The 66,030-nt window shown below is 42.0% G+C and overlaps 3 protein-coding genes and 1 pseudogene across 4 annotated transcripts in view; all 4 read right to left on the minus strand.

Annotated features, from left to right (window-relative positions):
• LOC139568333 (myosin heavy chain, fast skeletal muscle-like) overlaps positions 1 to 4,278 on the minus strand; it is an 18,548-nt gene extending 14,270 nt beyond the window's left edge. The window contains exons 1-11 of the mRNA XM_071390091.1: positions 4,205 to 4,278; positions 3,849 to 4,076; positions 3,302 to 3,448; positions 2,913 to 3,069; positions 2,197 to 2,224; positions 1,824 to 1,932; positions 1,578 to 1,670; positions 1,209 to 1,269; positions 921 to 1,019; positions 491 to 594; positions 1 to 104 (exon numbers count right to left, since the gene is read on the minus strand). The exon at positions 1 to 104 is cut by the window's left edge and continues 35 nt beyond it. Of these exons, the coding sequence (XP_071246192.1) occupies positions 1 to 104; positions 491 to 594; positions 921 to 1,019; positions 1,209 to 1,269; positions 1,578 to 1,670; positions 1,824 to 1,932; positions 2,197 to 2,224; positions 2,913 to 3,069; positions 3,302 to 3,448; positions 3,849 to 4,064 (1,118 nt within the window). The 5' untranslated portion in view covers positions 4,065 to 4,076; positions 4,205 to 4,278. The remainder of the gene's footprint in view (positions 105 to 490; positions 595 to 920; positions 1,020 to 1,208; positions 1,270 to 1,577; positions 1,671 to 1,823; positions 1,933 to 2,196; positions 2,225 to 2,912; positions 3,070 to 3,301; positions 3,449 to 3,848; positions 4,077 to 4,204) is intronic.
• A 23,073-nt stretch (positions 4,279 to 27,351) lies between these two features.
• Positions 27,352 to 36,978, minus strand: LOC139568341 (zinc finger protein 391-like). 2 transcript variants are annotated; one of them, XM_071390100.1, is made up of 3 exons: positions 36,839 to 36,978; positions 32,071 to 32,487; positions 27,352 to 28,517 (listed from the first exon to the last, which is right to left on the minus strand). In XM_071390100.1, exons 2-3 carry the CDS (start codon positions 32,462 to 32,464, stop codon positions 27,703 to 27,705), a joined length of 1,209 nt encoding a protein of 402 aa, XP_071246201.1. In that variant the 5' UTR covers positions 32,465 to 32,487; positions 36,839 to 36,978; the 3' UTR covers positions 27,352 to 27,702. The 2 variants fall into 2 exon arrangements, with proteins under 2 accessions (XP_071246201.1, XP_071246202.1); XM_071390101.1 differs by having other exon boundaries at positions 32,071 to 32,557; positions 36,839 to 36,922.
• A 13,759-nt stretch (positions 36,979 to 50,737) lies between these two features.
• LOC139568340 (zinc finger protein 436-like) lies at positions 50,738 to 54,601 on the minus strand. The gene is made up of 3 exons (XM_071390099.1): positions 54,455 to 54,601; positions 52,504 to 53,056; positions 50,738 to 52,344 (listed from the first exon to the last, which is right to left on the minus strand). Exons 2-3 carry the CDS (start codon positions 53,030 to 53,032, stop codon positions 51,194 to 51,196), a joined length of 1,680 nt encoding a protein of 559 aa, XP_071246200.1. The 5' UTR covers positions 53,033 to 53,056; positions 54,455 to 54,601; the 3' UTR covers positions 50,738 to 51,193.
• A 1,288-nt stretch (positions 54,602 to 55,889) lies between these two features.
• LOC139541857 (myosin heavy chain, fast skeletal muscle-like) lies at positions 55,890 to 60,165 on the minus strand (annotated as a pseudogene).
• Between the last annotated feature and the right edge of the window lie 5,865 nt (positions 60,166 to 66,030).

The raw sequence follows: 66,030 nt of genomic DNA on the forward strand, positions 1-66,030 counted from the left end.
TGCTTCTGCTTGAATTTCAAGTTTCCATGGTGCAATACAGCTCCTGTCAGCTTGTAGATGCCAATCTTCTCATCATTAGTGAAGCCCAGGATTGTAATGGCATCCTGGCATTAAAGAGGAAGTACCACAGAATGAACTGAACTGTAGTTTGATTAGTTACACTACAGTTCTGTGCTGCTCACTGCAGAACAAATGGGATGGATAGATGTGACTGGCTTCTCTTTTCCACATGATTGCACTTGGCCAACACATTAGTAGATGGCAGCACAGTTCCACAGTTCCACAGGGCACATAGTGGTGCTCTCTTGTGGAAGGCATGAAGAGTTCCTTGAGGCACATGCCTAACTAACACAAGGCATTTAGAATCAAACAAAAACATCCATGAAAATTACCAGCTGCCACCAAGTTGGAATTTCGCAGTGCATTCAGTGTGTATGGTGGTCCTATCCATTCCATATCTAGAGTTTGGTTAACCCTTTGTTTGACTCACATCTGTGGCATCCAACTCTTCATTGTCGTTGATGCTGGCCACAGTGATCTGTCCCTGGCTGCACATGGGGAAGTCGTAGGGGTTAGTGGTGATGAGCGCCATTTCTGTGGACAACAGAGAACAGCTTGTCAGTTAAATCTCTTAGAATTCTGCTGTCCTACCTTTACAGTATCTCTCCCTCCTTTACTCAATAGATGGACTCAAGGATACATGTAGTATATAATGAATATCATCAAAAGAGGGATCTGAGACTTGTGGACTAGTGCATCACAGTGCATCACTTGATAGATATTTCTCAAAGACCTTCCAAATGTCTAGATGAATTGTTACCTTGGATGTACTCATTGTAATAGTATTATTACGAATATTTTTTATATATTCCATAGATGGGGGTGGGAATAATTTCCCCTGAACCTCTACTTTGTCGTACCAACTAGCTCAGGTTTGTGGCCTGTCATCATCTGGAAGAAGATGTGGTAGCCTCTCTCATCGGGCAGCTGGAAGGACACTCTGGACTTCTCCAGCAGGTCTGGGGCAGAGGGAGGGAGAGAGAGAGAGAGAGAGAGAGAGAGAGTGAACGACACAAAGAGAGAGAAAAAGGAGAGCGATATCGAGAGAACAAGAGAGAGAACGTGAGATACATTTCAATTGAATGATCTCCCCAAAAAATTCTGTGTGCATTTAGGAAAGCATTGAGAAACAATCAAAACTAACTCACAGGTCTCAATGTCAGCTTTAGCCAGTTTACCACCTTGGAAGTGAATCCTGATGAATTTACCCTATATCAGAGCATGGGGGTTAGAAATAGGCCAACAGATGTTACAGTTTGTTGGACAGATGTTGGGTCTATTGATACAGATATAGGATCTTGATGTAGGATCCAGTAGCAACAGGAAATGTGAATTATGATGACATTTTAAAGATGAAAATTACAATTTTAGAACCTTTTAGAATAAACTACAAGTTTGAATTTTCAGCAACAAATCAGTGATCAAAATAAAATTGTAAATCTGTATAACGAAAGGGGATTACTGAATCACATTTTTCCAATATAAGGTAACTTCCACAGTATGCCCTTCATACTTACAAAGCGAGACGAGTTGTCGTTCCTCACTGTCTTGGCATTACCGTAAGACTCCAGCAGAGGGTTAGCTGCAATGATCTGATCCTCAAGAGACCCCTGATTGAGACAAACAAAAGTTGCTCAAAAACTGGTAACATGTTAAAGTTAGTTTTTCTCAATAGCTTGAAACAGGATTCACCACTGGAAAAACAGTTTACACAGCCAACCAAACTGAAATGTGTTAAAAAGGCAAACATAAGAACAACCTACCTGCATTTTGCCAGGGTCTGCTTCCTTCTTGGCACCAGACACTGCAATGGTGGCAAAGTACTGGATGACACGCTTGGTGTTGACAGTCTTTCCTGCACCGGATTCTCCACTGGTTTATATGACAGAGAAAGAGGGGTTTTAGTTACATGTCCGAGTGTCAGATTGGCTTTCACTAAGAAATAGCATAGAAAAATACACTGTTAACCTGTGTTGTGACATAAGTCTTTAACAAATACTCCTTCTCATCGACTCGTTATTACACATAGCCTAATGCTCAAATCCATTCATATTGTCATATATTTCATCACACCAAGTGACCCAACTTATTACAATAGAAACACTTTCTCAAGTGACATTTTAGTAAACAACTTACGTAATCAGGACGGACTGGTTCTCCTTATCTGGAACCAAAAAACATATTGCTTATCATACTCAAGCAACATTCAGGGGACATTATTTAATTCATAGCATCACAAATTTCAATTTGGAACATTTTCCATTCAAGGGTAGTGAAATCAGATATTCCCAGCAAACTGTTATTACCTAGACTAGAAAACAGTAGATACCTCTCTGAAGCATATTTTAATTTCCATTGATGCATCCATCCATCTATCCATGAGCACTTAATGGACAGCCATCCAACCAACCATCTCGCTCTCTCTCTCTCTCTCTCTCTCTCTCTCTCTACCGCACCTGCTGTCTCGACCTCTGAATGCTCGGCTATGAAAAGCCAACTGACATTTACTCTTGAGGTGCTGACCTATTGCACCCTCTACAGCCACTGTGATAATTATATTACGCCTGCTGGTCATCTAAGAATGTTTGAACATCTTGTAGAACGATCTGGCCTTAATGGCCATAAATTCTTATAATCTCCACCCGGCACAGCCAGAAGAGGATTGGCCACCCCTCAGAGCCTGGTTCCCCTCTAGTTTTTCCTAGTTTTTCCTTCTACATCTGCATTGCTTGGTGTTTGGGGTTTTAGGCTGGGTTTCTGTATAAGCACTTTGTGATATCTGCTTATGTATAAAGGGTTTTATAAATAAATGCAATTGATTGATCCAACCATCCATCCATGAGAGCTCGTACCAATCATCATGAACTGAAAGGCGTTGTCAGAGACGGAGAAGATATGGGGTGGAGCCTCCATCCTCTTCTTCCCTCTGTAGGCGTTGACAACTTCTGCGTCGTACACAGGGAGCCACTTGTAGGGGTTCACCGTGGCACAGAAGAGCCCAGAGTAGGTCTGGAGGAAAGTGATTCAATTAGGGGATTACTAAAGTCAGATGTACTTTTACCTGGATTTATTTGAGGATGTGGGTGTACTTTGGTATACTGATGTGGACTACTGTATTGATATGTTTTGGTTTCTACCATTCATTTATGTGTAGTACTGTATGTGTGTATGTATTATGTTCATGTATGTGTGTATTTATTATGTTCACGTATGTGTGTGTTTGTATGTGCAGGTTTCTTACATAGATCATCCATGCTGCATAACGCTCTTTGAGGTTATACAACACAGAGGCTTCATTCAGGTAGGTCATCATGGCCATGTCCTCAATCTTGTCGTACTTAGGGGGGTTCATCTCATAGATGTCTGCATCTTTGAACTCTTTTCCTTCCTGAAACAGTCAGAAATCTAGATTACACACAGATCAAACTGGACATGACTGAATGCTTTTAAAAGTGTAATCTTTAAAAAATTGTACATCCACATTTAATCCAACTACTTTGTTATCACCCACTGACACATATCTGGTGATTCTTGACGAGTCAATATCAGAAATTCCATGCCAATTTTAAATAGCAGTTTTAAACATCATGTGTTTGAAGGTAATATTCTGCCTACAAAAACAAATAAATGTTTAATATATCTGTTGTTACTGATTTCCCAAAAATGCTTCATAATATATATTTTGTTAAAGATTTTATATTGAAATGTTTTTGATCATTTTGATGATTTTTCATTAAACAGAGTAATTACACGAACTTGAACTTGAAGATTTTTCAGTTCAGACTTACATCCTTAGTGCCGTCAGGTTTCGTGACTGTTACAGTACACTTCCCGTCGGCCCTGGCAGTGACCAGACCCTTAAGGTACAGCTCCGCCTTGTCTGTCACATAGCAGGAGTTCTTTGAATCAAAGGGTGCGGTTTGTGCCTCAATCCTTTCCCTCTCAGGCTTACGGAGGTATATGGCAGCCTTGCCGTAGATTTGCATCTCAGCGTCCGTACTCATGGTGACGGATAACTAGGAAAGAGATAAAACAAGAAACATGATTGACTCCGTGTTGCTTCCTTCCCAGTCAACAGAGTTAGGTGAGCAGTATCTCACAGAATAATCTCACTTTTTATGTGAAGACTCAAACCATGTCTCACCTTCTTTTTCCCCTCCTACAGATGAATGTGTACTTCTTAGAGGGCCCTGTGAAACATAAGGTGTTGTTAAAACGCAAAAGTCTACAGCAGTGGAGGCTGCTGAGGGGAGGACGGCTCATAATAATGACTGGAGCGTAGCAAATGGAATGTTGTGAAAAAGTCTGAATAAATCCTTATCATTTTAACCCCAGAATGTGTAAAAAACATTTTAACAAAATAATTAAAGCCATGTCAATTTAAACTACAGGTGCAACTGCGGTGCAACTGCTAACTTTCATTTTCCTAATGGCATCTCACTTTACTACTGAATTAAATACCCCTGAAAACCCAGTTGCATTCTAGACTACTCCCTTAATTTACAAACAGGTACAGGAGCACCACTTTAGACCATAAAAGGAAGTTACAGATTTTAAGTAATGCACATTTAAAGAAAACCAATGGCACTTGATTGCATATTGTCAAATCTTACGAGAGACATGCAGAACTCAATTTAAACAGTGCAGTTAGCTGCTGCCTCAGTTGCTGAGTAAAGATGAGACAAATATACAAATCTAAGGAGGTGGAGAGGTCTTACCACAGAGGAAGAAGGTATCTGACTCATGGATGCTGGGGCCTCAGCCTCCTTATATCTGGTTGGAAGTGCTAACCAGGCAAAAGTTAATTATGGACCACTCTGGGAAAGGACATGAATTGGATGAGAGACCTGTTTATTTCTGTGTCTCACTAGCACCTCCCATTTCCAGGAGCACCACACTCCCATTACATTACTTTTTAATGTCATATTTGTCTCTGAATTGAATTTTGCTGAATTTACGTAAATGAGAGATGTCATTACTAATAATTATGACAATATCAAAAGTTTGATTCATCCCAATGTTACTTCCACTGAACATCATATGAATGGATTGAGTCCATGTTGCCCCACTACAACTAAAATAGTTTTCATTAAATCTAATCTGACGTTATTTAGTTCCATTTTAGTGTCATTAATCCTCATCAACAACTTTATATATATGTTCACCTGTTATTTCTATTATTTAGCTTGTAAACACATCTGAACTGTCTCCTCACCTCATGCTTGTGACAGTTGGCCTTTACCCCGTGCTTTGCTTAATTTGATTTATCACCCTGGTGGAACCACATTAAATGAATATTTGAAAGCTAAAACGGACACATTTAGGCTTTCAATAACAGCTTATAAAACCGTTAAATCTAATGTGTTATTTATCTACAGTATGATCTATTAAAAAGATTCTGGAGGCGCTTTTATTTGTCTCACATTTCAGTTGGCTAAAACGGTCCAGTAGGATTCTTATGACTTACATAACAACATATCAGTATTTCAATCATCTTATCCACTCATATTGCTGACAGCGATATAGCTGTCTCAAACATTTATTACACTCTGAGGTTAACCGCTTAGCAGCTGAGCTGGCTTTAGTAAAACTGTTATAAAATGAATAGGGAATAGTTACAATAAAGTTACAGATTCCTTTACATTACATTACATTTTCACCACCTGAATACACCCTGTGTTTGGGGTGCTGTGTCCACCCAGCACATTAGTAGGGCAGACCGGGGTTGGTTGTCACTTTTTACTCTGGCGTGTATTTCTCATCACTAGTATATCTGTCACGGATCCTTCCAGAACTGTCATTACACACACCTGGTTCCTATTCCCAGTGATTAGTAATTGTATAAGTGTGCCTTTGGTTTACCAGTGTCCTGTTGATTATTGTCACAATGTCCGTTGGTGCGTGTGAGTACCTGTGCTATGTTGTGTTGGCTTTCGTGCCATTGTGGATTGTGCAGATGATTACGGGTCTCGTCCCGTGTGGAATCATTGTGTGCGTGTGTGTTACGGGTCTCATCCCGGTGTATTTATTCGATGTACTCCTCGCTCTTTTGTTAGGGTCTCAACCCTGTGTTTTGTATACGTGTTTGTTTGGTCTTCGTCCCCGTGCCTTTAACACGGCACGCTGTCATTTGGGAAATAAAAACCCCTATTATGCATTCCTGCGCCTGTCTCCCGATCCTTCATACCAACGTGACAACATCTTATGAGGAAACCAATGTCTTGGGTTGAAATGGGAACCCTTTTTATCCTCATATCTCATTCCAACATGGAGTTTTGAGTCATCAAACACACTCTGTCCACTTGTGACAACCAGCCCCATCGCAGGGGCAGTATTATTCCACTGATGATGTCACACAGTATGGGGTTATTCTTTTGGGAAGAGGAAGTGATGCAATAGAGCAAACAGAATCTTAGCAATAGCCAAGTCTTTCTTTGATTGAACAATATCCCTAACAAAATGCAGAATTTTATGCTTTAAGAAAAGCATATGACATTTTGATCTTGGCATTTAATGTATACTGGCAGTATACTCTATACAATACTGTATACCCCCCATGGCTTGACCTAGAAAGTCAGAAAATAGGTTTGATATATAGCTCTACATTTCTTCTTTTCAACAAACATAATTCATGGATTCTCTCATAGTTCGAACATTTACAAAAATAACAAATTCCCCTCACATCAATGTTTTGTCATGCTCACATGAATTGCCCAGGGCCTCCTTTCCCCAGGTGTGATGTAACTTGAGCACTGCGATGATCACACAAGATGCATTGTTATTATACGAGCAAATTTTTTAAGAGTGTTTCCCAAACAAGCACGTAGAGAAAGCGTTTGCTAAGTGCATCGTTAGACCATTTGTCGATACTGATAGGATGGAAAGAAAGCACCTCTGCTCTGGGATCAGCTTTCTCCATTCAAATCTTACCTTAACATTAGAATTATTCCACAATACTGATGACGGATCAGCTCCTAGAGAGATATTATCACCTATGGCTGCAAATAGGCAAATGAGGCGGCTTATTATGCTTACCCAATAATAATGCACCAAATCACAGATTGGGAACATAAAAAATTACAGATAGTAGCCTGGTCGCAAAATAGACTTCAGTTGATTGAACATTACTTTTAATTCAATATGATTGAAAAGCCTATCAATGTATCCTTCACTTGTTTATAACAATTGAAAATTCCTTGGCAACTTTGTATTTGTAGTCAACTTTGTTCTGAAGTTATCGGCAGTCACAGTCAGACAGATAGCCCAAACCTCTTGATTCTATGTTTAGCAGAGATCTGTGAATAACAATGCACTTTGGCTGCTCTACGAGTGGGCACTCGTAGATGTGCAAAGGTTTTAAAGAGACACGTTACTAACAAAGGCTCTGGGAAACACTTTGACTACTAAAGAGACATCGTAAGAAGGTTCTAAAGATTATCTTAATGCTACGAAAGCTCAGACAATTCACACATTCAAACCTTAAATATATTACACAGCGCCATTTAGATTGGGAATAATTAGCACTCTGACAACCAACCCCAGTCTCTCCTACAAGAAGCCCCAAGGGGGGGAGCTACTGGATACACTAGTTGAGCTGGGAGCTGACAATCTAGGCCTTTTCATTTCTTGGACTGTGCTCTCGTCTTCACTGCAGCCAAGGTTTATTGTTTGATATATCTGCCAACGCAGCCTAATTCTGGCACTGAGGCCACTGTTATTAGACAAGATATTTTCTTGCCATGTTTGTGGTTGGAGAGAACATTAGCACCATGCAAACTAAATGTTTATGAGATTAAGTTATTTTAATGTACAAAGATCTTGCATGATATATGACCTGTCGTGTACACCCGGCATGAGCTCCAAACTTGCTCTGGGCAGAAGTTACCCTCCGGGAAATAAACCAAATTTGAACTTTGATTGAAAGTGCAGTGATAGACATTTGGGTGACATTAAACCATAAACCAGATATCATTTTTTCATTGGAATTTGGTTATGCTTCAAGCATAATGATCACACATTGGAAATTCAACTATCTTTTGGCTGTCTTTATGAGTGGGTGAATATAGGTTGTAATCTTATTGATTAACATCTCAACCAAATATTACCCAATTATCCACATTTAAATTACGTGGTGTGCCCAGTAGGATGACCCTTCACAACTTATTGATTTAGCTGAACCCGATGAGTTCGTGCCTGGGGTGGAACAAGAGCCTGCAAACCATGTGGATGGACTGTCCAGAACAAGAGTTACAGGCCCCTGGTATACTGTTATTAACTGCCAGATGTCATTAAGCAGTTGAGTAAGCTGTCGTTATAAAACTGTTTGTACATATTGGCCCATGGGGGAATCGAATAGTAACTCTTGATCCAATACATTTTAAGGGTGCTTTAATTATCAGTCTGTGCTTGCAAAGTAGTTTTATCACCACATACAGGAGTTGGCTGAGACACCCCAGCGCCTTGGGTCAAGTCAGCATTTCTTTTACATGAATCAATCCATTAAAATGTCACAGCCAGTAAAAATCTAAATCTGGACATGAAATGTCAGATGCTTGTGGCATGGATCCACAAAACAACCAATCTTGGCTCGGTTAATTCAGATCTTATTTTCCAGGTCACATATCTTGCTGTAAATCTATTACCGTGTCAGCAATGTGAGGACCGTCTGGTTGACTAATAAGGTCAAAATAATGTGCTGGCCTGTATCGGATCTCTCTGTGGTCCACAGTAAAGGTATGAGGTCTTCACCTTTCAGCTTGCAGTGTGAAGTCAATGGAGGACTAAATGTAATATTAATCTAATACATTTACAAGGAGAAACACTTGGATCAAATGCGGAGCTGTTGGGTTTTTCAGCAAGATTCACAGATCTTTAGTCCAAATTATTCAAATGATTACCCCCTTCAGTGACCTCCAACCATGGCCATATGAAACTGCGTGTCAGAAATACATGCAGCCTATAGTCAATTGGGATTGCTTTATGACCCTCTAGGATTGCTTTATGATACCTGCTGAGCTGTTCTTGAAACTAACATTTGATCCCATAAAGTCCATGACAGAGTTACAGGAAGCAAACCAAAGCAACAGATCATTTACAAGCCCAATATGGCCATGTTCAGAAGTGGGTGTGTCAGAAATACATCCAGCTTCCACAGCAATATATCTAAGGTAATTTGGCTTTGGTTTATTTAGATCTGCTGCCATTTGAGCCGTACACTAGAGGATATGGACCAGTCAAATACCTGCTTCTTTTTGGACAGCTTTATTTTTAGACTTTCAAATGTAAAAACAACAGCAAGAAGAACCAGTCAATGACAATATAAGTAAAGTCCATAACAGAGAACATCAATAAAACTGGGAATCCCACACCCTCCCTTCAGCTGCAGCTGTTGGAACACAAGCGTCTCTGGGAGAGCAGGGGACTCGTCCTGGCCAAGCCTTTTGGAACAGAAAAGACACGTGACAGCCCAATCCACTAGATGACCCCATCAAAGATCACTGTTTAGAAGTTAAACCCTTCACATCCAGTCGCACAATTGGAAGACTGATTTAAATCATGGGGAAAATGGGAAGTGTTCCTGTCTGCCGGTGAATGAGTTGAATAGAAAGTGTTGAATGGAAAGTTGTCCAGTTTAACTGCTGCTTTCGTAATATCCTTGACGTCTATGGCAGCTGTTATATCTTTGATAAGAGCCTCTGCTTTATAGTCCTGCAATTTATGAACCAAAAAGTCATAACATGTCAAACAGTCATAATAACAGTCAACTTTAATATTGCAATTATATAAATAATGTTGTACTCAACTTGTTGAAACAGAATCAGGGTTGTGTTCATTAGGTACAGTATAGCAAAACATTAAGCTAGTGGCCACCGGCTTCTTAAAAAGGCATTGTTCAATGCTGCCACGAACCGGCTCGGAGCCCGAAACAAAAAGGGAGACAACGTGGAGATAAAGAATAACAAAATATATTTATTAACTGAAGTAAAGTAAATACAATTAACAATGGTGTGTGTTTAGTCAGTAGTGTAAGGGAGTGGTCGCCTGTATACATGTGATAATGAGGGGTGTTGAAAGGTGCCAAAGCAAACAAACTAAATAGCCACAAAAATGCCACAACCAAATTCTGTCTGTGTCTGCATGGAGAGAGTCTCCTCACTGAATGGGGAGGAGGTGCATTAATCCTGGGACACACCCGAGCCCAGGTGTGTCCCAGATCTGACGACCCTCCCGGCTCCGCCCACCGACATCCTATTAAGGAAAACAAGAGCAAAGAGAAAGAATTCTGCAGACAGAGTGGGAGGGTCGTCACAATTCTCAATGTTAAATAAAAAATCGATATACCATCACATCTAAGCCAATATAACAACAATTTCAATGAAACTCAGCAAATTAACTTGTATGGCGGTGCACAACACACTGCCCATCCTCTCGTCGTGTTCTGTTCAGCCGTTATGAGAACCACGTACCTGATTTATAAACAGGATCCTTAAATGTCACAAATGCTCCAACTTAAATGGTTTATTTCTCAGTTATGTTTTAAGATACAAATGTCAAATATATGTCAACAATCCTTCTTCCAAAGGACCCTTCTATGGATTAAATGTTAAAATCCCAAATCTTTTTTTTCTTCTAGTTTGGTGAGGAATCACCCCAATAGCTTTCTAATAGCTACAATAATGTGGCACACAGACTGACTTTCTAGCTGACCTCCCTTCCTCCAGTAGTTAATATTTCCTCTTTCAGAACCTATTCATAATCCACTTCATTTTGACATGTTGAACGCTAAATATGTTCAAAATCACATTGAGGTGACATTAGTGTGGGACCAATGTGTCTGATCAACTTCCCCTCGCACTCCATGGTCCTGGACCTTTCTCTTTGGTTTTGACTAGATGGTATACAGCTCTACGTCAGAATTACGTTTTTTGAATTTACATAGCAGGTTAGGAGAATTAGGTTAAGGTTAGGAAAATGGTTAGGGTTAGCTAAAATGCAAAATGGTAAAACTTAAAGCTGTATCCCATCTAGCCTGCAACTAATGTAAGCTTCTCACTGCTCCAAAAACTGCCTTCTGACTCCATGTATTTAGTCTGTGTTGACTGACTGTTGGACCTTCATTCCAACCTCTCCCGCCACTGTGGATTCTATTTATAGCTTTCTCATAAAACTGTGAAGCCTCTATAATGTGTATGCTGACAAAGTGATCTAGCCTCCAACTCATTGCAATTTGAACCCTCTGGTAAATGTGGATAAGTGTAACATTACCGAATACATGAAATGCTTTTTTCCTAAACGGGTAAAGACTTGCTACTGCTTGTCTAATAATATATTATTGAATTATTGCAAGCACCACTACGCAACAACCAAGCCACCTTCTGTGAGATATTCCTGCTGCTGCCACTGCGTCACATGCTCTCTGCTCCTTTTAATACACCAATGGTTCACAGAATGAGTTATTTACATAGCTAGCTAGTCTGGTGGTGACTGCAGAGTGTTAGCAAAGATACTTACGTTGCCCTATTCATATGGGGGAAATGGTGTGGTCGACACGGATGTATTAATTTAAACACTGAATAATGTTATGCATAGAATGAAATATAGATTTTCTCTTTGAATTGTATGCTGGTACAAGTTCTAAAAAATACGTATGCTCAGCACACGTGGGAACTTCTTCAAGACTGTTGGAAAAGCATTCCAGGTGAAGCTGGTTGAAAGAATGCCAAGAGTGTGCAAAGCTGTCATCAAGGCAAAGGGTGGCTACTTTGAAGAATCTCAAATATAAAATATACTTTTAGGTTACTACATGATTTCATGTGTGTTATTTCATAGTTTGGATTTCTTCACTATTATTCTACAATGTAGAAAATAGTAAAAAATTAAGAAAAACCCTTGAATGAGTAGGTGTGCCCAAACCTTTGACTTGTACTGTATATACAGTCATTGGTCCAGATACATCATTCAAACAAAAACAATTAGCCAGCTTGCTAGCTAGCCAGCCATACCATTAAGAGTTAACCTAACAGACATCTGGTTTCATCGAAACAAATATTGGTACCATGATTGTCTTTAAAAAAAAATTACACAAAGATTGACCATGAAGATCGATCTCCCCTGATCTGGACCCTGCACCAGCTTTTTTGTTTCACCTGGCTGATGGTTCCTGATCTTTTGAAAACATAATTTGAAACTTGATAGGAATGGAAGATGCAGTGCTGAGGCAGAGGGCTCATAGTGAGGTTGACTAGGAAAAGACTAGGAAAAGAGGTTGACTAGGAAAAGACTAGGAAAAGATCATGATCATTAGAAAGCAAATTACAGACTCCTCTTTAAATCTGCGTATTCCTCCAAAGCTCAGTTGTCCTGAGTCTGCACAACTCTGCCAGGACCTAGGATCAAGAGAGACACTCAAGTGTTTTAGTACTATATCTCTTGACACAATGATGAAAATAATCATGGCCTCTAAACCTTCAAGCTGCGTACAGGACACTATTCCAACTAAACTACTGAAAGAGCTGCTTCCTGTGCTTGGCCCTCCTATGTTGAACATAATATGCCAACTGAGGTCCCGTGTGGCTCAGTTGGTAGAGCATGGCGCTTGCAACGCCAGGGTTGTGTGTTCAATTCCCACGGGGGGACCAGGATGAATATGTATGAACGTTCCAATTTGTAAGTCGCTCTGGATAAGAGCGTCTGCTAAATGACTTAAATGTAAAATAATAAACAGCTCTCTATCCACCGGATGTGTACCAAACTCACTAAAATTGGCAGTAATAAAGCCTCTCTTGAAAAAGCCATAAAATATAAAAAACTATCGGCCTATATCGAATCTTCCATTCCTCTCAAACATTTTTGAAAAAGCTGTTGCGCAGCAACTCACTGCCTTCCTGAAGACAAACAATGTATACGAAATGCTTCAGTCTGGTTTTAGACCCCATCATAGCACTGAGACTGCACTTGTGAAGGTGGTAAATGACCTTTTAATGGCGTCAGACCGAGGCTCTGCATCTGTCGTCGTGCTCCTAGACCTTAGTGCTGCTTTTGATACCATCGATCACCACATTCTTTTGGAGAGATTGGAAACCCAAATTGGTCTACACGGACAAGTTCTGGCCTGGTTTAGATCTTATCTGTCGGAAAGATATCAGTTTGTCTCTGTGAATGGTTTGTACTCTGACAAATCAACTGTACATTTCGGTGTTCCTCAAGGTTCCGTTTTAGGACCACTATTGTTTTCACTATATATTTTACCTCTTGGGGGATGTCATTCGAAAACATAATGTTAACTTTCACTGCTATGCGGATGACACACAGCTGTACATTTCAATGAAACATGGTGAAGCCCCAAAATTGACCTCGCTAGAAGCCTGTGTTTCAGACATAAGGAAGTGGATGGCTGCAAACTTTCTACTTTTAAACTCGGACAAAACAGAGATGCTTGTTCTAGGTCCCAAGAAACAAAGAGATCTTCTGTTGAATCTGACAATTAATCTTGATGGTTGCACAGTCGTCTCAAATAAAACTGTGAAGGACCTCGGCGTTACTCTGGACCCTGATCTCTCTTTTGACGAACATATCAAGACTGTTTCAAGGTCAGCTTTTTTCCATCTATGTAACATTGCAAATATCAGAAACTTTCTGTCCAAAAATTATGCAGAAAAATGTATCCATGCTTTTGTTACTTCTAGGTTAGACTACTGCAATGCTCTACTTTCCGGCTACCCGGAAAAAGCACTAAATAAACTTCAGTTAGTGCTAAATACGGCTGCTAGAATCCTGACTAGAACCAAAAATGTTTATCATATTACTCCAGTGCTAGCCTCCCAACACTGGCTTCCTGTTAAGGCAAGGGCTGATTTCAAGGTTTTACTGCTAACCTACAAAGCATTACATGGGCTTGCTCCTACCTGTCTTTCCGATTTGGTCCTGTCGTACATACCTACACGTACGCTACGGTCACAAGACGCAGGCCTCCTAATTGTCCCTAGAATTTCTAAGCAAACAGCTGTAGGCAGGGCTTTCTCCTATAGAGCTCCATTTTTATGGAATGGTCTGCCTACCCATGTGAGAGACGCAGACTCGGTCTCAACCTTTAAGTCTTTACTGAAGACTCATCTCTTCAGTGGGTCATATGATTGAGTGTAGTCTGGCCCAGGAGTGTGAAGGTGAACGGAAAGGCTCTGGAGCAACGAACCGCCCTTGCTGTCTCTGCCTGGCCGGTTCCCCTCTCTCCACTGGGATTCTCTGCCTCTAACCCTATTACAGGGGCTGAGTCACTGGCTTACTGGTGCTCTTCCATGCCGTCCCTAGGAGGGGTGCATCACTTTAGTGGGTTGTCACCCACGTGATCTTCCTGTCTGGGTTGGCGCCCCCCCTTGGGTTGTGCCGTGGCGGAGATCTTTGTGGGCTATACTCGGCCTTGTCTCAGGATGGTAAGTTGGTGGTTGAAGATATCCCTCTAGCGGTGTGGTGGCTGTGCTTTGGCAGAGTGGGTGCGGTTATATCCTGACTGTTTGGCCCTGTCCGGGGGTATTATCGGATGAGGCCACAGTGTCTCCTGACCCCTCCTGTCTCAGCCTCCAGTATTTATGCTGCAGTAGTTTATGTGTCGGGGGGGCTAGGGTCAGTCTGTTATATCTGGAGTACTTCTCCTGTCTTATCCGGTGTCCTGTGTGAATTTAAGTATGCTCTCTCTTTCTCTCTTTCTTTCTCTCTCTCGGAAGACCTGAGCCCTAGAACTATGCCTCAGGACTACCTGGCATGATGACTCCTTGCTGTCCCCAGTCCACCTGGCCGTGCTGCTGCTCCAGTTTCAACTGTTCTGCCTGCGGCTATGGAACCCTGACCTGTTCACCAGACGTGCTACCTGTCCCAGACCTGCTGTTTTCAACTCTCTAGAGACAGCAGGAGCGGTAGAGATACTCTTAATGATCGGCTATGAAAAGCCAACTGACATTTACTCCTGAGGTGCTGACTTGTTGCACCCTCGACAACTACTGTGATTATTACTATTTGACCATGCTGGTCATTTATGAACATTTAAACATCTTGGCCATGTTCTGTTATAATCTCCACCCGGCACAGCCAGAAGAGGACTGGCCACCCCTCATAGCCTGGTTCCTCTCTAGGTTTCTTCCTAGGTTTTGGCCTTTCTAGGGAGTTTTTCTTAGCCACCGTGCTTCTTCACATGCATTGCTTGCTCTTTGGGGTTTTAGGCTGGGTTTCTGTACAGCACTTTGAGATATCAGCTGATGTAAGAAGGGCTATATAAATAAATTGTATATGTATGTATGTGTAACGGATGTGAAATGGCTAGTTAGTTAGCGGTGCTACGCGCTAATAGCATTTCAATCGGTGACGTCACTCGCTTTGAGACCCTGAAGTAGTGGTTCCCCTTGCTCTGCAAGGGCCGCCGCCTTTGTGGAGCGATGGGTAACGACGCTTCGTGGGTGACTGTTGTTGATGTGTGCAGAGGGTCCCTGGTTCGCGCCCGGGGCGAGGGGACGGTCTAAAGTTATACATGCATGCATGGCTTGGTCTTTGTGGCTTTAGGCTGGTAAAGTATAGCACTTTGAGACAACAGCTGATGTAAAAAGGGCATTATAAAATACACTTGATTTAAATGTCATGTAAACATATTTAAAGATTTTTCATTTTGTTTCCTTTTACGCATGCACGTGATCCATTGTCAGTTTCCTAAAGAGCACACACACCACAGTAGTCCATAAATACTGCCAGACAGCCCAGGGGAAGCCCTTCTTGAGTACTGCCTTGATCCCCTGTTTCCTAAAACACTTGCACATGTTGTCTATAAATAGGCCAACCAACTGTCAGTGGAAGCCCTACATGCTGACTCAAAGACCGACAGTCAGGGTGGAGAGGTTAACTGTGGTTATTTAATAGTTTGTTTTAGCAATCCTTTAGGCTCCTCCAATTTCCCTACAGGATCTCTTTCAGGCACCTCCAATAACCATTGATGTGGCAAGCAACAAAAAAAAACTTGTATTGCCTCTTCTAGCCTTGGCGTTTAGTGCCCTCTATTGAAGAATAGTTATACTACATCAATCAAATGTATTTATAAAGCCCTTTTTACATCAGCAGATGTCACAAAGTGCTTATACAGAAACCCAGCCTAAAACCCCAAACAGCAAGCAATGCAGATGTAGAAGCATGGTGGCTAGGAAAAACTCCTTAGAAAGGCAGGAACCTAGGAAGAAACCTAGAGAGGAACCAGGCTCTGAGGGGTGGCCATTCCTCTTCAGGCTGTGCCGGGTGCAGATAGTACATGGCCATTAAGGCCAGATTATTCTTCAAGATGTTCAAACGTTCATAGATGACCAGCCGGGTCAAAAAATAATCACAGTTGTTGTAGAGGTTGCAACAGGTCAGCACCTCAGGAGTAAATGCCAGTTGGCTTTTCATAGCTGAGCATTCAGAGGTCGAGACAGCAGGTACAGTAGAGACAGAGAGAGACAGGGAAAGTCGAAAACAGCAGGTTCGGGACAAGATAGCATATCCAGTGAACAGGTTGGGGTTCCATCGCAGCAGGCAGAACAGTTGAAACTGGAGCAGCAGCACGACCAGGTGGACTGGGGACAGCCAGGAGTCATCAGGCCAGGTAGTCCTGAGGCATGGTTCTAGCCTATTCATTCTAGCCTATTCATTCTTTGTAACATGTCTGGTGAGTATGCAGGCCATGGAAGAACTGGGACATTTTCAGCTTCCAGGAAATGTTGTACAGATCCTTGTGACATGTGCCCGTCATTATCATGCTTAAACATGAGGTGATGGCGACGGATGAATGGCATGACAATGGGCCCCGGGATCTCTGTGCAGTCAAATAGCCATCACTAAAATGCAATTGTGTTCGTTGTCCGTAGCTTATGCCTGCCCATACCATAACGCCACCATGGGGCACTCTGTTCACAACGTTGACATCAGCAAACCACTCAACCACATGACGCCATACATGCTGTCTGCCATCTATCTGCCCGGTACAGTTGAAACTGGGATTCATCTGTGAAAAGCACACTTCTTCAGTGTGCCAGTGGCCATCGAAGGTGAGCATTTTCCCACTGAAGTCTGTATGACGCCGAATTGCAGTCAGGTCAAGACCCTGGTGAGAACGACAAGCCTACGAGCTTCCCTAAGACCATTTCTAACCCAAAGTTTCATCAGCTGTCCGGATGGCTGGTCTCAGACGATCCCACAATTGAAGAAGCGTGGAGGTCCTGGGCTGGTGTGATTACACATGGTCTGCGGTTTTGAGGGCGGTTGGACGTACTGCCAAATTCACTAAAACGACGTTGGAAGCGGCTTCTCTGGCAACAGCTCTGATGGACATTCCTGCAGTCAGCATGCCAATTGCACGCTACCCTCAAAACTTGAGACATCCGTGCCATTGTGTTGTGTGACGTAACTGCACATTTTAGAGTGGCCTTTTATTGTCCCCAGCACAAGGTGCACCTGTGTAATGATCATGTTGTTTAATCAGCTTATTGATATGCTAGACCTGTCAGGTGGATGGATTGTCTTGGCAAAAGAGAAATGCTCACTTACAGGGATGTAAACAAATTTGTTCAAACTTTGAGAGAAATAAGCTTTTATTTCAGCTCATGAAACATGGGACCAACACTTTACCTGTTGCGTTAATATTTTTGTTCATGCAGGGGTACAAGCACAGTGGCTAGGAAAAACTCAAATCAATCAAATAAAAATGTCACATGCGCCGAATACAACAGGTGTCGACTATACCATGAAATGCTTACTTACGAGCCCTTTCTCAACAATGCAGAGTTAAAAAGTAAGAAAAGATGAGCAAATAAATAAATACAAATTTTAAAAAAGAAATAGTAACACAATAAAATAATAATGAGGCTATATACAAGGAGTACCGGTACCGAGTCAATGTGCAGGGGTATGAGGTAGTTGAGGTAATTGAGGTACTATGTACATGTAGGTAGGGGTAAAAGTGACTAGGCAATCAGGATAGATAATAAACACAGTAGCAACAGTGTGTGTGGAAGAAAAAAAATAAAATATATATATATATACTTTTCAAAAAGGGGTTCAATGCAAATAGTCCGCATCGCCATTTGATTAACTGTTCAGCAGTCTTATGGCTTCGGGGTAGAAACTGTTCAGGAGCCTTTTGGTCCCAGACTTGGGGCTGGAGTCTTTGACACAGCCTGTTATAGAGATCTTGGATGGCAAGGAGCTCAGCCCCAGTGATGTACGCACTACACTCTGTAGCGCCTTGCGGTCGGATGCCAAGTTGTTGCCATACCAAGCAGTGATGCAGCCAGTCAAGATGCTCTCAATGGTGTAGTTGTAGAACTTTGAGAGGATCTGAGGGCTCATGCCAAATCTTTTCAGCCTCCTGTGTTGGTGTGTTCGAACCATGATGGGTCCTTAGTCATGTGTGGACACCGAGGATCTTGAAGCTCTCGACCCACTCCATTACAGCCACGTCGATTTGAATGGGGGCGTGCTTGGCCCCCCGTTTCCTGTAGTCCGCGATCGGCTCCTTGGTGTCACTGACTTTAAGGGGGAGGTTGTTGTTACCACACTGCCAGGTCTCTGACCTTCTCCTTGTAGGCTGTCTCATTGTCATCTGTGATCAGGCCTAACACTGTCGTGTTGTCGGCGAACTTCATGAGGGTGTTGGGAGTCGTGCCCCACCAAGCAGTTGTGGGTGAACAGGGAGTACAGGACGGGACTAAGCACGCACCCCTGAGGGGCCCACGTGTTGAGGGTCAATGTGGCGAATGTGTTGTTGCCTACCCTCACCACCTGGGGGAGGCCCGTCAGGAAGTCCAGGGCGGTGTTCCAAAATGTATACTTGTGTTCTATCTAGAGCGTAAAAAGGGTTACGGAAGTCATCTGTCACTTTTCAAGTGGGATTCCAAACACAGGAACGCGAAAAGGCAAGTATGTACTAAGTTTACCGGAAGTTCTATAAGCGTACTCGGGAGAGCTGGAAAACAAAGCACGCACGGGAGCATACTTTTTCGTTCCCTTTGATGGGGGAGCTATCCCATAGCACCTTGCGACACAGCGAAAATTCCCAAAACGTCTGTATCAATGGCAGACTGAAGACCCTTTTGGGGGAAAAAATATTCCTGAGGAATAAGGAAGAAGTGTTACGTTTATTTATTCACCAAATTATGTTCAGCAAATTACTTTTTCATATGAATTTTGTATTCAAATGTTAAGTCATTGCTGTTTATTTTGTCAGATGCGATGGCTAGCTAGCTAGCAGGTGATCTCGTCCTAGTTATCAGCTGTTTAGGGATGAACAACTACAGTGGGGCAAAAAAGTATTTAGTCAGCCACCAATTGTGCAAGTTCTCCCACTTAAAAAGATGAGAGAGGCCTGTAATTTTCATCATAGGTACACTTCAACTATGACAGACAAAATGAGAAAAACAAATCCAGAAAATCACATTGTAGGATTTTTAATGAATTTATTTGCAAATTATGGTGGAAAATAAGTATTTGGTCAATAACAAAAGTTTATCTCAATACTTTGTTATATACCCTTTTGTTGGCAATGACAGAGGTCAAACGTTTTCTGTAAGTCTTCACAAGGTTTTCACACACTGTTGCTGGTATTTTGGCCCATTCCTCCATGCAGATCTCCTCTAGAGCAGTGATGTTTTGGGGCTGTTGCTGGGCAACACTGACTTTCAACTCCCTCCAAAGATTTTCTATGGGGTTGAGATCTGGAGACTGGCTAGGCCACTCCAGGACCTTGAAATGCTTCTTACGAAGCCACTCCTTCGTTGCCCGGGCGGTGTGTTTGGGATCATTGTCATGCTGAAAGACCCAGCCACGTTTAATCTTCAATGCCCTTGCTGATGGAAGGAGGTTTTCACTCAAAATCTCACGATACATGGCCCCATTCATTCTGTCCTTTACACGGATCAGTCGTCCTGGTCCCTTTGCAGAAAAACAGCCCCAAATCATGATGTTTCCACCTCCATGCTTCACAGTAGGTATGGTGTTCTTTGGATGCAACTCAGCATTCTTTGTCCTCCAAACACGACGAGTTGAGTTTTTACCAAAAAGTTCTATTTTGGTTTCATCTGACCATATGACATTCTCCCAATCTTCTTCTGGATCATCCAAATGCTCTCTAGCAAACTTCAGACGGGCCTGGACATGTACTGGCTTAAGCAGGGGGACACGTCTGGCACTGCAGGAGTTGAGTCCCTGGCGGCGTAGTGTGTTACTGATGGTAGGCTTTGTTACTTTGGTCCCAGCTCTCTGCAGGTCATTCACTAGGTCCCCCCGTGTGGTTCTGGGATTTTTGCTCACCGTTCTTGTGATCATTTTGACCCCACGGGGTGAGATCTTGCGTGGAGCCCCAGATCGAGGGAGATTATCAGTGGTCTTGTATGTCTTCCATTTCCTAATAATTGCTCCCACAGTTGATTTCTTCAAACCAAGCTGCTTACCTATTGCAGATTCAGTCTTCCCAGCCTGGTGCAGGTCTACAATTTTGTTTCTGTTGTCCTTTGACAGCTCTTTGGTCTTGGCCATAGTGGAGTTTGGAGTGTGACTGTTTGAGGTTGTGGACAGGTGTCTTTTATACTGATAACAAGTTCAAACAGGTGCCATTAATACAGGTAACGAGTGGAGGACAGAGGAGCCTCTTAAAGAAGAAGTTACAGGTCTGTGAGAGCCAGAAATCTTGCTTGTTTGTAGGTGACCAAATACTTATTTTACACCATAATTTGCAAATAAATTCATAAAAAATCCTACAATGTGATTTTCAGGATTTTTTTTCCTAATTTTGTCTGTCATAGTTGAAGTGTACCTATGATGAAAATTACAGGCCTCTCTCATCTTTTTAAGTGGGAGAACTTGCACAATTGGTGGCTGACTAAATACTTTTTTGCCCCACTGTAAATGAACTAATCATAAAATCAGCAGTGTCGACAGTCTTTTAAAATCCCGAATTGGTGAACTTGCTAACTAGATAATTTCAATTTGTTTTCAGGAACAGATGGCAACTGATGCATTCATTTCACTCAGTGGCATTGCCGTGGTAGGACAAAATAGTGGTGCCCGAAGTCAGCGTGCATGCGCCCGCCACAAGGAGTTGCTAGAGCATGACGGGACAAGAACACCCCGGCCGGCCAAACCTTCCCCTAACCCGGACGACGCTGGGCTAATTGTGCGCCGCCTCATGGGTCTCCTGGTCGCGGCTGGCTGCTGTCTCCATCATCCTTAAATGGAAGAAGTTTGGAACCACCAAGAGCTAGCCGCCCGGCCACAATGAGTAATCGGGGGAGAAGGGCCTTGGTCCGGGTGGTGACCAACAACCCAATGGCCACTCTGACAGAGCTCCAGAGTTGTTCTGTGTTCCTCTGATGAGAGAACCTTCTAGAAGGACAACCATCTTTTCAGCACTTCACCAATCAGACCATTATGGTAGAGTGGCCAGTCAGAAGCTACTCCTCAGTAAAAGGCACATGACAGCCCACTTGGAGTTTACCAAAAGGCACCTAAAGGACTCTCAGATCATGAGAAACAAGATTATCTGGCCTGAATTCCAAGCATCACGTCTGGAGGAAACCTGGCACCATCTCTACGGTGAAGCATGGTGGTGGCAGCATCATGCTGTGGGGATGTTTTTCAGAGACTGGAAGACTAGTGAGGATCGAGGGAAAGATGAACGTAACAAAGTACAGAGAGATCCTTGACGAAAACCTGCTCCAGAGCGCTCAGGACCTCCGACTGTGGTAAAGGTTCACCTTCCAACAGGACAATGACCCCAAGCACACAGCCAAGACAATGCAGGAGTGGCTTTGGGACAAGTCTCTGAATGTCCTTGAGTGGCCCAGCCATAGCCTGGACTTGAACAAACATCTATGGAGAGACCTGAAAATAGCTGGGCAGCAACGCTCCTCATCCAACCTGACAGAGCTTGAGAGGATCTGCAGAGAAGAATGTGAGAAACTCCCCAAATACAGGTGTGCCTAGCTTGTAGCGTCATACCCAAGAAGACTCAAGGCTGTAATCGCTGCCAAAGGTGCTTCAACAAAGTACTGAGTAAAGGGTCTGAATACTTATGTAAATGTGATATTTCATTTTTTTATTTCTATAAATGTCCAAACATTTATAAAATCCTTATTTTCCTTTGTCATTATGGGGTATTGTTTTTAGATTGATGAGGGGAAAAAACGATTTTAATACATTTTAGAATAAGGCTGTAACGTAACAGAATTTGAAAAAGTGAAGGGGTCTGAATACTTTCTGAATGCACTGTATTATCTGCTTGATATGCATGCATATAATTAAATTGAACATTCTCCTTTATAATTAGCTAGTGTTTGTTTTGTATCAAATGCATTTAGCATACATTAGGATGAAGTAGTCTAGGCCTTCTAATCTAGTTGACTTTCCAGCAGGTCAGCGCATGCACTGTAGCTATTCTGTGACCATATGTAACAGTATAACTTTAGACCGTCCCCTCGCCCCGACCCGGGCGCGAACCAGGGACCCTCTGCACACATCAACAACAGTCACCCACTGCTCCACAAAAGCCGCGGCCCTTGCAGAGCAAGAGGAACCACTACTTCAGGGTCTCAAAGCGAGTGACGTCACCAATTGAAATGCTATTAGCGCGTAGCACCGCTAACTAACTAGCCATTTCACATCCGTTACACTCACCCCCCTTTCGACCTCCTCTTTTTCCGCAGCAACCAGTGATCCGGGTCAACAGCATCAATGTAACAGCCTGTTCCACTGGTCCCGCCTTGTATCACTGCTGGCTTGCCTCTGAAGCTAAGCAGGATCAGTCCTGGTCTGTCCCTGGATGGGAGACCAGATGCTGCTGGAAGTTGTGTTGGAGGGCCAAGTAAAGGACACTTTTCCCTCTGGTCTAAGGAGATCCCAGGACAGTGAAGGGGACATTTCCCTCTGGTCTAAGGAGATCTCAGGGCAGTAAAGGGGACATTGCCCTGCATAGGGTGCAGTCTTTCGGATAGGACTTTAAAATGTGTGTCATTGACCTCAGGATGAACCGGTTACTCCAGTAGGTCGTTGGTGGTGATGCAGACGGCTCTGATCTCCATGGAGCTAGAAAGGTTAGTCCAGGAGCTGGACAGGTCATCCTCCATGGAGCTAGACATCACCTTCTCCCTCCCCAAACTAATTGCTAAACACACCCCCAGAACTAGAGTTAAAAGGAACTGGAACTTACCTTCAGCAGGATTGGGACTGGGGACCTCTCGACCAACGGACGTCCACCTCGTTACTGCTGTGCGCTGCTTCTCTACGCTGTTCGCCTGCTGACACGGGGACATGCCCGACGCAACTGCGAGAGGCTTCACCCAACGCTGAAACCCAGCAGGCCCGGCGCAACGTGAGACCACCAAGCAACCAGCCACAGACAACCGTGCCAGGCTACCAAGAGCTCAGCTCAACGCTCTCTTTTTCCCAGCATGTGAGTGCGACTCTAATTGTACGTTTTGTGTCCCCCGAGGCTACAGACATAGGGGACACATCCCCCGAGGCTACAGACACAGGGGACACGTATGATTATTGTTGCCACCCGTAGCACTGAATGCAAGGGAAGCCAGCGAGGATTTGGCCTCCCTTGATAAAAGATTATACAATTATAGCCAATCAGCGTCAAATTAAACTGAGTTAGCTCAACTGCGAATGGTCCTGGCGCACCAAAACAAAGTGTCAAGGGAAGCCAGTTTGGATTTGGCTTCACACCAATCGAATCACATCAAGGCAAATTTCATTGACAGAATTTTTTTTTAAATTGCTGCATCTCATTATGCCTGGTGAAAACCAAACACTGCATTCCACTGTAAGAAGCTTATACCAACGGTCAAGCATGGTGGTGGTAGTGTGATGGTTTGGAGATGCTTTGCTGCCTCAGGACCTGGACGACTTGCCTTAATAGAAGGAACCAAGAATTCTGCTCTGTATCAGAGAATTCTACAGGAGAATGTCAGGCCAACTGTATGTGAGCTGAAGCTCAGCTGGGTCATGCAGCTAGACAAGGATCCAAAACACAAAATCAAGTCAACATGAAAATTGTTAAAAAGCAACAAATTTGAAGTTTTGGAATGGCCTAGTCAAAGTCCAGACCAGACCTAATCCCAATTATTAGCATTACATAGTCAAAGTGAATTGTTAATTGTTTGCTTAATTGTTTAAGATATCAATGCCAAACTTAACATGGTTCATCATGGCAATGGCTTTGATGACCCTAAACAGTTTCAAGCTTCCATTATGGCCATTGTGGAGTGGATTTAGAAAGGAATTGAATGGACAAGTAAAATCTGATTTTCTGATTTATCAATAACACAGCCATCTCTTAACCAATCCCTTAGCTTTTCTCAAACTAAGTTAATGGTTTGAGTGTTATTTGGACTTATGGTTCATGAGAAGTTTTTCAAAATGTTTTCAGAAATTTCCAAGATAGAGGAAAATCTGTCCTGACAAACCTTATGGGTCCTTGAGGCAAATGTGTTCAGCATGAGGAAAGAAACATTCATACAAAGTGTCAAGTCTCTTGGTCAAATGGAGAGAAGAATATGGAGGGTTTACGTGAGGCGGCTTATAACAGCGCCACCTATAGGCCAATCAGTGTCATTATTATTTACCAAGTTACTCATGGCCTCTAGTTTCTTGTGTGCCAAATTAGAATAAACAGTTACCAATCAATGCTTCAGTCATTTGAGCATAAAAAAAATAATACAGAGAACCCCCTAATTATTCAAGTAATCGTCTTAGATGCCAATTTTTTCCCATCACTCACACCCGAAGATATTAACATCTAATATTCATCCAATGTCTGCCATGCTTCTGGATGACGTCATCGCTGCTTGCGCTGGGCTCGGGTGCGCATGCGCTGTCGGCTCTGCAAACCGGATCTAGAAAGATGTCTGTCACCACAAAACGGAGGATGTGAACGTGAGTAGATTTAAGTTGAAAACAACGTTCGGTGATTTTTAGACGCCGTCTCCAGTTCTTTTATAGCTCAACGGTATCACACTTTATCAGAAGCACGTCATCCATGACGTCCAAAGCTTCGTTTTCTCACAACCACCTGATTGGATTGGTTTGGTATTGGTTTTCCGTTGGCGCCAAAAAACGCTACGTTAAGCACGTGCTACGGCCTGTTTTGATCAAAGCCTCCAGTAATGAATACATTTTTGACACAATTAGCTGGAAAGCCTCAATCACTAGTGCTGCTAAAAAACAGAAGTTAGCCTTTTTTGTTGAGTCCTGAAAGTGGCAAAATGTTCACAACAATAAACTGTTGATGCCCAGGAAGTTGGACAATGTGATAATCTAATAAAAATAGCTGTTATGAAAAGAAAAACCTGTTTTAAAGACATATATTATACACAGTAAGGTCAAACGTTTGGACAAAATCGTGAAGACAGAATATATGAAATAACATATGGAATCAAGACGTAACCCAAACATGTTAACTAAATCCAAATATATTGTATATTTTAGATTCTGTAAAGTAGCCACCCGTTGCCTTGATGACAGCTTGCGCACTCTTAGCATTCTCTCAATCAGCTACAAGAGGAATGCTTTTCCAACCGTCTTGGAGTTCCCACATATGCTGAGCACTTGTTGCCTGCTTTTCCTTCACTCTGCGGTTCAACTCATCCCAAACCATCTCAATTGGGTTGAGGTCGGGTGATTGTGGAGGCCAGGTCATCTGATGCAGCACTCCATAACTCTCCTTCTTGGTCAAATATCCCTGACACCGCCTGGTGGTGTGTTGGGTAATTGTCCTGTTGAAAAACAAATGATAGTCCCACTAAGAGCAAACATAATGGGATGGCGTACCGCTGCAGAATGCTGTGATAGCCATGCTGGTTAAGTGTGCCTTGAATTCTAAATAAATCACTGACTGTGTCACCAGCAAAGCACCCCAAACCATCACACCTCCTCCTCTATGCTTCATGGTGGGAGCCACACATGCAGAGATCATCCGTTCACCTACTCTACGTCTCACAAAGACGTGGCGGCTGGAACCAAAAATCTCAAATTTGAACTCATCAGACCAAAGGACAGATTTCCACCGGTCTGATGTCCATTGCTTGTGTTTCTTGGCCCAAGCAAGTCTCTTCTTATTATTGGTTTCCTTTAGTAGTGGTTCCTATGCAGCAAATCGACCATGAAGGCCTGATTCACACAGTCTCCTCTGAACAGTTGATGTGTCTGTTCCTTGAACTCTGAAGCATTTAAATGGGCTGCAATTTCTGAGGCTGTTAATAACTCTAATGAATTTATCATCTGCAGCAGAGGTAACTCTGGGTCTTCCTTTCCGGTGGCAGTCCTCATGAGAGCCGGTTTGATGGTTTTTGCGACTGCACTTTAAGAAACTTTCAAAGTTCTTGAAATTTTCCAGATTGACTGACCTTTGACTAGCTCATGAAGCTGGTTAAGGGAAAGCCAAGAGTGTGCAAAGCTGTCATCAAGGCAAAGGGTGGCTACTTTGAAGAATCTCAAATACAAAATATATTTTGATTTGTTTATATCTAGGCAAGTCAGTTAAGAACAAATTATTTTAATAAAAAATACCCTACCCCGGCCAAACCTGGACGACGCTGGGCCAATTGTGCTCCGCCCTATGGTACGCCCAATCACGGCCAGATGTGATTCAGCCTGGATTCGAACCAGGGAGTGTAGTGACGCCTCTTGCACTGAGATGCAGTGCCTTAGACCGCTGCGCCACTCGGGAGCCCCTCAGTTTAACACTTTTTTTGGGTTACTACATGATTCCATGTGTTATTTCATAGTTTGTCTTTGCTATTATTCTGCAATGTAGAAAATATTTTAAAAAATAAAGAAAAACCCAGGAATGAGTAGGTGTTCTAAAACTTTTGACTGAGATAGATAAAAACCTCCGGAGAGGCGCCAGGGTATGAGTTGCCGATCGCCATATGCAGCGGCTACATTCCCATTCATTGAAATGCATTCAAATTGCATGCACGTGCACACGTCCCTGACTCACTGGGCAAGATCAAGCGGATCACTTTTGTAAAGTCATTCTTGGTCACCACCTTTCAAAGTGTGTTGCATTATAAAATCTTGAAAAATGTTGCCCAAATACCACCGTACTGGGCATTCAGAAAGTATTCAGATCCCTTGACTTTTTCCACATTTTGTTACAGCCTTATTCTAAAATGAATTAAACTATTTATTTTCCTCATCAATCTACACACAATACCCCATAATGTCAACATGACTCACGAGCATTATTTCAATATACAATACTCAAACACATGACTTTGAATCCTCTACTTTCACCACTAACATTTTTATTTCATAATATAGCTACAGTGTTTATAACATGACACCCAAGTTAAAAGGTTGTCACCCATTCTTCCTTCACCTCCACAAATATCTACCTATTATACCCATGATTATCATAATAATTTATTAACAGACATCCAGTGTTTATTACATGATACTCAAGGTTTATAAGATGTTACCAGGGTTACCCAGGGTTGAAGTGGTAAATCAACAGGTTAGGTAAACGCTGAGCAGTGATCCAGATGACCAGAGACAAGTTGTGTGGACGTTAATGCCAGAACCCCTGTCCTATTTGGGGGGGGCGGGTCCTATTCCCATAATAAAAAGCAGCAGAACTCACTTTAACAGGTATGTCGTCAGATTTGATGAGTGACCGAAACCTTTCCCATACTCAGAGCAGTGATTAGGCTTCTCTCTTGTGTGCGTAAGCTGGTGTCTATTTAGGGTTTGTAAAAGGGAAAAACTCATCCCACAAACAGTGCAGTGGTAAGGCTTATCTCCGGTGTGAGTTTGCTGGTGTACCTTCAGGGCTGCTACTCGACTGAAACCATTCCCACACTGAGAGCAGTGGAAAAGCTTATTTCCTGTGTGAGTGAACTGGTGTCTCGTTAGGTCTCCTGCCCGACTGAAACCCTTTCCACACTGAGAGCAGTGGTGATGCTTCTCTCCTGTGTGAATTAGCTGGTGTGTCTTCAGAGTTGATGAATGACTGAAACTCTTCCCACACTGAGAGCAGAGGAAAGGCTTCTTTCCTGTGTGAGTTATTTGGTGTCTATTTAAGTTCTGTGAAAGAGAAAAACTCTTCCCACAAACAGAGCAATGGAAAGGTTTCTCCCCCGTGTGAGTTCGCTGGTGTATTTTTAGTTTGCTTGGGGTCTGAAAACTCTTTCCACATTGACCACATGGGTGTGTCTTTCTTTTTTTTGTCGGTTTCGATTTGAGGTGAGTTGGACAAATAAAACTGCCTTTGCAATCTGAACAGGGGTGGGGCCTACAAGTGTGCCTTTTCAACTCCTCTGGATCATAGAAGCTAGTGAAGCAGTCCATGCAGTGATGATGTTTCTGTCTTGAGTTTCTCCGTCTGTGTTGTTTATGGTTTCCTGATGCTGTGGAACTGGGCTCACTGTCTGAACCTGGGTTGGAGCTCTCTCCTGTGGGAATATGAACAGATATGGGGTTAAGGCCTTTTTCTCACCAAGTCCATTTTTTGTCCAAATAATTCGGACCAAAAAGAAAAATATGAGCATGTCATGTTTATGATGCCTTTCACACCAATTTGCGAAATATCGTCCTTCTGCAATCCGTCAATAATTTATTCGGACCCATGGGCACCAGGTAATTTCCATGTAAAAGGACCCATGAGCACCAACATGTGAAGTTCATAGGAGCATGTCAAATTAGATGTCAAATGAAAAGTGGTCTACATTTGAGAAATTAAGACATATACAGTGGGGAGAACAAGTATTTGATACACTGCCGATTTTGCAGGTTTTCCTACTTACAAAGCATGTAGAGGTCTGTAATATTTATCATAGGTACACTTCAACTGTGAGAGACGGAATCTAAAACAAAAATCCAGAAAATCACATTGTATGATTTTTAAGTAATTAATTTGCATTTTATTGCATGACATAAGTATTTGATACATCAGAAAAGCAGAACTTAATATTTGGTACAGAAACCTTTGTTTGCAATTACAGAGATCATACGTTTCCTGGAGTTCTTGACCAGGTTTGCACACACTGCAGCAGGGATTTTGTCCCACTCCTCCATACAGACCTTCTCCAGATCCTTCAGGTTTCGGGGCTGTCGCTGGGCAATACGGACTTTCAGCGCCCTCCAAAGATTTTCTATTGGCTTCAGGTCTGGAGACTGGCTAGGCCACTCCAGGACCTTGAGATGCTTCTTACGGAGCCACTCCTTAGTTTCCCTGGCTGTGTGTTTCGGGTCGTTGTCATGCTGGAAGACCCAGCCACGACCCATCTTCAATGCTCTTACTGAGGGAAGGAGATTGTTGGCCAAGATCTCGCGATACATGGCCCCATCCATCCTCCCCTCAATACGGAGCAGTCGTCCTGTCCCCTTTGCAGAAAAGCATCCCCAAAGAATGATGTTTCCACCTCCATGCTTCACGGTTGGGATGGTGTTCTTGGGGTTGTACTCATCCTTCTTCTTCCTCCAAACACGTCGAGTGGAGTTTAGACCAAAAAGCTCAATTTTTGTCTCATCAGACCACATGACCTTCTCCCATTCTTCCTCTGGATCATCCAGATGGTCATTGGCAAACTTCAGACGGGCCTGGACATGCCCTGGCTTGAGCAGGGGGACCTTGCGTGCGCTGCAGTATTTTAATCCATGACGGCATAGTGTGTTACTAATGGTTTTCTTTGAGACTGTGGTCCCAGCTCTCTTCAGGTCATTGACCAGGTCCTGCCGTGTAGTTCTGGGCTGATCCCTCACCTTCCTCATGATCATTGATGCCCCACGAGGTGAGATCTTGCATGGAGCCCCAGACCGAGGATGATTGACAGTCATCTTGAACTTCTTCCATTTTCTAATAATTGCGCCAACAGTTGTTGCCTTCTCACCAAGCTGCTTGCCTATTGTCCTGTAGCCCATCCCAGCCGTGTGCAGGTCTACAATTTTATCCCCGATGTCCTTACACAGCTCTCTGGTCTTGGCCATTGTGGAGAGGTTGGAGTCTGTTTGATTGAGTGTGTGGACAGTTGTCTTTTATACAGGTAACGAGTTCAAACAGGTGCAGTTAATACAGGTAATGAGTGGAGAACAGGAGGGCTTCTTAAAGAAAAACTAACAGGTCTGTGAGAACCGGAATTCTTACTGGTTGGAAGGTGATCAAATACTTATGTCTTGCAATAAAATGCAAATTAATTACTTAAAAATCATACAATGTGATTTTCTGGATTTTTGTTTTAGATTCCGTCTCTCACAGTTGAAGTGTACCTATGATAAAAATTACAGACCTCTACATGCTTTGTAAGTAGGAAAACCTGCAAAATCGGCAGTGTATCAAATACTTGTTCTCCCCACTGTATAAATATTAACATTTTCCATGCTAAAAATGTGAAATAAGCAAAGACTTTCTGGTCAAACAGATGGTAAAGGGGTCTTAGAAAACATTTACTAGAAAAATACATCAGAACACAATAATGAAGTAAAGACGCCAACTAATATTAGCACTTCTATTAGATTAGGATCAACTTCTCGGCCTTCCGTAACTTTAAGAAACATTGCCTTGTAATTCTGTTACCAGAAACCCACATATCTTGAAGATATTGTCTAATTTCTCTCCTCATGAGGAGGATAATGAAAGTTCACAGAAGTAACAAGTAAAAGGTAGAACTATCAATTAAATGTATGTTTTAATGATTCAAAGAAAATTGATAGCAGTAAAGTGTTTAAAACTCGAAATTACCAAAATCAGCAACAGAATTTCTGAAAAATCGGTAACGTAATTGTAATTGGCTACAATGGATAATCATAGCAGTCACGAAACACAATTGGGTTCACAGGTTTGGACAGCACAGTAGAGTACAGTAAAGAAAAGTTAGAGTATAGTTCAGTAAAATATAGTTAAGTACAGTGGACGTTTATGATTCGTTCAGATTTGGTCCAGACCGGACCAACCAAATTTGGTCGTTTGGAGGCAGAGCTCATTAAAATAATAGCCAGTGTAGAATAATGCCCATATATGCAAAGGAGGATATTGCATATTTATACCTTTGTGTACCTATTTAGGATACATCACATTTACATTACATTTAAGTCATTTAGCAGACGCTCTTATCCAGAGCGACTTACAAACCATGAAGAGAATGACCTTCATATCCAAATTATATCCATCATTTCTGTGTAGTACAGATCAGGAATCCATGATAAAATTCCGTTACCACAATTCCGTTACCGGGTGTAAATCCACTTCAATAACCAAAATATATTTTTTTCCAAAGTCAATGTGTCATGTCATAGCTGAGACCCCATGATTTCTACAGATGTTGTTGAATCTAAATTCAGAGCAGATATTTAAGAGTTTGGGGAAAACGTGGACACAAACTGGTTCCAAACTTTGCATCTGCACAGCTCTTCCAGTAAATGTATTTTCGTAAAAATATTCAGAGGAAATTGTTAAAAGTAGTCCTTGTGCATAGAGTTGTATGGTTTGTTAACTCTTGAAAAATCAATGCTTTTTGTTTGGCATATATTTTAGGTAAAAAGTCTGTTATGGTGGAATTGCCCCACTACAATATTATTTCTCTTATTACACAGTCCTTCCCCCCTGCATCAGCGTTTGTGACATTGAACAAATATTTAATTAAAGTGTAGGGAAAAACGCATCAGACTTGTGAATGGTTTTCAGGGTTGGGGTCAATTCCGTTTCAATTCAGAAAGTAAACCAAATTCTAATTCCAATTCCAACATTTCCTCATGGAAAAGGATTGAAGAGAATTGGAATTTCAGTGTGATTCCTGAATTGACCCCAACTCTGATGGTTGTGTCAAAAATCAGAATCCATATTTTTCCAGAATATGTAACGCAGTTGGTGTGAAAAGGCCTTTAGAATCAGAAACAAAGCATTGAAGGGGGCTTTAAAATACTTGTTGATACAGCACAATAATAGGGTTTTAGAATCCCCTGTGGCAACCAAGTCACCAACCTCTCTCCTTACTCCACACCTGAACTTACCTGGGTCAGTGATACTATCTACTTCTTCCTCTTCCTCTAGATCTGGAGCAGACACTTCCCTGTTCTCCTCTTCTTCTTCTTTGACTGCTCTCTCCTCCACCTCTTCTTCTTTGACTGCCCTCTCCTCTTCTTGTTCTTCTTCTTTGACTGTTCTCTCCTCCACTTCTTCTTCTTTGACTGCTCTCTCCACCTCTTCTTCTTTGACTGCCCTCTCCTCCACCTCTTCTTGGATTTCTGTCTCCTCTTCTTCCTCTTTGACAATCACATTGAGTTCCAGTGTTTGACTGCAGTCTTCCAGCTTCACTGACACCATCTCTGGACCCTGCTGTGAACTTCTCTGGGCTGGAAGGCCACAGCCAGAACCTGGGGACTCCATGGACTTGGGTTCAGCCATGGCAGGTTAGAAGGTAGGTGGATCTGAAGGTGGTATAGTCACAAGAGGCAGATACAGTGGAGGGTGAGTTGCACATAGCTAGCTGAAACTATCCTGAACAAAAATATAAAACACAACATGCAACAATTTCAAAGTCAGGCCTAGCCAATCAGAATGAGTTTTCCCCACAAAAGGGTTTTATTACAGACAGAAATACACCTCAGCACCCCCCTTCTCCCTCCTCAGGATGATCCCGCAGGTGAAGGTGTCAGTGATGTGGAGGTCTGGGTTGGCGTGGTTACACCTGGTCTGCTGGTTGGATGTACAACCAAATTCTCTAAACAACTTGAGGTGGCTTATGGTAGAGAAATTAACATTAATTATCTGGCAACAGTTCTGTTGGACATTTCTGCAGTCAGTATGCCAATTGCACCCTCCCTCAAAACCTGAGACATCTGTGGCATAGTGTTGTATGACAAAACTACACATTTTAGAGTGGCCTTTTATTGTTCCCAGCACAAGGTGCACCTGTGTAATGACCATGCTGTATAATCAGCTTCTTGATATGCCATACCTGTCAGGTGGATGGATTATTTTGGTAAATTAGAAATGCTCACTAAAAGGGATGTAAACAACTTTGTGCACAACATTTCAGAGAAATAAGCTTTTTATGCCTATGGAACATTTCTGGGATCTTTTATTTCAGCTCATGAAAAGTTACGCCATCCAAACACGGCCCATTATAAACGGCAATCTGGGTCAAGCTTGTTCTATTGCCAATATAACTCGTTTTTATTAGTCCCTCAACGTCTCATCTTTCAAAATACATTGAGTCCTCTTAAATTTTACAGCATTTCCCTCTCAAGACAGCAAAACATTTGCAAAAGTTACTCAATTAGCGGGAGAGATGGGGGCAACTTGTAGCGCACGATGCTCAAGTTCAGAACGGCTGTCAGTCAAAACCCATACAGCGCTGTGAAGCACAGAGCCTGAGCTCTGACATCATGTATAGCATGTTAATGTACAGCCACTGGGTTCCAACTTAGCTTTATCCGTGCCCCAATCTGTCATTCTGAGTGTAAAGGTTACTAGAAAAACTAAATTGGACAATGCTTAAACCACTTTTGAGGTCTGGGAAAAATAAAATACATTTAGATTTTTGGGTGTAGTTACACTTTAGTGCGCACCTTCCCTCCACTCTAATCACGTTTCCTCTGCCTTTTATCCATCTGGTCCCTAATATAAGTAGCATGCTACCTTTACCTTTGTAGATGCCACAGGGTGGCTCTATCCTACCCTGTGTGTGATATTACCGTTATTATTTATTATTACCGTTATTATATAGCGGTGTAGAAGTATTAAGAATCTGTATTGCTGCCCTGTCGCTATAGTGACTATTAAGAATCTGTATTGCTGCCCTGTCGCTATAGTGACTATTAAGAATCCGTATTGCTGCCCTGTCGCTATAGTAACTATTAAGAATCCGTATTGCTGCCCTGTCGCTATAGTAACTATTAAGAATCCGTATTGCTGCCGTGTCGCTATAGTAACTATTAAGAATCCGTATTGCTGCCCTGTCGCTATAGTAACTATTAAGAATCCGTATTGCTGCCGTGTCGCTATAGTAACTATTAAGAATCCGTATTGCTGCCCTGTCGCTATAGTAACTATTAAGAATCTGTATTGCTGCCCTGTCGCTATAGTGACTATTAAGAATCCGTATTGCTGCCCTGTCGCTATAGTAACTATTAAGAATCCGTATTGCTGCCCTGTCGCTATAGTAACTATTAAGAATCCGTATTGCTGCCGTGTCGCTATAGTAACTATTAAGAATCCGTATTGCTGCCCTGTCGCTATAGTAACTATTAAGAATCCGTATTGCTGCCGTGTCGCCATAGTAACTATTAAGAATCCGTATTGCTGCCCTGTCGCTATAGTAACTATTAAGAATCTGTATTGCTGCCCTGTCGCTATAGTAAGTATTAAGCATGTACAGTGCTTTCAGAAAGTATTCACACCCCTTGATGTTTCCCCACATTATGTTGTTACAGCCTGGGTTACATTGAGATTTTGTGTCACTGGCCTACAAACAATAGCCCATAATGTCAAAGTGGAATTATGTTAGACATTTTTTGAAATGAATAAAAAATTCAAAGCTGAAATGTTTTGAGTCAATTATTCAACCCCTTTACGGCAAGCCTAAAAAAAGTTCAGCAGTAAAATGTGCTTAACAAGTCACATAATAATTTGCATGGACTCTCTCTGTGTGTGCAATAATGGTGTTTAACGTGATTTTTGAATGACTACCTCATCTCTGTACCCCACACCTACAATCATCTGTAAGGTCCCTCAGTCGAGCAGTGAATTTCAAACACAGATTCAACCACAAATACCAGGGAGGTTTTCCAGTGCCTCGCAAAGAAGGGCACCTATTGGTAGATGTGTACAAAAATATATAACAGACATTGAATATCCCTTTGAGCAGGGTGAAGTTATTGATTACACTTTGGATGGTGTAGCAATACACCCAGTCACTACAAAGATACAAGCATCCTTCCTAACTCAATGGTGACTTTAAAACAATTAGGAGTTTAATAGCTGTGATAGGAGAAATGAGGATGGACCAACATTGTAGTTACTCCACAATACTAACCTAATGAAAAGAGTGAAAAGGAAGCCTGTACAGAATAAAAATATTCAAAAACATGAATCCTGTTTGCAATAAAGCACTGAAGTAAAACCGCAAAAAATGTAACGAAGAAATTACCTTTATGTCCTGAATACGAAGCGTTATGTTTGGGGCAAATCCAACAACACAACACTGAGTACCACTCCTCATTTTTCCAAGCATGGTGGTGGCTTCATCATGTTGTGGGTATGCGTGTCATCGGCAAGGACTAGGGAGTTTTTTAAGATGAAAATAAATGGAATAGAGCCAAGCACAGGCAAAATCCTAGACGAAAACCTGGTTCAGTCTGTTCCAACAGACATTTCATCAGAACAATAGCCTACAACACAAGGTCAAATACACTGGAATTGCTTACCAAGATGACATTGAATGTTCCTAAGTAGCCTAGTTACAGTTTTGACTTAAATCAGCCTGAAAATATATGGCAAGACTTGAAAATGGCTGTCTAGCAATAATCAACAACCAACTTGACAGAGCTTGGAATAATTTTTTAAAGAAAAATAAGCTAATATTGTACAATCCAGGTGTGCAACACACTTACCCAGAAAGACTCGCAGCTGTAATCACCGCCAAAGATGGCTATAATATGTATTGAATCAGGGGTGTGAATACTTATGTAAATGATACATTTCTGTATTTAAGTTTCAATAAATTTGCTAACTTCTAAAAACATGCTTAAACTTGTATTATGGGGTATTGTGTGTAGATGAGTGAAAGAAACATCTGTAATCCATTTTGAATTCAGGCTGTAACAACAAAATCTGGAATAAGTCAAGGGGTATGAATACTTTCTGAAGGCACTGTATCAGAGGCCTGCAACACCTGTTCTGGACAGCCCATCCACATGGTGTGCAGGCTCTTGTTCCATACCAGCACTAACACAGTGGGTTCAGCTAAATCAAATAATCATAATCCTCAATTTAGCCCTTATTACTTGACATTCGTATGGGTAGGAATATTTCCTAAAGGCACTGTAGCTATAGCTTATGATATGTCCCTTTTGTATAACCATGACCTGTTTGATACGCTAATGCCCTCCTTTGTTATGTTTAGTCCTGGAAGTCTCATACATGTGTAACTATATGTTAAGCCTAGTCATATTGCATTACTTCATGATTTATGCACCTTTGTTGATGTGTTCCTAATGCGTTTCTCTAGTCTCTCTTCTAGACCGCCACTTCCTACCTTACCGTCCTACCGGCCTTACAAGCCAACTCCAACCCTTCCCCCATATGCAACTGTGTTTATTAGAAATACCCTAAACGCGGATTATTAACCTCCATCTCCTAAATGTGTTCTGACCCATGCTAAAACACCCCGGAACTAGCCTATACAGTTAACATAGTCCTTTATTTTTTAAATCGTCGCTACTGTAAGTAGTATAGCTAGTACTAACTAATTTGGGTGAGTCTACATTGGGGCTATTGAAGTGATGAGGGAAAAAAAGGTAATGTCGACTTCTAGCTAATCTCGGTTACCCAGAAGTAAATTATCGCTAAGCCTTAGGTGGTGGAAAATAGTTCAGGACTGTTGCTTCTCTTCATCAGTGCTAGTAAACAAAACAAGCTAACGTTAGCTAGCTAACAGTAGATAGGTTGTTGGCCCTCAGTAGCGGTTAATCTTCCAATGAGGTTTTCACTGACGATTGATAATAGAAGCCAGACTTTATTCACGCTCATAAATAGTTCAACAAATCATAAACTCACCTTTAAAAATAGTCCTTGTCGTCAGTTGTTTGGCTGAGTAAGGACATGCGACGAAAAGAAGCAGGAATGTAAACTTCCGCCCGCGTTCTAAAAACGGAAGTTGCGTTATATTTGTGCTGCGGTCAGTTAGATACTGTAGGTATGTAGCCAGCAACTCAACGGCTTTCCAATAAATCAGAAATATATAAGGCAGCTGAAAATTATATAGGATTGATACTTCTTCCCTTCTGCCACTACCAAAACGCTAGAGAATTAAATAGTTCAACTCTATAAAAAAAGGGCAGGACAGGCCAGTCACAGATAGCGCAAGCTAACAAAGTTAGTTAGCATCGGTGTGTGGATGTTTTGTTTGCAGCAGTGGTACTAACATCTGTTAGACATCCAGGGTTTTTACCTGAAACTAAACGAAGTATTACATGTTACCCAGAGTTGAAGTGATAATGCAGGGTAAGTAAATACTGAGTACTGATGACAAGTAGTGTTCATGTTAACGCAAGAACCCCTGCTCTATTGTCACATAACAGTTGCGGTTGGTAAATGCTATTTACATAATAACATGTGTTTTACTTCTGTGGTTTGAAGTTGACTTTCTTCTAAAGCAACAGTCCAGTGTCAGGCCTGTGATACTTTAACCAGTGTGTCTTCATATTTTCTGAACAACAGAAACCCTTCCCACACTGTGAGCAGTGGAAAGGTTTCTTTCATGTGTGAGTGAGCTGGTGTCTTTAGATGGTGTAACTGACTGAAACGCTTCCCACAGAGCAGTGGAAAGGTTTCTTTCCTGTGTGGATCAGCTGGTATCTATTTAAGGTCTGTAAAAGAGGGAAAACTCTCCCCACAAAAAGAGCATTAGTACAACTCATTCCCTTTGAGTTACTTGGTGCATCTTTAGTTTGCTATTCCCAAATTGACCACAGGGGTAAGTTTTCTTTCTTGTGAGAGTCTGTTGGGGTGATTTAAGGTAAATTGGACAAATACAACTCTCTGCAATCTGAGCTAGTTGAAGACACACTTGTAGGCCCCAACTCCTGTCTCATAGAAACTAGTCAAGCAGTCCATGCAGTGGTGATGTTTCTGTCTTGAGTTCCTCCGTCTGTGTTGTTTATGGTTTCCTGATGCGGGGGAACTGGGCTCACTGTTTGAACCTGGGTTGGAGATCTTTCCTGTGGGAATATGAACAGATATGGAGTTAGAATCAGGAACAGAGCATTGGAAGGGGCTTTAAAGAGCGACTTCCCCTAAAAAAAAAAAAATCCTTTGAAAACAGCCACATCGATATAAGTCAGAAACATTTAGTCTGTCACAATTGACTACAAATTGTAAATAGGATAATTATGGTCATGAAGTCAGTCTCGTTTTAAAATGGAATTTGGAACTTCAGTGCATCACAAGTAAATGAAGGTTGGGTTTGGATTACAATTATGTCAACAAATCATGCCCCCTTTTCACACTTCGCTTCCCTTCATTGAATGGGGCTCTGTTGTTTCATCGCCCCCAACGTGTTCAAAGAATCATGGCCGTTTGAGACAAAAGCCCTATACGATAGACCATATAATGCATGCTTCCAGCAGGAAGCACAGCCTATGCTTTGCATGCCCAGCCAAAGGACCCTATCATGAGGAATAGGTGGTTGGAGTTTGTTGGTCTCCAGTGGTGGTGAGTATACCGCTAGCTAGACCATAGACTGCTGGTTATGAAAACAGTCCATTCGGAAAGTATTCAGACCCCTTGATGTTTCCCCACATTTAGTTGTTACAGCCTGGATTCAATTGAGATTGTGTCACTGGCCTACACACAATAGCCCATAATGTCAAAGTGGAATTATGTTAACATTTTTTTGAAATTAATAAAAAATGTAAAAGCTGAAATGTTTTGAGTCAAGTATTCAACCCCTTTACGGCAAGCCTAAAAAAAGTTCAGCAGTAAAAATGTGCTGAACAAGTCACAATCATTTGCATGGACTCTTTCTGTGTGCAATAATGGTGTTTAACATGATTTTTGAATGACTACCTCATCTCTGTACCCCACACTTACAATTATCTGTAAGGTCCCTCAGTCGACCAGTGAATTTCAAACACAGATTCAACCACAAATACCAGGGAGGTTTTCCAGTGCCTCGCAAAGAAGGGCACCTATTGGTGAATGTGTAAAAAAACTAATAACAGACATTGAATATCCCTTTGAGCAGGGTGAAGTTATTGATTATACTTTGGATGGTGTAGCAATACACGCAGTCACTACAAAGATCCTTCCTAACTCAGTTGCCGGAGAAAAAAGAAACCACTCAGCGATTTCACGAAGCCAATGGTGACTTAAACAGTTGAGTTTAATGGCTGTTATTGGAGAAATGAGGATGGATCAACATTTTAGATACTCCTCAATACTAACCTAATGAAAGATTGAAAAGGAAGCCTGTATAGAATAAAAAATATTCAAAAACATGCATCCTGTTTGCAATAAAGCACTTAAGTAAAACTGCAAAAAATGTAACAAAGAAATTAACTTTATGTCCTGAATACGAAGCGTTATGTTTGGGGCAAATCCAACAACACTGAGAACCACTCCTCATATTTCCAAGCATAGCGGTGGCTTCATCATGTTGTGGGTATGCATGTCAATATAAAAGTAAAAACAATAAAGGCGCGTTCTCGGGCGTGCGCAGCAAACAGGTCTGGGGACTTCCCAGGGTCCACTCACTCAGAGTGGTCTTACTCCCTCATTTTTCAGAATACAGCAAACAGGTCTGGGGACTTCCCAGGGTCCACTCACTCAGAGTGGTCTTACTCCCTCATTTTTCAGAATACAAGCCTGAAACAATTTCTAAAGACTTGACATCTAGTGGAAGCCATAAGAAGTGCAATTTGAGTCCTAAGTCATGGGATACTGTATAGGCATTCAATATAAAACTACAAACATTTAAAAAATCCCACTTCCTGGATGGATTTCTCTCAGGTTTTCACCTGCCATATCAGTTCTGTTATACTCACAGACATTATTTTAACAGTTTTGGAAACTTTAGAGTGTTTTCTAATTATATGCGTATCCTAGCTTCTGGGCCTGAGTAACAGGCAGTTTACTTTGGGCACGCTTTTCATCCGGAGGTGAAAATAGTGCCCCCTACCCTAGTGAAGTAAAAAAAAAATATATATTTTAGAATAAGGCTGTAACGGAACAAAATGTGTAAAAGGGGAAGAGGTCTGAATATTTTCCAAATGCACATTTATAATATTAGAAAGGAAATTAGGGATGGCAGGTAGCCTAGTGGTTAAGAACACTGGGCCAGTAGGTTGCTGGTTCGTATCCCCAAGCAGACTAGGCGAAAAAATGATGTGCCCTTGAGCAAGGCACTTAACCGTAATTGCTCCTGTGAGTCGCTCTGGATAAGAGCGCCTACTAAAACGTCAAATGTAACTAGCTTCCTTTCTCATGTCACGTACAAAGGAAGGAAGGAATCAGGTCACCTCATGGCCTCACCAAGCATGAACTATTATTCAGGTAGTAGCATACTGCTTATATGGGAAATGAAAGGGGTGAAAAAGGCAGAGGAGAGGTGATTAGGTAGAAATAACATGGGTGTTTTCATTAGTCGAATTCAGTTGCAATACGTTTGGTCTGAAACCGTTTACTCCAAACGGAAAACGATTTGCATCAACAAGAATTTCTGTTGACAAATTAAAAGGGATACTTTGGGATTTTGGCAATGATGCTCTTTATCTATTTCCCCAGAGTCAGATTAACTCATGGATATCATTTTTATGTCTATGGGTCCAGTATGAAGGAAGTTAGAGGTCGTTTTGTAAGCCAATGCTAACTAGCATTAGCGCAGATACACCATAGACTTCAAGTCATTGCGCTAATGCTAGTTAGCATCTTCCTTCCATCTGCATGCAGACATTAAAAAAATGGTATCCACAAGATCATTTAACTCTGGAGAAGTAGATAAAGGTCTTCATTTTCAAAATCCCAAAGTATTCCTTTAAGGTTGGTCCCCTCCCGGGTGACTAAATGTTTAGCAAAATAATACAACTACTCAATACCCCTGGTGTGCAGGGAAGGGCCTTCAGGGGTATCCAAATAGATTCAGCTGCAAACTGACCACAACTAATCACAATCATTTCATACCTTGATTACATTGGCACATGATCACATCTTTTTTCCGTGTAATTGAACACGTTTTTTGCTGAATTTCTAGTGACTAGTTTTTTTCCTTTACCAAAAATTAAATCCCCCCCCAAAATAATAATATAGATACTTTTACAACTCTGAAAGGCCCCCCAAAAAATCACTTGCTGGATGTTTTTTGAAAAGTGAAATCATTCATTTTGGAAGCTGCCTTGCAAGATCCCACTCTGGTCGACGGTGAAGTCAGCTCAAATCAAAGGTCATGTTGGTTAAGTACGTGGAGTAATGAGTAGGATTGTGTTGACACATGCAAAAGTGATTTTAATTTTTTAATAAAAAGACTGTCTTCCCAATACAAACTAATTTGAAAATTCAAGCATGTACTTTATGGAAAATATGTTTCTGAACGATGCATCATGCTGCATTGTTGACAATATGACCAAGAAGCGCAGATTGCTTTTCAATATGAGCATCCCTCACCATCTTCACTCGGGTCACGTGACGGACCATAGCTCAGTGTAACCCAGGCCAGTTTAATCAAATCCCCTTAGTGTCATGACCCTTCACAACAAGTTGATTTAGCTGAACCTGCTGTGTTTGTGCTGGGATGGAATAAAAGCCTGCACCACATGTGGATGGGCTGTCCAGAACAGGAGTTACAGGCCCCTGATATACTGTTATTAACTGACATCAAGCAGTTGAGTAAACTGTCATTATAAAACTGTTATTGTACATATTTGAAGTATTTTAGCAGGGTCTTGATTTGACGTATTTTGGCAGGGTATTGGGAGGATCGGATAGTAACTCTTGATCCAATACATTTTAAGGGTGCTTTAAACGACTCAGCCTGCTAGCAAAGTAGTTTTATCACCACAGACTGGAGTTTGACCTGAGACACCCCAGAGCCTTGGCTCACATCAGAATTATTTTCATGATTCAATCCATTCAAATGTCACAGCCAGTAAAAATCTAAATCTGGATATGAAATGTCACATGCTGTGCCATGGATCCACAAAACAACCAAGCTTGGCTCGGTTAATTCAGATCTTATTTCCCAGGTCACATATCTCGCTGTAAATTTATTATGGTGTCAGCAATGTGAGGATCTCATGGTTGACTAATAAGGTCAAAATAATGTGCTGGCCTGTATCAGATCTCTCTGTGGTCCACAGTCTTCACCTTTCAGCATGCAGTGTGAAGTCAATGGAGGGCTCAATGTAACATGAATCTAATACATTTACAAGGAGAAACACTTGGATCAAATGGGGAGCTGTTAGGTTTTTCAGCAAGATTTACAGATCTTTAGACAAACAAGTAGTCCAAAGTATTACCCCCTGCCAGTGACCTCCTCCAAACATGGCCTTGTTCCAAAACTGGGTGTCAGAAATACATGCAGCCTAAAGTTGTCTAGTAGAGTAGTGGCCCGAGGGCACACACTTAATGTGTTGTGAAATGCAATGATTTTAATCGCATAACTGCCTTATTTTTATTTTGCTGGACCCCAGGAAGAGTAGCTGCTGCTTTGGCAGGAACTAAATGGAATCCATAATAAACCCAAGGAAGAGTAGCTGCTGCTTTGGCAGGAACTAATGGTGATCCATAATAAATACAAATACCAGCCCAGTTATGTCAAGTTGGCTGGATGTCCTTTGGGTGGTGGACCATTCTTGATACACATGGGAAACTTGAGCAGGAAATACCCAGCATCGTTGCAGTTCTTGACTCAAACCGGTGCGCCTGGCACCTACTACCATACCCCGTTCAAAAGTACTTAAATATTGTCTTACCCATTCACCCTCTGAATGACACACATACACAATCCATGTCTCAATTGTCTCAAAGCTTTAAAAAATCTTTCTTTAACCTGTCTCCTCCCCTTCATCTACACTGATTGAAGTGGATTTAACAGGTCAACAAGGGCTTTCACCTGATCAGTCTGTCATGGAAAGAGCATGTGTCCTTAATGTTTTTAATTTGAAGGCAGCTTAATGTGAATACTGGGCAAGAGGTGTGTAGACTTTCACTAGCGACTGTATATACAAGTTTAATATGTGAATTCGGACCAAATAGGTTCAATATTGTAAAATCATCTTAATTGTGGTAATATAATGACCCAAGTATCTCAGCTGCATCTGGATGGAGTAGTCCTGCTTGTAATTTCAGTAGTCCTGCTTTCCAGTGTTGGTGGCTTGATCCATATGTGGTAACCATCGATGACCCTGACTGCTGTCGTGGAAATAGTTCTCAAAAAAATCTTAGGCACCGGAGCTTGTGAATTCAATATAGACTTTATTACAAAGTAACAAGCCGAGCTGGTCCATGGAGCAACTGCCGGTCCCAGACTTAGATCTCTTTATGTACAGTTTCAGTCTGACACAACATACACAGTCCCTCCTCTTTATGTATATGATACACATCTTTTGGTATTCTGACACTATTGTTTCCTAATCTTATTTATAGTCTGTCTATGCCCATCTTTACTTGGTTTCTCCTTCCCTTCTTGGCACATACTTCAGGGCATAGTTTATATTGGCGGCGTAACCATGGCAATGATGCAATGGTACAAAAAAATTATACAGACATACATTCATAATGCAGGTGCATGTCCAAGGACACCCACAGGACTAGACAACGGCCTCCCTCAAGCCCACAATGTCCCAGACACACACGACTAGACAACAGCCTCCCACAATGTCCCGGACACACACACACACACACACACACAACGGCCTCCCCCAAGCCCACATTGATTGTGCTCCCCACTCCGAGGTGCACAACACAGGCACCGGAAAATCCCCCATACTGCCTGGTTTAACACTGGATTTCTCGCCAACTTCCCGAATCCCGCACGATGACCTCATCTTAACATTTAACATTAACATTTAAGTCATTTAGCAGACGCTCTTATCCAGAGCGACTTACAAATTGGTGCATTCACCTTATGAAATCCAGTGGAACAACCACTTTACAATAGTGCATCTAACTCTTTTAAGGGGGAGGGGTGGGGTTAGGAGGATTACTTTATCCTAGGTATTCCTTAAAGAGGTGGGGTTTCAGGTGTCTCCGGAAGGTGGTGATTGACTCCGCTGACCTGGCGTCGTGAGGGAGTTTGTTCCACCATTGGGGTGCCAGAGCAGCGAACAGTTTTGACTGGGCTGAGCGGGAACTGTACTTCCTCAGAGGTAGGGAGGCGAGCAGGCCAGAGGTGGATGAACGCAGTGCCCATCTTCTGGAGTCGATGGCCTTCTTGTGAACAATCCGGCACACAGTGGGTTTTGGGATGCTTAAAAGTGCTTGCTATTACCCTCTAGGAAAGGCAGTGGTCTAGCAAGTAAACAATGATCCGGACCCTTGAAGTGCTGCCCCCAACCATGATCCTTCTCATAGTGAAGCAGTCTCGTGAGCTGTCCCCAACCATGATCCTTCTCATAGTGAAGCAGTCATATGAGCTGTCCCCAACCATGATCCTTCTCATAGTGAAGCAGTCATATGAGCTGTCCCCAACCATGATCCTTCTCATAGTGAAGCAGCCTCGTGAGCTGTCCCCAACCATGATCCTTCTCATAGTGAAGCAGTCTCGTGAGCTGTCCCCAACCATGATCCTTCTCATAGTGAAGCAGTCTCGTGAGCTGTCCCCAACCATGATCCTTCTCATAGTGAAGCAGTCTCGTGAGCTGTCCCCAACCATGATCCTTCTCATAGTGAAGCAGCCTCGTGAGCTGTCCCCAACCATGATCCTTCTCATAGTGAAGCAGTTTCATGAGCTGTCCCCAACCATGATCCTTCTCATAGTGAAGCAGTCTCGTGAGCTGTCCCCAACCATGATCCTTCTCATAGTGAAGCAGTCTCGTGAGCTGTCCCCAACCATGATCCTTCTCATAGTGAAGCAGCCTCGTGAGCTGTCCCCAACCATGATCCTTCTCATAATGAAGCAGTCTCGTGAGCTGTCCCCAACCATGATCCTTCTCAAGGTGAAGCAGTCTCGTGAGCTGTCCCCAACCATGATCCTTCTCATAGTGAAGCAGTCATATGAGCTGTCCCCAACCGTGATCCTTCACCTAGTGAAGCAGTCTCATGAGCTTTCCCCAAACCATGATCCTTCACCTAGCTAATTAGTATTTGGTAGCATTGCCTTTAAATTGTTTGATTTGGGTCAAACGTTTCGGGTAGCCTTCCACAAGCTTCCCGCAATAAGTTGGGAGAATTTTGTCCCATTCCTCCTGACAGAGCTGGTGTTACTGAGTCAGGTTTGTAGACCTCCTTGCTCACACACGCCTTTTCAGTTCTGCCCACAAATTGTCTATGGGATTGAGGTCAGGGCTTTGTGATGGCCACTCCAATACCTTGACTTTGTTGTCCTTAAGCCATTTTGCCACGACTTTGGAAGTATGCTTGGGGTCATTGTCCATTTGGAAGACCCATTTGCAACCAAGCTTTAACTTCCTGACTGCTGTCTGGAGATGTTGCTTCAATTTATCCACATAAAAGAAAGAAATGCATTGTCTCAAACAAACATCCGGTGAAAGCGCAGAGAGCCACATCAAATTACAGAAATACTCATCATAAACATCGATAAAAGATACAAGTGTTAAAAACACACAATTAAAAATAAACTTAATGCAACCGCTTTGTCAGATTTCAAAAAGGCTTTACGGCAAAAGCACACCTTATGATTATGTTTGGTAAGTGCCAAGTCACAGAAACATACAGCCATTTTCCAAAGAAGGAGAGGTGTCACAAAACTCAGAAATAGCATTATAAATATTCACTTACCTTTGATGATCTTCATCGGAATGCACTCCCAGGAATCCCAGTTCCAAAATGTTCATTTTGTTCGATAAAGTCCATCATTTATGTCCAAATACCTCCTTTTTGTTTGCGCGTTTAGCCCAGTAATCCAAATACTCAATGCGCGATCACTTAGTTCAGACGAAAAGTAAAAAAAGTTATATTACAGTTCGTAGAAACATGTCAAACGATGTATAGAATCAATCTTTAAGATGTTTTTATCATAAATCTTCAATAATGTTTCAACTGGACAATTCCTTTACTTTAGAAATGAAAAGGAACGCAGCTAACTCTCACGGCCGTGCGCCTGACTGAGCTCATGGCATTCTGCCAGACCTCTGACTCAAACAGCTCTTATTCGCTCCCCCTTCACAGTAGAAGCCTGAAACAAGGTTCTAAAGACTGTGGACATCTAGTGGAAGCCTTAGGAAGTACAATATGACTCCATAAACACTGTATATTGGATAGGCAATGAGTTGAAAAACTGCAAACCTCAGATTTCCCACTTCCTGGTTGGATTTTTTTCTCAGGTTTTTGCCTGCCATATGAGTTCGGTTATACTCACAGACATCATTCAAACAGTTTTAGAAACTTCAGAGTGTTTTCTATCCAAATCTACTAATAATATGCATATCTATTTTCTGGTTTACTCTGGGCACTTTATTCACCCAAGCTACTCAATACTGCCCCCGTTCCCAAAGAAGTTAATGCATAAATAGCTGTCTCTGAAAAATTCTGTCTGGATTAATTGTAACTTTGGAAACAGCAACAAAATTTAGGTGAGCGTTGATGCCGCCCCATGATAACCAGTCCCCACTTTGCCAAAGGCATTGGCGCAAAATATTTAGGTTGTCCATGCCCAGCACGCCTCTCTAGGGTGCTGTTGGAGAGACGCAGCCCTTCAGTGCTCCACCAACGTTCCATCAAATTAATTTAACATGAATTCTGTAGTCTACGGTCGAAAGAGTAGTAGCCTAGGTGGTTTTACTGTAGCCTATAGACTGGAAACCAAATATAGGGTGAGTATTGGTTAAGTGGGACAGCTGGCAAAGTGGGACACTTAAGCTTTGTAATGGATATATTTAAATGTATACAATAACATAACCACCAATCAATGCCTGTGTGTTCGTGAGGAAGTATGTGATGATAAAAAAATGGGTTCAATTGGTATGATGTCATCCTTGTGGGCGTGGCCTCCCGTCTAATGACAAGTCTCTAGTTGTACTGGTAAGTAAAATGGCATAGTGTTCTGAGGTAAATAATGTAAAGGTTATAAAAAAACGAAGACAAGATATTCAGTGTCTCATTACAACCTATTTTGTAATGGGATGTAATTGTAAACAAAATGACTAAATTGATTTCTTACTACTCTTGCCTTTTGAGAATATTGACATTTTGACAGGTGTCCCAGTATGCCAATCACCTACTGTCAAACTGGGACACCCTGTTACTGTCAAACTGGGACAGCCTGTTACTGTCAAACTGGGACACCCTGTTACTGTCAAACTGGGACAACCTGTTACTGTCAAACTGGGACAACCTGTTACTGTCAAACTGGGACAACCTGTTACTTTCAAACTGGGACACCCTGTTACTGTTAGACTAGGACACTCCTCTCAGCCATTTTAATGCAGAACAAATATTTTGGGATATAATGAAATACACGCATTTTTTTAAATAGGATAAAATGTTCAACTATATTTTCCTCAAATCTGCTGTCAGCTAGCTTGTAGAAAAAGCTAGAATAGCTGCATTTTACTTAGAAAGATATTACCTCACTAATATTAAAAATCCTAGCTAGCTATATTCATAACCATACAGGTATACGATGACAGCTGTTAACATTCTACAAGGAAAGAGCCACTTAATTAATGATGTAATCAGAAACCAGATCACCCCGGATACCAGACTTAGATGAGTCATAACTCAGTTCTAGAATGCCTCTGCCGCTGCCTCTCGAGCTTCCGAGCTGTTTCTACCTGCCTCCATGGCAGGGTCTTGTCCCCTGCCATTACCTCCTCCCAGGTCCAGGATGTCCTCCAGTCATCTTTCTCCCGTGTCCATGATGTCCGCTCCTCATCTTTCTCCGGGGTCCATGACGTCTGCTCCATCAAACTATGCTTGGTCCTTTTATGGTGGGTTATTCTGTCACAGTCGTCGTAATGAGGAGACCAAGGCGCAGCGTGATATGAATACATTCTTCTTTTAATGAAGACAGAACGCTATCCAAAACGAGTGCTGACAGGCAACTACACATAGACAAGAACCCCCGAAACCAAAAGGGAAAATGGCAACCTAAATAGGATCCCCAATCAGAGACAACGATAAACAGCTGCCTCTGATTGTGAACCAATTCAGGCCACCATAGACAAACATATACCTAGACTTACCAAAACCCCTAGACAATACAAAACAAGCATACCCACCCTCGTCACACCCTGACCTGACCAAAATAATAAAGAAAACATAGATAACTAAGGTCAGGGCGTGACACATTTGAAATGATTTATACTTTTACTTTTGATACTTACGTATATTTTTGCAATTACATTTACTTTTGATTCTTAAGTATATTTAAAACCAAATACTTTTAGGCTTTTACTCAAGTAGTATTTTACTGGGTGACTTTCCATTTTACTTGAGTAACTTTCTATTAAGGTATCTATACTTTTACTCAAGTATGACAATTTGGTACTTTTTCCACCACTGACGTTGAGTATTTAGTACAACCAATGCATTTCAAGGTGTTCAGTCATGCATTAAAAGGCATGTAACACCTCCTTCCTCTTGGCAGGTCTCTATAGGCAACCAGGGGATTCTATTTGTGCTGTCATCAGTGAGATAGCTATGTACTTAGCAATTCAATGTTTTTCCAGTAAATAAAATGCACATTGAGTGTTCCAAACATTAGGAACACCTACCTAATACTGAGTTGCACCCCCATTTTGCCCTCAGAACAGCCTCAATTCGTTGAATGCTTTCCACGGGGATTCTGGCCCATGTTGGCGCTAATGCTTCCCACAGTCGTGTCAAGTTGCCTGGATGTCCTTTGGGTGGTTGACCATTCTTGATACACACAGGAAACTGTTGAGCATGAAAAACCAAGCAGCGTTGCAGTTCTTGACACACACCGGTGCGCCTGGCGCCTACTACCACACCACGTTGAAAGGCACTTAAATCGTTTGTTTTGCCCATTCACCCTCTGAATGGCACACACACAATCAATCCATGTCTTAATTGTATCAAGGCTTAAAAATCCTTCTTTAACCTGTCTCTTACCCTTCACCTACACTGATTTGAAGTGGATTTCACAGGTGACATCAACAAGGGATCATAGCTTTCACTTGGTCATCTATGTCACGGAAAAAGCAGATGCTCCTTATGTGTTGTACACTCAGTGTATAAAGCATTGGATAATTCATGATATTCTTGATACATAGTTCCCTTAAGGACTACTACCACTACCAGAACACCAGAGAATGAAAGAGCTGAACTGTATGAACAGGCCAGGCACTGATAGAGCAAGCTCACAGAGGGAGTTAGACTCGTTAGTAGAGGTGTGTGACTGTTTTGTTTGTTGCGGTGCTGCTAACATCAGAAGCTGTTGTTTGTCCTGAAATAGTGACAACCATGTTTATTTACAATACACTGTTATCATGCCAGCTTTATATCAATATACAATACTCAAACACAACTCCAACAATACTTTCAATCCTCTACTTTGATTACCATTATTTGTATGACATAATATAGCTACATTTATAACATGATACCCAGGTTCAAAAGGTTGTCACCCTATACAATAATCTAAAGGAAATTGTTCCTTCACCTCCACCATAATAACCATCATTTATTGCCAGACATCCAGGGTTTATTACGTGACACTCAAGGTTTATAACATGTTACCAGGGTTGAAGTGGTAAAACAATCGATTGTGTAAATGCTGAGCAGTGATCGAGATGATCAGAGACAAGTAACGTCGACGCTAATACAAGAACCCCTGCTCTACTGTAGAATAACAGGGGGGGGGGGGTGATGGCTAATACAAGAACCCCTGCTCTACTGTAGAATAACCCCTGCTCTACTGTAGAATAACCCCTGCTCTACTGTAGAATAACAGGGGGGGTGATGGCTAATACAAGAACCCCTGCTCTACTGTAGAATAACAGGGGGGGTGATGGCTAATACAAGAACCCCTGCTCTACTGTAGAATAACAGGTGAGGTGATGGCTAATACAAGAACCCCTGCTCAACTGTAGAATAACCCCTGCTCTACTGTAGAATAACAGGTAAGGTGATGGCTAATACAAGAACCCCTGCTCTACTGTAGAATAACAGGTGAGGTGATGGATAATACAAGAACCCCTGCTCTACTGTAGAATAACAGGTGAGGTGATGGCTAATACAAGAACCCCTGCTCTACTGTAGAATAACAGGTGAGGTGATGGATAATCCAAGAACCCCTGCTCTACTGTAAAATAACAGGTGAGGTGATGGCTAATACAAGAACCCCTGCTCTACTGTAGAATAACAGGTGGGGTGGTCCTTTGTAGCTCAGTTGGTAGAGCATTGTGCTTATAACGCCAGGGTAGTGGGTTGGAGTCCCTGGACCACCCATACCCATGGCTGTAAGTCGCTTTGGATAAAAGCGGCTGCTAAATGGAATATATTCCCATTATTATAAATGTTAATGTAGACTTTTTATTTGTAAATCATCACTATGTCTAATAAATCACTGTGTTTATTTCATGAAAATAACTCTAACTGTATTGTTAATCATTTATTTCCCTGAGCCTCCTTTAGCCGTTGGAATGCTCAGTCTGATTGTGGGGGCGTGTTGATACAAATGGAAATATATTTACATACACAGCCCTGATTGGTGGATAGGATCGCCTCTAAACTCTAGAGCAGGGATCATCAACTAGATTCAGATTTTTTTTCTCGCGTGGATGGTCATGGGGCCAGAACAAATTGAATACATGAAGCCCAAACCAATAACATTTTATTAAAACATAATAATTTCAAACCTTGCTTACATTTGTATATGATCACATATATATATATATATATCTTATGCGTGGGAATGCTTTGGAACAGATTTTCTAAATTCACATCACTTGGAGCTGATTGGCTGGTGTTTTTACAGTCTTAAATCTCCTACAATAAAAAATTATACATTATTAGATTTTTTTTTACCAGAAAACTTAGGGGGCCAATCAAAACCACCCACGGGCTGCCAGTTGGGGAACCCTGCACTGGAGCCGACCCCACAAACCTCTTCAATATAAGAGGATACATATGCAAATAAAAGATGATTGATCAGATTGTGATGTCATGCTCTGGGCCAAAAACTCTATCCCACCTGAATAGGCTGAAAATATATTTTTAAAGTGTTATTTCACCATTATTAAAACTGCTCTGCTCCTTTGACATCATAAGATGTGTTTACATGTGTTTTATTTCTGTGGTTTGAAGTTGACTTTCTTCTAAAGCAAGAGAACTCTGTCCGGTGTCAGGGCTGTGATACTTTAACTGGTGTGTCTTCAGATTTGATGACTGACTGAAACTTTTCCTACATTGAGAGCATTGGTGAGACTTTTCTCCTTTGTGAGTTTGCTGGTGTCTATTTAGGTGGTGCAACAGACTGAAAACCTTCCCACAATGGGAGCAGTGGTATGACCTATTTTCTGTGTGAGTTAGCTGGTGTGTCTTCAGACTTGAAAACTGACTGAAACTCTTTTCACACTGGGAGCAGTGATAAGGCTTCTCTCCTGTATGAGTTCGCTGGTGTGTCTTTAGATCTGAAGACTGATTGAAACTCTTCCCACACTGAAGGCAGTGGTAAGGCTTCTCTCCTGTGTGAGTTCGCTGGTGTGTCTTTAAGTAGCTTGAATGACTAAAACTCTTTCCACACTGAAAACATTTGTGAGGCTTCTCTCCTGTGTGAGTTCGCTGGTGTATCTTTAGATCTGAAGACTGATTGAAACTCTTCCCACACTGGGAGCAGTGGTAAGGCTTCTCTCCTGTGTGAGTTCGCTGGTGTGTCTTTAAGTAGTTTGAATAACTGAAACTTTTCCCACATTGAGAGCAGTGGAAAGGCTTTTCTCCCGTGTGTATTCTAAGATGATTTTTCAGGGAATCAGGTCGCTTAAAGCCCTTCCCACATTGGGAGCAGTGGATAGGCTTCTCTCCTGTGTGGATCAGCTGGTGTCTATTTAAGGTCTGTGAAAGAGGAAAACTCTTCCCACAAACAGAGCAGTGGAAAGGCTTCTCTCCTGTGTGAGTTATCTGGTGTTTCTTTAGTTTGCTTGGTGCCTGAAAACTCTTCCCACATTGACCACAGGGGTAAGTGTTCTTTCTTTTGATAGTCTTTTTGCGTGGTATGAGGTGAGTTGGACACACGGAACTGCCTCTGCAATCTGAGCAGGGGTGGGGCTTACAAGTGTGTCTTCTCAACTCCTCTGGCTCATAGAAACTAGTGAAGCAGTCCATGCAGTGGTGATGTTTCTGTCTTGAGTTCCTCTGTCTGTGTTGTTTATGGTTTCCTGATGCTGTGGAACTGGGCTCACTGTCTGAACCTGGGTTGGAGCTCTCTCCTGTGGGAATATAAACAGATATAGGGTTAGAATCAGGAACAGAGCATTGGAGATGGTTTAATAGTCTTGTTGATGCAAGCGGACACACAATAAGAGTTTTAGAATCCGCTGTGGCTGCCAAGGCACCAACCTCTCTCCTTACTCCACACCTGAACTTACCTGGGTCAGTGATACTATCTACTTCCTCCTCTTCCTCTAGATCTGGAGCAGACACTTCCCTGTTCTCCTCTTCTTCTTTGACTTCTCTCTCCTCTTCTTCTTCTTCTAGTCCTCTCTCCTTTTTGACACCTCTCTCCTCCAACTCCTTGATAACTGCTTTCTCCTCCAGCTCTTCTTTGACTTCTGTATCCTTGTGTTCCTTTTCAATCTCCATCTCTTCCTCTTTGACTGCTCTCTTCTCCTCCACCTCCTCTTTCATCTCAATCTCCTTATGGTCCTCTTTAACCTCCATCTCCTCCTCTTTAACTGCTCTCTTCTCCTCAACCACCCTTTCTTCTTCTTTAACTTCTACATTATGTTCTTCTACTTTAAGTTCTCTCTCTCCCCCTATCACAATCACATTGAGTTCCAGTGGTTGACTGCAGTCCTCCAGCTTCACTGAGACCATCTCTGGATCCCTCTGTGAGGTTCTCTGTGATGGAACACCACAGCCAGAACCTGGGGACTCTATGGACTTGGGTTCAGCCATAGTAGGCCCATGTGGTAGGTGGATCTGCAGATGGTTTAGTAAAAAGCGGCAGATACAGTGGAGGGTGATTTTCACTCTGCTAAGTCAAGTTACATTCCAAACACTGATTTTCTAAGGTCATAGATAGCGAGCTAGCTAGGTAACTAGCTTCCACGTTTCTCATCACAGGTAGAGTTGGCTTGCTAACTAACCAGAGACACCTAGCAAATTGTTTCTGTTCCGTATATCTGGTATTTTCTCTGAGGTGAAATCAGACTGCATGGGTTCTACTAGGTATCCTCAACTTGAGTTAGCTAACTAGCTACTAAAAAAGATGGTTGTACTGTATATGTTTCGCCTCTCAGCTAGTAATAGGCTGGACAATAGAACGAGTCAATTCACCCAAGGCTGAAAAACAGCAAAAGAACGATGGCTAAGCTGGAACACTAGCGCGAGCCCATAGCAAATTAATGGAAACAAATGTTCGCAGAGCCTGTTTTGACTGGAGTGATGCTTAGAATTCAATTTCGCCTAAATGGCACAAAAAACGGTATCCCTTTTTATTTTACCAGTACAATCTGTTCCTCGGACGGAACTGGGGGAAAAACCAACTTGTGTAGAAAGTAAATATCCGCACCTCGATGATGTCAACTGTGCTTATGTCTGCGTAATGAGAAAGTAGGGAAAAATGACAACGTTGGGATATTTCTGGTCTAGTGATCGACGACAAACAAGCTCGCTGCCCAGACTTACATAATTACATTTTTTAAAACTAGGCAAGTCAGTTAAGAACAAATTCTTATTTACAATGACGGCCTACCGAGGAACAGTGGGTTAACTGCCTTGTTCAGGGGCAGAACAGAGTTTTACAGCTCGGGGATTCAATCCAGCAACACTTTGGTTACTGGCCCAACGCTCCAACAACTAGGCTACCTGCCGACTTCAGAGTTCCATGAGTATCTTTGTTGTTTACATTTTAACTATAAACAACATGAGCAGTTCTGTAGTATCATTGCCAACAATAGCGAAGCAGGCATTGTGACATAGAACAATATGCTGGGAATAGAACGTTCAGAAGGCGAGTTGGTGCCACGGTCCTCAATAGAACTAATAGGAGGTGAAAATGTCCCTACAATAAGGCCTGTTTTTTCGTGATTACTTCAAATCGACGGCAAGCAGTTGGTAAATATGGTCATATTATTAAACTGGGCTCCACGGTGGATGCAATGAACTGGTTTTTATCAGAAAAAAAGCGTTGTTAAAAATGTCATGTGTCCAGCCTACTAGTAAGAAAACAAGCGCGGTAGCTAACGCTAACAGTAGATAGCTACGTTATTGGCCCTCGGTACCCGTTATTACACCATTTGCTCTATCACCGACGCTTGTCAATTGAAGTCATGCTTTAGGCACGCTCATAATTAGTTCAACATATCACAAACTCACCTTCAAACGTTGTGGCTAAAAGTCTTTATCGACAGTTGTTTGACTGAGTAAGAACACGCAAGGTTAAAAACCAAGGATGTAAACTTCCGGATGCGTTCTTCTTCTTCTTCTTTAATGGCGGAATACATAAAACAATGGTGTATTACCGCCACCTGCTGGATGGGGTGAAAACTAAGACTTCTTGTTAGTTTGGCCAGTTTAACACCTGCGCAGTGAAAGCAACATAATCCACCTTCTTTAAGATCAGTGTTTCAGGATCTCTCAACAGGTGAATTACATTTTCAGCTGGCTACGGTGTAATCCACTGCCAATTCCTCCTCATTTACACTATGTCCTTCAACAACGTGCACTGACTCCGCATAGGAGACCTACTGGACAGCTACTGCAAACTCCTTCAAACCTCACAGGGCACTCCGGGCAGTCAGGAACATGATTCCCAGCACAATTGCAGCACCGTACACTCTCTGACTCTTAAGCAACATATTTATTTTGTGGTCATTTTGCAGGGCTCTGGTAGTGCTCCTCCTTGCACAAAGGCGGAGGTAGCGGTCCTGCTGCTGGGTTGTTGCCCTCCTACGGCCTCCTCCACGTCTCCTGATGTACTGGCCTGTCTCCTGGTAGCGCCTCCATGCTCTGGACACTACGCTGACAGACACAGCAAACCTTCTTGCCACAGTTCGCATTGATGTGCCATCCTGGATGAGCTGCACTACCTGAGCCACTTGTGTGGGTTGTAGACTCCGTCTCATGCTACCACTAGAGTGAGAGCACCGCCAGCATTCAAAAGTGACCAAAACATCAGCCAGGAAGCATAGGAACTGAGAAGTGGTCTGTGGTCACCACCTGCAGAATCACTCCTTTTTTGGGGGTGTCTTGCTAATTGCCTATAATTTCCACCTTTTGTCTATTCCATTTGCACAACAGCATGTGACATTTATTGTCAATCAGTATTGCTTCCTAAGTGGACAGTTTGATTTCACAGAAGTGTGATTGACTTGGAGTTACATTGTGTTGTTTAAGTGTTCCCTTTATTTTTTTGAGCAGTGTATATACTATAAGTACTATATCATATTTTTTGTTGTTGTTGCCCTACTTGAAATGTGCTTCTGTAACGGATGTGAAATGGCTAGCTAGTTAGCGGGTACGCGCTAATAGCGTTTCAATCAGTTACGTCACTTGCTCTGAAACCTAGAAGTAGTGTTGCCCCTTGCTCAGCAAGGCTTTTGTGGAGCGATGGGTAACGATGCTTCGTGGGCGTCAGTTGTTGATGTGTGCAGAGGGTCCCTGGTTCGCGCCCGAGGTCGGGGCGAGAGGACGTACTAAAGTTATACTGTTACAATTCTTAGAGATCTTCAATACAGTTGAGTGTAAAAGGTCAGTATTGACCTCTGAGAAGACTGAATCATAGGTGGTGTTGATGTGGTCATATCTAAACATTAGTCAGGTATAGGTTTAGAAGCAGTTCTGTACCTTTCCAGAGTCACGGGTCTTGGCTCTGAGCTTGTTGACCTGAGTCTCAGCGATGTCAGCACGCTCCTCAGCCTCCTCCAGCTCATGCTGAACCTTCCTGAACTTAGACATATGGCTATTGGCTGCTTCCTCCTGGGTGAGGAGAAGAGAGGGAGAGCAGAACATCAGCATTTAAAGTTTGAAGCTTAAGGTAGCAAATATAAATATTATTTTCAACAAAACACATATTGGCAGATTTAGGAAAGCAATGTATATAGGGAGATAGATGATACAGCAGAGGAAGTGAGTGGCTGAACGGGGGATCAAACCGCTGCCTCCAGCACGATCACTAGAACAGCAAATTACAATTCAACCCCTTCTTCTTTAAGTTGGTAACACATTGGCATAGGAGGCACTCAGAAATGTGTATAATTTCATCAGCATTTACTTGCACTATCAACGTTCATTGTTGACTGGTGTGCTGTAGCAACACTTCAACTAAACCGTACGCACATTGCGTTTTGTAGAGAAAAACTACATTTTCGAATGTATGCTTTCAGAGTCTGTGACTCACCGCTTCCTCAGAATGCCTCTTGTAGGCCTTCACTTTCATCTGCAGCTTATCTACCAGGTCCTGAAGTCTGCTAACGTTCTTCTTATCCTCCTCAGTCTGTGAGAGAAGAGCAAAGAATCAATGTCACAAGAGTTTTATACACAAACCTGTCTGTGTTAGTGTCAAGTGTATAAAGAATGCACTTTCTCTTACCTGGTAAGTGAGCTCCTTGACTCTGCGCTCATACTTGCGGACTCCTTTAACAGCATCTACACCTCTTCTCTGCTCGGCCTCCACCTCAGTCTCGAGCTCACGCACCTTTGTGGAAGAAATAAACGTAGGAGTTTGTTGGAGGTTGTGAAATCAGACGTAACAACTATTTGTAAAACAGAGGTATAGTCTTCAACCCAGTCAAGGAGGCACAATTGTCATCTGTTCCTATGTACTCTTTTAAAACATTTATTGAAGGGGTCTGTAATAATAACAACAACTTTTCATTATCTAGGTCAGTGGTTCTCAAAGTGGAATTTACATTTCAATTTGTTTATGTATATTTCTAGCAAGAATAGATTAAACAGCCAGGGATCTTTGGAAAAAGTTTAGAGGGTGCAATACAGTACAATGCAATATTATTCATCCACAATTTATGTTATTAACTCTTCGATAAACAACGGGTCTGGGAGGCTCACAACTCAAATTCTTCTTGTATTTGTAACATGACTATTTATCCAAGTTGTCACGCGTTTAGCGGTGTATGGTGCAGTACCAGTAAGGTGACTAGAGGCCGCCACTCGCATGTTATAATGTTGTGACATTGCTTCTATTATGGGGCTCGCGCCATGGCAGTTGAGAGAAGTTTGCCAAGTGAGCCAACATGAAGACAGAAGCACCGACATAAATACATTTTTATATCTTTATTTTGAAGGTAAGCGAGTGTAAAATCACCATATTCAAGACGGTAATGTCTCTGGACTATGTACATATGTTTGTTGAGATATTATGTTGTATTTTTAGGTTTTTATTAACTTATTAAAGTCCGCTAGCCTAAAAGCTAATTCAGCCATTAGCCTACTAGCTGGTAGCCCCGCATAAGAACGCTAGCTTCCCTAGCAACGGCCAGGGAATGAGACGTAACAATAGAGAGAAATTATTATTATAACATTAATTCGATGAATGTATATTATATTCTGTGTTGATATTTATTGTGAATTATTATTATGATTGAAATGGCAGATTAGAAGAAGTCTGCTGAGACAACAGTTTAAGCCTGAATGAAGCAACTAGATGAATACATTTGCGTTTATTTAAAGGTCTTGGATCAACTCCACTAAATAAGTGTACAATTATTATAATTTGTTTTGTTGTGATCATTAATGCACAGCAATTTCAGCTTTAAAACTGCAACATTTTCTCTGATGCAAAGAAGGGGGACTTAAAAAAATGATTTCCCAGGGCCCGAGACTTGATTAGTCCAGTCATGCACTGCAGAAGTCATAGTAAATCTGCGTGGATGCTATTTTTGATGCACTTTAAAGTAGGAGTTGTGTTCTGATATTATGAAGAGGGTCCCTGATGAATTCGCTATCACAAAAGGGGTGGTCCCCGATGCAAAGGAGTTTGGGAACCCCTGATCTAGGTGGGTTATTGTGAGAACAAGTCACAAAACAATGCTCCTGTGTATTTTTATATGATCAAATACATTTCCAGCAATCAGTCTTTCAATCCACCCTAATCCACCCTGCTGGTAACTCACCCTGGACTCCAGTTTCTGGAGCTGCTTCTTGCCTCCCTTCATGGCCAGATTCTCAGCCTCATCCAGGCGGTGCTGCAGGTCCTTGACTGTGACCTCCAGCTTCTTCTTTATCCTATCCAGTCGAGAGCTGGTGTCCTGCTCCTTCTTCAGCTCCTCAGCCATCATCGCCGCCTAGAATAATAGTTTGTTTAATTTATGCACCAATCATAACGTCCCCCTCAGATCAGTGATTGCCTTCTTGGCCTTCTCCTCTGCATTCCTGGCCTCCTGGACGATGTCGTCCACCTCTCCCTGCACCTGCACCAGGTCAGTCTCTTGACGATCAACTCTTGATGATCGGCTATGAAAAGCCAACTGAAAATTATTCATGATTATTATTTGACCATGCTTGTCACTTATGAACATTTTTTAACATCTTGGCATAGTTCTGTTATAATCTCCACCCGGCACAGCCAGAAGAGGACTGGCCACCCCTCATAGCCTGGTTCCTCTCTAGGTTTCTTCCTAGGTTTTGGCCTTTCTAGGGAGTTTTTCCTAGCCACCGTGCTTCTACACCTGCATTACTAGCTGTTTGGGGTTTTAGGCTGGGTGTCTGTACAGCACTTCGAGATATTAGCTGATGTACGAAGGGCTATATAAAATAAAATTGATTGATTGATTGATTGATTGAGTCTCCAGCTTCTTCTTGGTGTTCAGAAGGCTGGTGTTCTGAAGGAGTAAACAAGATGATTTGTTTGACTCTCAAGAGAACTTGCAAGGCACAAGACTGAAATTATGAAAATCTAAGGCAAACACTGTCAAATTCCAGGTGTGTTTAAACTGTATGCTTGGTTGAGTTTCATTAGAAAAGGCTTTTGACCCATACCTGGGAGTGCAGCAGTCCAACACGCTCGCTGGCGTCTACCAGCTCAGTCTCAGCCACTTTGCGGCCTCTCTCTGTCTGCTCCAGAGCAACTCTCAGTTCCTCGATTTCAGCCACCATCAGACCGTTTCTGCGCTCCACCATGGCTGCCTGCTCCTTCATGTCTTCTGCGACACGGACGGCGTCATCAAGGTGCAATTGGGCATCCTGTGGTTCACAATGACATACGTTCATTAGGACTTGTGGAAGTAGAGGTGATAGGATCAGTGATAGAAATGTTCATTGGTAAGAATTTCCCCAGTATCGCTACCTTTAGTACATAAACCACTCTATTCAAATCCTCTGTTCTATTATTTTCTACAGATTCACAAATCTGCAAACACATCTCACAAATCTCTAGCCATGTTCAGATTTTTGAGCCTGATGTCCCAGTCCCTTTACCTTGAGCTGTCCCTGGACATTCCTCAGCTGTTTCTGGGCCTCAGCGGCCTGCCTGTTGGAGTGGCTCAGCTGGATCTCCATCTCGTTCAGGTCTCCCTCCATCTTCTTCTTCACCCTCAGGGCATCATTCCTGCTCCTGACCTCAGAGTCTAGGGTGCTCTGCATGGAGTCAACCACCCTCTGGCTGTTCCTCTTGATCTGCTCCATCTCCTCGTCCTTCTCAGCGATCTTCCTGTCCACCTCACCCTTGATCTGGTTCAGCTCCAGCTGCACACGCAGAATCTTGGATTCTTCGTGCTCCAGTGTTCCCTGGACAAACAGAAGCAGTCATGCGAGTTGTGTTAAATACATTTGGATGTATATAACACAAGGAAATAAATATATATATATATAATACTACAATACACTCCAATACAGGGATCATTGGACTGTAGCCGGCGTTGGCTAGTGTAACACTGCTTTCCCCATCAAACAGCTGTAGTTTGTACCTCAACCTCGTCCAGAGCGGTCTGGATCTCAGACTTCTCTCTTTCCACTGTCTTCTTGGCCTTCTCCAGCTCATGGATGTTCTTGCCAGTCTCTCCGATCTGCTCAGTCAGGTCAGAGATCTCCTCTGCACACACACACACAGAAGCAGTGGCGGGAAGGGGCATGGGTAGGCAACTAGATTTAGCTGTGGGACGATTTGTCAGAGCGCATGGTCACATTGCAGAAACATAATTATAATATTTTGTACTCTGCAAATTGACCACAATTAACCCAAAAAGAGATTGTATTTGAAAATAACAATAATTCATACCTTGATTACATTGATCATATATCTATTTTTTATTTGTGGGAATACTTGGGATTAGATTACCTAAATAATTTTAAAGAATTCTTGGTGATTTCACTTGTTTTTTGTAAAAATACATTCCAAAAAAATTCACTAACAATTTTGGAAGGCCAAAAAAACAAACATTGCCGGAGCAATTGGGAGACCTATAGCAGTGAGTCGACTCGATTTAAAAGCCCGACCAAAAGTTTCGGTTTTGGAATCAAGCTGCCTTGCAAGACCTTGCTCTGGTCGACGGCCAAGTCAGCTCAAAACAAAGGTGACGTATGTTAAGCAGGTGCAGTAATGAGTACCATTCTGTATTGTCACATGCAAAAGTGATTACTTTTGATACAAACGCTTTATTTGCCTTCCCAATAAAAACTAGTTATAAAATTCTAACATATGCAGTTTTTTCTGTTTAAGAGATATCGTATGTTTCTGAACGATGCATCGTGCTGCGTTGTTGACAATATGACTAAATGCCACAAATTGCTGTTCAATTTCAGCAGGGTGCGCTTCCCTCACCTGCTTCACTTGGTCACGTGACGTGCAATAGCTCGGTGCAACCAAGGCCAGAATAATCGAATCCCCTCATTGGCATGACCCTTCACAACAAGTTGATTCAGCTGAAGCCACTATGCTAGTGCTGGGATGGAACAAGAGCCTGCACACAATGTGGATGGGCTGTCCAGAACAGGAGTTGCAGGTCCCTGATGTACTGTTATTAACTGCCAGATGTCATTAAGCAGTTGAGTAAACTGTCATTATAAAACTGTTATTGTACCTATTTGAAGTATTTTATCAGGGTCTTGGGAGGATTGGATAGTAACTCTTGATCCAATGCATTTTAAGGTGCTTTAAATGACTGTCTGTGCTTGCAAAGTAGTTTTATCACCACAGACAGGAGTTTGGCTGAGACACCCCACAGCCAGTTCAAATCTAAATCTGGATATGAAAGGTCACAAGTTGTGGCATGGATCCACAAAACAACCAATCTTGGCTTAGGTAATTCAGATCTTATTTTCCAGGTCACATGTCTTGCTGTAAATCTATTACGGTAGCAGCAATGTGAAGACCTTCTGGTCGACTAATAAGGTCAAAATAATGTGCTGGACTGTATCAGATCTCTCTGTGGTCTACAGTATAGGTATGAGGTCTTCACCTTTCAGCATGCAGTGTAAAGTCAATGGAGGGCTAAATGTAATATTAATCTAATACATTTACAAGGAGAAACACTTGGATCAAATGGGGAGCTGTTGGGTTTTTCAGCAAGCTTTACAGATCTTTGGACAAACAAGTCTAAAAGTATTACTTCCTGTCAGTAACCTTCTCCAAACATGGCCGTGATCCAAACTGGGTGTCAGAAATACATGCAGCCTAAAGTAGTTTGGGATTGCTTTATGACCCTGCGTCATAGAGATGGTATCAAACCTGCTGAGCTGTTCTTGAAACTAACATTTGATCCCATACATTTGATGGCAGAGTTACAGGAAGTGTACCAAAGCAACATATAATTTACAAGCCCAATATGGCCATGTTCAGAAACAGGTGTGTCAGAAATCGCTGAACTCCCCTTCAGCTGCAGCTGTTGGAACACAAGCGTCTCTGGGGGAGCAGGGGACTCGTCCTAGCCAAGCCTTTTGGAACAGAAAAGACAAGTGACAGTCCAATCCACTAGATGACCCCACCAACAATCAGTGTTTAGAAGTTCAACTCTTCACATTCAGTCTCACAATTAGAAGACTGATTTAAATTATGGGGAAAATGGGAAGTGTTCCTGTCTGCCGGTGAATGAGTTGAGTCGAAGGTGTTGAATAGAAGTTTGTCCAGTTTAACTGCTGCTTTGGTAATAGCCTTGACCTCTATGGCAGCTGTTACATCTGATGACCTGATGATAGCAGCCTCTGCTTTATAGTCCTGCAATTTATCCCACTTAAGAGTTGGCTCAACTTTAATATCGCAATCATCTCAATAATGTTGTACGCAATTTGTTGGATCGGAACCAGTGGTGTGTTCATTAGGCACAGTGTAGCAAAACATTCCAAAACATATTACACCATACCAGTATTTCAATAATATTATCCACTTATATTGCTGACAGCAATATAGCTGCCTCAAACTTTGATTACACTCTGAAGTTAACCGCTTAGCAGATGAGCTGGCTAATGAAATTATATATATCTCTGGAGAGGGGAGGGCGGCTTATAATAATGGCTCGAACGGAGCCATTTGGTGTCTTTGATACCATTCCACTGATTCTGCCCCAACCATTACCATGATCTAATCCACAATCAAGGTGCCACCAACCTCCTGTGATATATATATATTTTTTAATTTTTATATAAATTAGCAACAATTTCTCAAAACGTATTTTTGCTTTGTCATCGTGGGGTATTCTGTGTAGATTGATGAGGAGAGAAAAAAAGATTTAATCAATTTTAGAATAAGGCTGTAACCTAAGAAAATGAGAAAAAAGTCAAGGGGTCTGAATACTTTATGAATGCACTGTACACACAAAGTATTCAGACTCCTGCGTTGTCTTGGCTGTGTGCATAGGGCCATTGTCCTGTTGGAAGGTGAACCTTCGCCCCAGTCTGAGGTTCTGCGCACTCTGGAGCAGGTTTTCATCAAGGATCTCTCTGTATTTTGCCTCGATCCTGACTAGTGTCCCAGTCCCTGTCGCTGAAAAACATCCCCACAGCATGATGATGCTGCTATATATATATATATATACACTGAACAAAAATATAAACACAACAATTTCAAAGATTTTACTGAGTTACAGTTAATAGAAGGATATCAGTCAATTGAAATAAATTCCTTAGGCCCTAATCTGTGGATTTCACATGACTGGGCAGAGGCACAGGCATGGGCAGGCCTGGGAGGGCATAGGCCCACCCACTGGGGAGCCAGGCCAAGCCGATCAGAATGAGTTTTTCACCACAATAGGGCTTTATTACGGACAGAAATACTCCTCAGCACCCCCTCCCCCTCCTCAAACGATCCCGCAGGTGAAGAAGCTGGATGTGAAGGTCCTGGGCTGGCGTTGTTACACGTGGTCTGCGGTGGTGAGGCCAACTTTCAAAGTCTCTAAAACAATGTTGGAGGTGGCTTATGGTAGAGAAATTAACATTTAATTCTCTGGCAGCAGCTCTGTTGGGCATTCCTGCAGTCAGCATGTCAGTTGCACGCTCCATCAAAACTTGAGACATCTGTGGCATTGTTTGGTGTGATTTAACTGCCTATTTTAGAGTGGCCTTTTATTGTCCCCAGCACAAGGTACACCTGTGTAATGACCATGCCGTTTAATCAGCTTCTTGATATGCCACACCTGTCAGGTGGATGGATTACCTTGGCAAAGGAGAAATACTCACTAACAGGGATGTAAACAAATTTGTGCACATTTAAGAGAAATAAGCTCTTTTATTTCAGCATATTTTTGTTCAGTATATCATATATAAATGTATAAAATATATATCTCAATATAAAACTGAACATTAATAGATACCTTTACATTACAGTTTTTATATATTTCTAAAAGACAACTCTAGAAACTTTTCGAGACACAGAGAAATTTGTTGACATGTAATGAAGCAAGTTCTTCTTTCCAGTCAGGCGTTTCACATTCTTCAATGTCGATCATATCTCTTCTGTTTTCAAACTTCTGCATTCAAATAGTAGTTTAAATGTTCTTTGTGTCTCATATGTTGCAGCTACTGTCTGTCAGGTAGAACAGGAAATCATGTTGTCTCTATTCAATACATTTCTATCAGCGATGTTCAGAACATTTCACCTCCCCGAATACACCCTGTTTGTTCAGGTTCAGTGTCCACCCAGGACTTCAGTACAAGACGCCCCATAGCTGCTGGATACACTAGTTGAGCGGGGTGACCATCTGGAAGGATCCCATCAAGGCCTTTTCATTTCTTGGACTGTGCTCTCGTCTTCACTGCAGCCAACATTTAATGTTTGGCATATCTGCCAACACAGCCTAATTCTGACACCGATGCCACTGTTAATAGACAAGATATTTACTCTCCGTGTTTGTGGGGGGAGAGAACTTTAGCACCATGCAGACTAAGAGTTTATGACGTTCAAGTTATTTTAATGTGCAAAGATCTTGCAAGACATATGACCTGTGTGTTTGTTGCTTGGCTTTGCCTCAGGCCTAAGGAAGGATTATATTAGGATGTTTTCTATAGAACTGACTGGTTAAGGATTTCTGCTGCCAACATGGCAGCATCGGTCAGAATGCGCCAGGAGAATCCAGGTTTAGGGTATTTAAAACACAGTGGAACAGGAACACAGAGCTCATAGGGGAGGGTTTGGAATGGATGTTGATTAAGGTTTAGGAGTTGGAGGTTGAGGTTGAAAGGCCTGTAGGGAGGTTAGGTTGTGGAAGGATGTGGTGGTCTGGAAGAGAAACAAGAGGGAAACATATTAGGAACACATCAACATAAAAGGTGAATTACAAGGTAGTGCCAGGTGACCAGGTAAAGGGAATGGACTTTACTGTATATGTTAAGTGCCCAGTAAACAGCTACACAGCCCTTTTTTACTGCCTTAAAATTCAATATAAAAATGTTATTATCATCCAAATTTCTAAAGTGAAGGAACAAATTATAGAAACATTTCCAAAATAATTCAAAATAAAGATGTCTTGTTTTCGTATTTCTTCACACCTCAGAGTTAATGCTTGTTGGATGCACCTTTGACAGCTGTAAAATCATTTTGACACTCTGCACAACTCTTAGGGCAACATACAGTATATTCATTGTTTTTGTAAAACATTGTTCAAGATGAAAAAAGTCCAGAGAGGACCCCAATTGCAAACACTTCTTGGCAGGTGGAGGCAAAGATACACGTTGCAAGAAACATTACCCACCCCATAAAAACCTCAGAAATCAGACTTCCTGTAATGCTCTCGCCAAGTAGTAGAGATACTCCCTTAACGAGTTTAAACCAATTAGTTAAGTAACGATTTGGCAAAATTCCTTTAAGTAGTGGAACACTATAGTACAGAAGCTACATGTACCATTCGTGCGCCTTTCAAAAATGTTATTTGGGTCATCAAACATGGGTCACGTGAGCCGTGGCATGGTGGCTTAATATTGAAACGTATGTCATCTAGACGTTGAGCTGATCTACCTACACAGTATATACACCATGACATCTCATGATTTTCACTGTTCAACCATGACCTGGTCATGCTCCTGGCAACCGCCAATTGCACATTTTGCATATAATCTGGGATAGGTCCCTCCATTATGTCAGAATGTTCAAGCCGAGATAAAATACTGGGGCCATTAATTCCCTTTCCAGCTTTGCCAGACTATAGTGCTGAATCTATAAATAAGTCAGACTGATTTCTGAGTCGATAGTTTTCCTCAAAAGGATATGCACTCTTCCCTTTGCTACTATAGAACCTTTTTGGAGACAAATTCGCCATTAAACTGTTCAAATTCCCCATTAAACTGTTTAAATTCCCCATTACGCTGTTTAAAGTTTTGAAGAAGAGGTCTGTCAACTGAGTCACTGATTAAAATTAAAGGAAAGACTTTGCTAATCACAAAAGCAACTTCAGGATTTTTCCATTTTGACACCTTGATCTTGCAAAGTAATACATTCATCTACAAAAGGTTTCAAGTACGTGTTCATGTGTGGCTTTTGGAGCTCAAAACATAAACCGCAGACAAGGACG

The sequence above is a fragment of the Salvelinus alpinus genome, chromosome 2, assembly GCF_045679555.1.
Source record: "Salvelinus alpinus chromosome 2, SLU_Salpinus.1, whole genome shotgun sequence".
Classification (NCBI taxonomy): Eukaryota; Metazoa; Chordata; class Actinopteri; order Salmoniformes; family Salmonidae; genus Salvelinus; species Salvelinus alpinus.

Coding starts and splice junctions, on each gene's coding strand:
- LOC139568340 (XM_071390099.1), bottom strand. CDS start 53,032: ATGGCTGAACCCAAGTCCATAGAGTCCCCAGGTTCTGGCTGTGGTGTT. Junction 52,345..52,503: donor AGATAGTATCACTGACCCAG/GTAAGTTCAGGT, acceptor ATATTCCCACAG/GAGAGAGCTCCAACCCAGGT.
- LOC139568341 (XM_071390100.1), bottom strand. CDS start 32,464: ATGGCTGAACCCAAGTCCATGGAGTCCCCAGGTTCTGGCTGTGGCCTT. Junction 28,518..32,070: donor AGATAGTATCACTGACCCAG/GTAAGTTCAGGT, acceptor ATATTCCCACAG/GAGAGAGCTCCAACCCAGGT.